At 42.7% G+C, this 72,089-nt stretch overlaps 2 protein-coding genes across 3 annotated transcripts; both read left to right on the top strand.

Annotated features, from left to right (window-relative positions):
• The first annotated feature begins 11,784 nt into the window (after positions 1-11,784).
• On the top strand, positions 11,785-43,505 carry exph5 (exophilin 5). Its single transcript, XM_033022707.1, has 4 exons — positions 11,785-12,028; positions 16,066-16,223; positions 35,997-36,177; positions 43,418-43,505. Exons 1-4 carry the CDS (start codon positions 11,895-11,897, stop codon positions 43,425-43,427), a joined length of 483 nt encoding a protein of 160 aa, XP_032878598.1. The 5' UTR covers positions 11,785-11,894; the 3' UTR covers positions 43,428-43,505.
• Positions 43,506-51,724: 8,219 nt separating this feature from the next.
• LOC116974348 lies at positions 51,725-61,464 on the top strand. Of its 2 annotated transcripts, none has more exons than XR_004412340.1 (2): positions 51,725-56,544; positions 61,227-61,464. XR_004412340.1 is itself a non-coding variant. In XM_033022706.1 (2 exons), the coding sequence occupies exon 2, from the start codon at positions 53,072-53,074 to the stop codon at positions 55,904-55,906; it is 2,835 nt and encodes a 944-aa protein (XP_032878597.1). In that variant the 5' UTR covers positions 51,725-52,176; positions 53,041-53,071; the 3' UTR covers positions 55,907-56,924. The 2 variants fall into 2 exon arrangements, 1 of the variants encoding a protein (XP_032878597.1); XM_033022706.1 differs by lacking the exon at positions 61,227-61,464 and having other exon boundaries at positions 51,725-52,176; positions 53,041-56,924.
• Positions 61,465-72,089: the final 10,625 nt, after the last annotated feature.

The raw sequence follows: 72,089 nt of genomic DNA, 5'->3' as shown, positions 1-72,089 counted from the left end.
TTATGGCACCTGTGACCCAGGTTCGATTCTGACTACAGGATCCTGACTTCAAGCTGTTGTATGGAGGTTATACATTCTGCCTGTGACCATGTGGGTTTCCTCTGTGCTCCGGTTTCCTCCCCCATTCCAAAGATGTGCGGGTTTGTAGATTAATTAGCTTTTGTAAATTGTCCCTAACATGTAGGATGGAACTACTGTATGTCTTATTGATGGTTGGTATGGACTTGGAGGGCCAAAGGGCCTGTTTCCACACTATTTCTAAACGACTGCTTCACGATCATGTTTATTGCTGAGATTTTGCAACCAGCAAGGTGGTGTTTCAATTTCCACCATCCTTTACTTTCAAATTATCATCTCCTGACTTTTCCCTTCCCTCCTTTGACGTTTCCATCTCTGATTGGGGGATATCAATAAATACCTTCTGGAAGTCCACTCACTTTGACAATACCTTTTAATACACTTTTCACTTTGGACTCTATTCCATTCTCTTAATCTTCCTGTCTGCATTACACTTGTTCTTATACTGTCACTTTCATACCACTACATCCAATTTGTATGGCCATTTCCTCAGCAAATAATCCACTTCCATAGTGATTCCCCAGATGCTTGCTATGTTCATTCCATTTCCTGAACTTCCAATTTTCTTACCTCCAGGAACCATGATGGGGTTCCATTTGTTGTAAATTAATCAAACACTGTGCTGATGATCACACAATTGACTTGGATGGCAGGATTTTAATTGTTTCTGTACTTTAAAAAAATATTCTAACCTTTTTAAAGTTCATCAAAGTCGACTTTATTCCTGGTTCTCTCTCAACAGATGTAGCCTGATCCACTGAGTAATTCCAATTGAGGAGATTAAAGAAATGATATAGACATGCAACAGCACAGCTCCAGTGATCCGGGTGTGATCCTGGTCCTGGGTGCTTGCGATCTGTAGAGTTTGGAAGTTCTCCCTGTCATCTCATAGGTTTCCCTCGTGTGCTATGGTCACCTCCTCCATCCCAAAGATGCATTGTTAACTGGTTATTGTAAACTGCCCCCAGTGCATATGGGTGGTTGGATAATCCAGAGGAGTTGATGGGAGAATTTAATTAATGGAGGAATGAGACTGGTGAGAGCATTCTGAGAGCTGACATAGGAGACCATTTAGCCCATCAAGTCTATGTTGTACAAGAATGACGAGATTAGGAAAGTACATTGCAATTTTCCCAGGACAGTAAAATAACATTTTAGGATTTGAGCATGTTTTATAGAATGTCCTTGTCTGTAAGAACAGGTTGTTTACAAAGTAAAGAAAATAATACACATGCTAGAAAGAGAATAAATAGAGAAAATGCTGAAAATATTAGATGGTTATGAAGAATACATTTTAAGTTATTTTTCAAATTTTCTCAAGTCTGAAGAAATATCATCAATCTGCTGCATAAATTCTGTTTCTCTGTCCACTTTTGCTCTGAGTATTTCCTTCTTTTATCACTCCTTGTTAGTTTCCTATATTAGGTGGTGGGCCTTTCTTGCATTATGTGCACAGGATTAATAATCTACCATTATTACTGCAACAGGCAAATATCTTGCATTTCTGTCGGCTATACATTCCTAATTTATTTAATTGCAAACTGACCTTTAGATGTTGAGCAATAGGTGAATCCACAGAAAGCAAATGAATACTTTGCATCCACAGTCACCTAGTGTTGTGCATTTAATTATGCACATAAAACATATTTCAATAAAATGAACCTACTAAATTTTCACGCTAGATGGTGCAGCAGCAGCAAATATTCAACACCATTGTTCATATGTATTACTTCACAATCTTGCTATAGATCACAAACAGAGCAAGTACGGTGTCAGTTGTAGATCGTTTATCACTGATGTGAATATTGATTTCTCTAATTTCAAGTAACCCTTGCATTCCCTCTCTCCACTCTTCCCCCACCTTGGTCGTCCTGCTATTTTCACTGTTTATATCCCTTCGTTATCACTTCATCCACAGCCAACAATGGATCATTGAGGGCTCCACCTTTCCTTGGTCATCAGTGCCAGCTCTAATTTGTTCTGGACTTTTTCATACCTCTATTTTTCCTCACCCCTCACTCTGTCTTAAGAAGGGTCTTGACCCAAAACATCACCTATTCCTTTTCTCCGGAGATGCTGCCTGACCCATTGAGCTACTCCAGCATTTTGTATCTATGCTCAGTGATAGTTTGGATTGGCTACAATTGAACAGGGAAGAGGATTGAACTTTTTGCCTTCCATCACAGTGAGGAATGTGGGGAATCTGCTGTGGTGGATGTTTATGTTAACTTTTATGTAGATGTGAGTCTTGTTGCTTTTTTTTCCCCCGTATGACTGTATGGTAATTCGCATATCACTACCTTAATTGGTACATGTGACAATAAAAGACCTTTGAAATAACAAGGTAGTTCCAGGAACCTGAAGAAAATGTATTGTCTATAACATCCAGCCATTGTAAATGCACCTTTTCTTTGACTGAACAAGACAATGAGCCATTCTTTGCCTTTCACCTGTAGAGTTACAGAGACCTTTACGTAATTTATGTAAGTGCTGAATGGAGCACTGGAGGAATTTGGCCACTAATCTAAACGCATGTCCAGTTTTTAATATCTGATACTATTAAATGCTGCTCTTACATTGTAGAATCGTTACAGCACAGGAGGAAGTCTTTAGGTCCAATCCATTGGCACTTGGCACTTCACACGCAATTCAGTGGGTATGAAACCACCACTGCTCTTTCAACATTATCTGTAGATAATTTTTCTTCAAGTGCCTAAGATAGACACAAAATGCAGGAGTAACTCAGTGGGACAGGCAGCATCTCTGGATAGAAGGAATGGATGACGTTCGGGTCAAGACCCTTCTTCGGACTGAGTCAGGGGAGAGGGAGACAATCTTTATGGTATGGAAGGGTAAGGTGTGAAAATTAGAGATCAAAGGGGATGAAGTTCAAGGAAAATGTAGAAGAGATCATTGTTAGCAGATGGGAAGGTGACAACGAGGCATACAATCGGTAAAATTTAATCAGGCAGACAGTCAAATCAGTTGGAGAACTAGGATGGAGAAAGATGGAGAGAGGAGAAAACAAGGGTTAGTTGTAGTTAAATAAGTCAATATTCATGCCACTCGGTTGTAAGCTGCCCAAGCGAAATACGAGGTGCTGTTCCTCCAATTTGCGTTGGGCCTCACTCTGACAGTAGAGGAGGCCCAGGACAGAAAGTAGCAATGTTACAAAATTTTGAGATTTTAAAAATCAAGTCTGCAATTTATCCCATCAGATAAAGCATAAAAAGAAGTTTAATTTGACACCTAATTCACTTTCATATCTTCGGTATTAAAAAAGTTATGACCATTTTCATACTCGGAAATTAGCATCTTGTTCCCTATTGCTTTTCCATTGACTTAACACAAAAGTTGTGATCAAGGACAGTCAAATGGCCATAACTTTATTAAAAATTAAGAGAACTGAAAGAAATGTTCAGTTATTATAGATTGAAGCATTCTGAAACAAATATTAAACAATCTTACTTGGATGACCTGAAATTAAAGCATATAATTAGTTAGTTACCCAATTGTAGCTAATTCCAAAATTCAATTACTAGATCTAAACATCTATCCATTTCTTAAGAAAAGATTTACAATTTTAAATAGCCTAAGTGTCCAAAGAACATTCACCCAAGAATTCACAATAAAACATGATTTTTAAATCTCATTGTCATTAATTTATAGGCCAAATGTAAGGAATTTAGTGTTTAATTGCTGTAAATGAATGGCCATTTAAATCAGCTTGCGAGTGGGATGTTGTGGAACGCGCTGGTTTGGAACGTTGCGATTGCGGTGGATTTGAAGCCCATGTTGGCATGAAAGATACTGCCGGTTCGGATGGGCCCCCGTCACCTTCTCGCAACTTAAAATTTTGAATAAAGGGATCTTAAGAAGCGCTTTTTAATGTAAAAATAAACAGCCTACCTTGCCTTGTCCCCTACGTGAGATCCGTCCCGTTGTCAGCATTCGCGTCTTTAGAGGGTGATTTTTAATCTACTATAGTAACTAAATAATCCAATTTCGTTTAAAATTAACTGCAGCGAACGAATGTCGCAGCGATTTTTCGTCAGCAACTAAGCAGGCTGAACAACCTCGATTTCAATAGCCTAGAGAAAACGGCGTTTTAAACCCGCCCCCTCTCAAAGGCGCCAAAGTCGCACACACGGGCAGTTACAGAACTGCAGCGCCGCTGAAGGTAATTTTTGCAACATACCTACAGAAAGGTCAATGTGGAAGGGGGAGTTAAAATGTTTAGCAACCAGGAGATCGGGTACGTCTAGGCGGACTGAACTGAGGTGTTCAGCTAAACAATCACCGAGCCTGCGCTTGGTCTCGCCGACATATAGGAGTCCACACCTGAAACAGTAGATGAGGTTGGAGCAAGTGCAAGTGAACCTCTGCCTCACCTGAAGGGACTGTCGAGGTCCTTGAACGGTTGAGGAAAGAGATATAGGCACAAGTGTTATCTCCTGGACATCAGGGGTTTCAAATTCCTGTATCTTCTCCCATAAGGTGGAAGAGAGAAAAGGAATAGCCTGGGTGTCAAGTATCTTCAATGATACTTTCGGCCTTCCTGATGCGTTGCCCTGTGAAGATGGATTGGATTCAGGCAAGTGATGAGCCTGTGAAAGACTGGGTTGTGATCACCACTCTCTGCAGGTTCAAGTGATCAAAAACAGCAGTTGCCACACCACAAAGAAGTCCAGACGTCAGTGTGTGGGGCAGGTGACATGCAGATCGTATTGGGGATATACATTCCTAAAGTTAGGTTGTATAGTAAGATCAGGTGCTTCAGGAATGAGCCATATTTTAGTGAAACAAAGTGCACAACAGTCCCTTATCTCCGAAAATAGATACAAAATGTTGGGGTAACTCAGTGGGTCATATAGCATCTTTGGGGGAAAAAATTTGATAGACAAATAATGCTGGAATAACTCGGTGAGTTTGATAGACACAAAATACATCAGTCCCTTATCTCCCTTGGACACAGCATTCTTTTTCCAAACAATATTCTCGAGTAATTGAACATTTGGTAGAAGTATAGACCCACAGTGCTGGAGTAACTCAGCAGATCAGGCAGCATATCTAGAGAATATGGATAGGTGACGGGTCGGGACCCATCATTAAACTTTTTTTGTAAACCAGGGACAGGATCCCTGTCATTTCAGCTACACCCTGATCACCATCACCCCCACCCCCCTCCAACGACTGCCACCATTCCTTGTTCTGTTTATGCTCACAGCTATGCCGGTAGCGTTTGGTCTAATATAAATCAGTAGTTCCAAGAATTCATTTCAGACAATAATTGACAGGATTGTTCAGAGCTGATATAACTTATGATTTGATTGGATAGCATGCACAACCAATCTTTACACACTACCTTGGTACACGTGACAATAATAAACCTTAACAGGGCACTCATGTTAACAGATAAAATGTGGTGGGCGATGGCTTTATCTCTCTCTCTCTCTCTCTCTCTCCCTCTCAGGCAAACTATTGTGTGTTAACCATGAGAATTGGCATAAGAGAAAGTCATACTACACATTATGAAACCTCTGTCATTCAGCAGTCTTTTTTAACAGTGTATTCACAAAGTATTTCAAAGGCACTCAAAGACAATATGTAAAATTAAGTTGCACACTGAGCATTACGATATGCTAGTTCACCTCCTTGGGAGGTGAAAGTCCATGGGAGTGACTCGTTCAAAGCTGTGCCATATTTCTGCTAAAGACATTGAAAACTAGTTTGACTTTGTCTGCACAGATTTAGTAATAAGATTGAAGATGTAATTAATTATTGCACCAGGGCACTCTTTCAACACATCATCCACCCAAAATAGGCATACATCCAACAATGATGCCTTAAATAATAATCAGAAAGAATCACTAACAACCCAGAAGTTAGGAGTGGAGATCGGGTCACAGTTAGTTAACCTTGTGAGACAGAATCGTTATAAATTAACAACATTTCCTGCTGTTTGGAATGAAGCCAAATGCTTTTGTCACGGTCAAGTCAAGTTTATTCATCCATACACATACGAGATGTGCAGTGAAATGAAAAGTGGCAATGCTCACGGACTTTGTGAAAAAAACAAGCAAACAAACAAATTACAAACAGAATGGAACAAAATCACATATTCTTTTACATATTACATATTGTGGGAGGAAGGAAAAAGGAAAAAAACAGCAATTTAAAAAAACAAAATCAAAACAGTAGAATGGTACAGTAAAGTTAGTCCCTGGTGAGGTATGAGTTTACAGTCCTAATGGCCTCTGGGAAGAAACTCCTTCTCAACCTCTCCGTTCTCACAGCATGGCAACGGAGGCGTTTGCCTGACCATAGCAGCTGGAACAGTCCGTTGCAGGGGTGGAAGGGGTCTCCCATGATCTTATTGGCTCTGGAGTTACACCTTCTGATGTATAAACCCTGCAGAGGGGTGAGTGAAGTTCCCACAGTGCGTTTGGCCGAATGCACTACCTTCTGCAGAGCCTTCTTGTCCTGGGCAGAGCAGTTCACAAACCAAATCGTGACAAGATGCTTTCCACAACTGTTGAGTAGAAGCACTGGAGGATCCTCAGAGACACTCTGAATTTCCTCAATTGCCTGAGGTGGTAAAGGCACTGTCTTGCCTTACGAGTGCCGCAGCGTGTGATGTCCATGTCATATGCTCGCTAGAATTTAGAAGATTTGGGGGGGAACTTATAGAAACTTACAAAATACTTAAGGGGTTGGACAGGCTAGATGCAGGAAGATTGTTCCCGATGTTGGGGAAGTCCAGAACAAGGGGTCACAGTTTAAGGATAAGGGGGAAATCTTTTCGGACCGAGATGAGAAAAACATTTTTCACACAGAGAGTTAATCTCTGGAATTCTCTGCCACAGAAGGTAGTTGAGGCCAGTTCATTGGCTATATTTAAGAGGGAGTCAGATGTGGCCCTTGTGGCTAAAGGTATCCGGGGGTATGGAGAGAAGGCAGGTACAGGATACCGAGTTGGATGATCAGCCATGATCATATTGAATGGCGGTGCAGGTTCGAAGGGCCGAATGGCCTACTCCTGCACCTATTTTCTATGTTTCTATGTTTCATATCCTCAGAGATGTGGACTCCCAGGTATTTAAAACAGCTCACCCTATCCACAGTATACCCATTTATCCTCAATGGTGTGTACGTCCTCGGATGATGTGCCCTCCTAAAGTCCACGATCAGCTCCTTAGTTCAAGAGGAGGCTGTTGTCCTGACACCAGAGTGCCAGGTCAGCCACCTCCCGGTAGGCCTTCTCATCGTTGTCTGAGATCAGGTCCACCACCACAGTGGTGGTCAGCTGTAAGGATCGCTTCTATTATATTTTAATTTCTTGTTTGTGGACACAATTCCCACACCAGGAAATGAAAACAGAATCTAATCTGATACTAAGGGCATTACTACAAAAGGATTTCATTTTGAGATATGCAATCTTTCAGTTATTTACCCATCTATTTTTTCCTATGATATTAACCTTGGATATTAACCTTCCCCTAGAGTTTAGGGTTTTTTTTCTCAATCTTAGCAATGCATCCAAAACAAATTAACTGGTGTTGTATATTTTTGTTCTGCCTTTGGAACCTGCGTATGGTTGTCATGTTTGCCTTTACAACAAAAATGATCGTACTTCAGAAGTAATCATTGGAAGTCCTCTTTTACCTCAATATCATGTTTCATGGAAGTGAGAATGGGAATTATGTGATTATTCTCATAATAGTGAGACCATACAACGTGTGGCACTTAGTTTGTGCTCTTTCTAAGTATTTTGTCAGTGGGGTAAGTGTAGAATTAAGTTGCTGTTCCAATGTCAGTTCTCCTTGACAGAAATGTGCCATAGAACATTCTAATTGCAATTACCATTTTGGATTTAATTGGGTTTACCACTTGCCACCGTTTCTGGTTGAGTTAGTTGAAAGTATGGATAGTGCAAGAACAAGAAAGAATGAATGGGAAGAATAATTAGAGGGCTGACAGGAGAAGAGGAGGTGAGCAATGTGGTAGATAGAGGAGAAGTGAAGGCATGGAGTTTGTCAGAGAGGTAGTGAAACTGGTTGATGAAGAGAAGGAGAGGGAAGAGAATTTGTGGGAGAGTTGTAAAGCATGTGTTAATGAGGGGAAGGGAGGTTGGTAGTTTGTAGAAGTGGTGAAACTGGGATTGATGAGAGAAGGAGGAATGGATGTAGTTGACAGTGTAAACTAGAAATGGGGGAATAAAAAAGAGAAGAGAAGTTAAGAGATTGAGGGGAGATCAAGACAAGGGCGATGAGGTAGGCTATTTAGAACGGAGATGAGTAAAAACGTTTTCACCCAGAGAGTTGTGAATCTGTGGAATTTGCCTCAGAAGGCCGTGGAGGCCAATTCTCTGGATGCTTTCAAGAGAGTTAGATATTCTTAAAGATAGCGGAGTCAAGGGATATGGGGACAAGGCAGGAACGGGGTACTGATTGTGGATGATCAGCCATGATCAGTGAATGGCGGTGCTAGCTCGAACGACCGAATGGCCTTCTCCTGCACCTATTGTCTATTGAATGAAGAAGAGGGTTGGAGAGTACATTGACATCTGCATGATTAGAGGGTGTGTGCATGTGTGTGTTCTAGTTTAGTTAAGCACAACTGTGTCTGAGACTACTTGGTGTTGGATCAAGGCACTGGAGTGCAACATTCACCCAACATTACAAAAACAAAATCACTTTCCGCTCCTCAATTTAGCAGATAAAAGTCAACCTTGATCCCAAGATTCTAAGAAAAGACCTTTGCACAACCTCCAATATACCACTGGGGGGGAGTGTTCAATAATCTCATAGGACTTTATGCTGACCATTTCCTCGCTGATATGCTTCCTAAAACAATTCCCAATCAGTCCAGGAACAATAACAACTACCTACATATTTGATATCCATGACATATTTGAACTCCTTAAGGCATTTCAGGAGTAATTACTCCAACCTTATTCAAAATAAGAAGAAATTAAGGCGGTAAACTGAAAAATGGTCAGACAAGATTTTTAAACCACCTTAAAGTAGATTGGGGAGGTCAGGAGGCATGGACATTTAAACAGGGAATTCCAAAGCTCAAGCTAGTGAGAGCACAACCACTCATAGCTGGGCAAAATAAATTGGAAAGGATGCCAAGCTATCAGTAGGCTGAAGATCGACACAAAAAGCTGGAGTAACTCAGCGGGATAGGCAGTATCTCTGGAGAGAAGGAATAGGTGGCGTTTTGGGTCGAGACGCATCTTCAGACTGGGGCTAGGTGAAATTACTTTATGTTCATATGTTGTTTGAGAAGGCTTTTGAAGAGTGAACTGGTGGTGAAAATAATATTTATAAGTAAACAGTTTAGAAGCATATAATTGTGGTTGCTGCATTATTTATTTTGTGTAAATAATGTTTAACAGATCATAAGTATGCGCAATTCGGAGAACAGCTTTGTATTACAAAGTGTTGTATTGATGTTGGCAGTTCACACAAAGTGTCAACGTACAAATATTTAAGTATAGAGGTAAAACATAATTAAACCTAGTCAATTGCAAGGATATATTACAACTAGTTTTCTCAAGGAGCTTGTTTCCCTTCAAGTGCTAGAAGGTATGATGGGAACAGTGGGTGGGAGGAAACCTGGTCTGAATCTGCACCAAAGATAGTCACAAAATGCTGGAATAACTCAGCAGGACAGGCAGCATCTCTGGGTAGGAGTGGGTCACGTTTCAGGTCGAGACCCTTTTTCAGTCTAGACCCAAAACGTGACCCATTCCTCTATCCAGAGATGCTGCCTGTTCTGCTGATTTACTCCAGCATTTTGTGTCTATCTTTGGTGTAAACCAATGTCTGAAGTTCCTTCCTACACACTGAATCTGCACCACATGATTGGAAAATAGGAGAAGGAGATGACCTTGAAGGTCTGAACCAGGAATCCAACCTGAAGGGTTGGATGTAATTTGCATTATGATGATGGCCTTGCACAATTATGTCACATCTTATATATTTGTTGTTGAACTGGAAATGGTGCAGAACAAAAGGTTGCTGACAATACTCGAGGTCCTGAGTTATAGGGAGAGGTTGAGCAGGCTAGGACTTTATCTTTGGAGCACAGGAGGATAAGTGGTGATCTTATAGAGGTGTATAAGATCATGAGAGATAGATTGGGTAAATGCAGTATTTTACCTGGCGTATGGGGAATCAAGAACCAGAGGACGTAGGATTAATGTGCGGGGGAAAGATTTAATGGGAACCTGAGGGGCAACTTTTTAACGTAAGGTTGTAGGTATATGGAGCGTGCTGCCGGAGGAGGTAGTTGAGACTAGTACTATCACAGCATTTAAGAAACATTTGGACAGGTACATTCAAAGGATAAGTTTAGAGCCATATAGGCCAAACTAGTGTAGATGGGGCATGATAAAACATTTGAAAACAACTGACCTTGAGGCATAACATGCCTGAAGGAGTCCCAATCCGAAGTCACATATCCATGTTCTCTTGGGATGCTGCCTGACCCACCAAGTTACTCCAGTATTTTATCTTTTTTGGTTAACCAGCATCCGCAGTCCCTTGTTTGTACATTTTGAGCTTGAGGCTCTGTGGATGCGAGTCCACATGCAAACTGGAGGCACAGCACCTCATATTCCGCTTGGGTATCTTAAAACCCAACAATATGAACACTGGATTCTCTAATTTCAAGTAATAGACTTCTACCCCCTTTCCCGTCTACACCCATGGTGCGTACAATTTCTCCCACCCTCCCAGTTCCTTCCCCCTCCTTCATGCACTTATCTCCCATACCCATGTCCTTCATTTCCCTTTTATACCTCTCTCCCTGCAGACCCTTCAGCCTATCTGCCAATCATCCCTCTCCTTCACCTGTATACCTTGCTAGCCTTTACCCCACCCCCAGCTCTTAACCAGATTTCTCCTTTCCCCAACTCTGAGTCTGAAGAAGGGTCCTGACCCGAAACGTCGTCTGTCCATTTCCCCTTGACAGATGCAGAGTTCCCTCGGCATTTTTGTGTTTTCCTCAAGATCCCGGCATCTAGTTCCATGATGTGTCTCCATGGATATTATCATGGCAAGAAATGCTGAGAGTGGCATCAAGTAGTAGCCGAGTGCGAGAAAAATAATCATAGCGTACAGGCTGGGCCCTTCTCAATCTATAACACTCATTGCAGAATATGTTTGATGAATGTGGTTTTATGGACTTGTCTCAGCCCAGTCATCCCTTCTTCTCCCTGCTCCCGTCCTGCAGAAGATCCAGAAGCTTGAAAGTGCACAGCACCAGACTCGATGGGATTTTTCCTAAAAACAAAGCTGTTGAAAAAGTTAACACTTGCTAATTGCAAAGACAACGAATAGAACTCGCTTCATAATATATTTAATACTAATCTGATACTACAGTCCACCACCGATTGTTTTAGCACATCCTTTAACCCGGACAACGTGGCCTCGGGGCCGTGCGGCATCTTCCTCACGTTTGGCTTCCCGCAGAAAATTGCCCCCATCTTAACTCAGACGGGCCCACCGCCGCTTTATGTATGCGTTCGTCTGCTTTCGAAATGATCCTGCTCTTTAGTTTTCATGCGACGTAATTTAAATCTGTCTCTCTTTTCTATCCGCTGGTTGTTTTTTAACGAATGAAAAGCCCTTCTCTGAAGGTTGAGGCCGGGTCGGGTTCTTGAGGCCCGGGCCTGCGCGTGTCTATGGCAACGGGAAGGGCGCGTGCCCGCCTGGGCCGCCGGCGCCAGGGCGTTGTCCACCTTCATCCAGGGTGAGCCGTGCCCTGGAGACGTTGCTGCCTCGCCGCCCAGACACGGCTCTGCAATGTTCACACGGTGGACGTCCAAATCAAAGCGCTCAGTGGATCTGAGCTTTCTGAACCACGAAGAAGTGAACGCCGTCCTGGATGTGTTGGAACGAGATAAAGTGGTCCGGAGGATGAATTCCGAGAGGCTCAAGTAGGTAATCCCAGTGCTGGCAGCGTTCGGGACATTGTTCCTGCTGTGTCGAATTGTGCAGCTGCAACTATTGTGGTACCTTTAAAAGAGTTGAGCTGTGTGGGGAGCAAACTAATGGTTTATTACTTGCAACACTCTTAAGGATCGTTATAATAGGAATAATATAGCAATTAATTTCGCCTGGGAAAAAGCTTTTCATTTAGAAATGTAAAATTAATTTCCATGCTCAAGTTCAAGTTCAAGTTCAAGAGAGTTTATTGTCAAAATATGATATTACAATTAAAGTTGAATTTTGAATATACAGGTTACATAGCTTTATTCTAATGTCATATCTAGTTTAGTTTATTGGTATTATTTTTGTTTATTTAGTTTATTCTGTAACAAAGTCGGTTCAAAAGAAGTGCATATATTGATTGTCAAAAAGCTCTTCGAGACCGATAGGGACTGGAGTTTTCTTTTCAGTTCAAAGAAACTGCTTGCAATGGAGAGTGTTAGTATTGGGGGCTTTTATTGGAATATCGTTACCAATATGTAACTGCAATCTGGAAATAAACTGTTTAACGTAATGAAATAAGAAGATAGTTCACCAAACCACCATTGCTGCCAGAAAATATATTTACTCAAATTGTTACTGAACAAAATTTATGAATGAAATCGACAACCATTATTATAAAGCATTGTGTAATCACGGGCGTTATCAAAAGCGTGAATTGTTTCGGTAATGGCAAGATTTTGGATTTGAATTACTAAATATGTGTGTTAAGAAACACTTAAGAGCCTGACACCGCATACTTTCAGGTGAGTTATTCATGCCCGCACGTCGCAAGTCTGCACGCCCGGAATAACAACTTTTGAATGCTGTCGGTGCCAATCAGTCAGCTTGTAAATTCAGCAACTTAAAATGTGGTGGAATTTTTTTTTTTAATTGTGCAAATAGCGGACCATTTAGTCACAGCCTGTAATTATGTCTCTACCCTGGCGGCGAATGGGAACGAGGTAATTCCAGATTCCAGATGACAACTTCAATAACAGGCTTCAAATCAACAATGACCCAGCAAAGTGTCTTTGTGAAATAGCATTGCCTGTTTAGTGGTCAGAAAATGACAGCCTGTGTTGTTGAAGGCATTGTTTATTTTTACCATCAGAGGTGTCGATTCAAACTATTTAATATGGTGGGTCTGAGCTTTGCTATGAATCGAGATTGCTGCCCTTTCTGGCGCTGGGCTGCTGTTGACGCTGCTGCCACCGACATCTAGTGTAAGAGCCGAATGAGATTTGTTGGCGTGCTAATCTTCTTAATTTGTTCTTTAAACACCCTCGACAAATATTAAACAGTCTTATGCCAACAATTGCAGTATTGACTGATAACGTCAATATGCATTCCTTGTTCTATTGCAGCATAATAAAAACAACATGGAAGAGTACAACACAGGAACAGACTCATTGGTCCACAATGTCTGATGCCGAGTAAACTAATCTCACACGATCCATATTTCCTGCATGTTGGATATTGGAGCGTGTTGGACATTGGAGCATACTAGGATAAACGGAATGATTTTGCAATTGGGATTTTGAATGATTGATTGAGCGATTGATTGATTGAAAAGGCACAGCATGGATACAGGCTCTGGCCCAATGAGTCCATGCTGACCATCGATCACCCATTCACTCTAGTTCTGTTATCTCATTTCACGTCTATTCCCAATGCACAAAGGGCCAATTAATCTACAAGCCCACACATCTCTGGGAGATGGGAGGATATCTGAGCAACCAGAGGAAACCTATATGGTCACAGGGATAACGTTCAAACACCACACAGACTGCACCAAAGGTGTAGATCAAACTTGCATCTCTGGGGCTGTGATGCAGTGGCTCTACCACCTGCACCACTATGATATTCATGGACTATTTATTTAAGATGAAAGAAAGGAAGCATTGATCCAACTGCTTGTTGATTGATGGTACACTTAGGGAAAAAAACTGGGGTGGAAAATTGCAACCTTCACGTGGTCCACCCTGTTTCGACTAATGCATTCAACTCGACGTGCACAAGCGAAAGATCAAATAGAACAAGTTGTCCAACAACTTTAGGCTGTGCACGCCACACGAAAGAAGAAGAAGAGGGAAACAAACTGTGTACTGAGCTATGAGACAATTGTATGAATATAATTATTTTGCAGGGCAGACTCCTAAGCAAACAAAACAAAGTTAGAAAGTGCTCTAAAATGTTTCCTAAGTTAGGCGTTGTCTTATCTATTTGTTATTACAGGAGGAATGGCATATTTGTGCAGTAATCTTTGTTTGAAAAAGATCCTGTTGCACGAGTTGAGACCATCCAACCTTCCCAGGGATGGTTGGAGTTGTTGGCAGTAAATCTGTTCAGTGAAAGATGCTCTTTGGTCTCGTCCAAAACCTGCTTATCTTATAGCAGAGCGAGGTGTTTATCTTCCAGCAGAGCGAGGTGTGCATCAGGGAGTGTTGCCGACTGGCCCATTCCAAACTGCAGGAGTATAAGCTCAAGACTCACTGAAGCTTGGTGCAGCCAACATCAAGGCTCTGAGGGGAAGGACCACAGTCTCGGGTCCTTCTGCTGCTGGATATTGTGGAACAAGGTCAGGTGGAGACGCCCCTCAAATAAGGGACAAGATATCCTTGGGGATAGACACAATGCTGGAGTAATTCCGTATGACAGGCAACATTGCTGGATAGGAGGAATGGGTGACGTTTCGGGTCAACACCCTTCTTCAGACTTTCACTGCAAAATATCCTAGTCGGCCACATGAGTGGCGAGGGTGCTTGGTATAAGGATAGTTTGTGAACACTATCGAATATAACACTAATTAATGTATGTATAGTCGCTGAGAACGTTGCACTGTTCTTGCTTTGTATATTTTTTATTATGAAATTTATTTTTTGGGGGAAAAAGGTAAATCTGGTCAGAGGCTTGCAATGCATTGTCTTTGGATTATGTCTTTGATGGCAGCCTTTAGATAATAGACAATAGGTGCAGGAGTAGGCCATTCAGCCCTTCGAGCCAGCACCGCCATTCAATGTGATCATGGCTGGTCATCCACAATCAGGACACCGCTCCTGCCTTCTCCCCATATCCCCTGATTTTGCTATCTTTAAGAGCTCTCTCTTGAAAGTATTCAGAGAACCGGCCTCCACTTCCCTCTGAGGCAGAGAATTCCACAAACTCACAACTCTCTGTGTGGAAAAAGTGTTTCCTCATCTCCTTTCTAAATGGCTTGCCCCTTATTCTTAAACTGTGGCCCCTGGTTCTTGACTCCCCCAACATCGGGAACATGTTTCCTGCCGCTAGCGTGTCCAAACCCTTAATCTTATGTTTCAATAAGATTCCCTCTCATCCTTCTATATTCCAGAGTATACAAGCCCAGCCGCTCCATTCTCTGCATATGACAGTCCCGCCATACCGGGAATTAACCTTATGAACCTACGCTGCACTCCCTCAATAGCAAGAATGTCCTTCCTCAAGCTAGGGGACGAAAACTGCACACAATGCTCCAGGTGTGGTCTCACTAGGGCCCTATACAACTATTCTATGCTCAACTCCTCTTGTTATGAAGGCCAACATGCCATTCGCTTTCTCCACTGCCTGCTGTACCTGCATGCAAAATAGGATATTGACTACAACTGCTCCTCCGTCTCTTTTTCTTCACCAAATAATTGTTAGTTTCATTTAGGGCACATGATTAAAAATAAATAATCTAATTTTAGATTAACAAAGTGAAGCTATTGTCAGCTGAAATGTTACACTAACAGAATTATTAAGACAGAGTGATCTTGCGTTAGTTTAGAGATACAGCGTGGAAACAGGCCCTTCGGTCCACCAAGTCCACGCCAACCAACGATCACCTGTGCACTAGTTCTATCCTGCACACTCGCGACGATTTACAGAAGTCAATTAATCTATAAACTTGCACATCTGTGGAATGTAAAATGATTCATAGAATCTATTCTGGATTGGCAGCCTCAATTTTGTTTCCCTAAATTACAATTAATAATTTCACTTCTAGAGAAGTCAAGAAGACTAATCCAAACAAGTTATGGTTGAAAGGAGTGACTGGCGAATGGTTTGAAGAGTTAAAGAAATCAAAATTCAACAATCAGACTGACTTGAGTAAGCTACTGAAAGTGCCGCAGAGCTGGCAATCTGGAAAGAACAATCAAACTGGTAAATAAAGCCTGTTATTGCTGAAAAATGTTGAAAATAATAACAATTTTGTTTCACTGTGAACATATAATGTAAGATGGCATTTTGCTTTCTTATGAGTAATAAAGTGCTCAGTTTTCAATGTTATTGTATAGTTCCAATTGTTTTTCTGGGGGCCCAATCACAAACTCCATACTCTACCTATTGACCCAATGCTGTCAACTATCAACTTGGCAATTGTCCTGAATTTGGAATTCTAAATCTAGGTGTCATATATGATCTTGAGTTGCATTTCAGATCTCCACATCTATACTATCAGACATGGACAGATTTGATGGAAGTCCACTAGGGCTCAACTACTGTTGAAACTTCAAACCTTGTAATCTTTCTGACTTAATTGACTGGCTTCCCTATTTGAGTCCATCCAGCACTTTGTTGGCCATGTGGGTTAGAAATAATCAAGTTTGTTTTCCAATCCTCGATGTTCTCATCCCACTTTATCTTCCTCCTATCTAGTACTTTGTGATAGTAGCCATCCTCCATTCCAACACCTTGCTCATATTTCATACACAAACTGGAGGAACAGCACCGTATAATTCGCCAGAGTAATGCCACACGCACACTGGAAGAACGGCACCTCATATTTTGTGACCTTTCTATCCTGGGCCACCTCCATTGCCAGGGTAAGACCACACGCATACTGAAAGAACAGCATCTCGTATTTTGTTTATTCACCTCCTCTAACCTCATCTACTGCATCCGCTGTGCCCAATGTGGGCTCCTGTACATCGATGAGACGAAGCGTAGACTCTGTAACAATTTTGCTGAACACTTACGCTCAGTCCACCAATGCCTAATGGATCCACTGGTCGCTAACCACTTTAATTACCTTCCTCTACTGACCTTTCTGTCCTGGGTCACCTCCATTGCCAGAATGAGGTCACAAGCAAACTGGAGGAACAACTCTTCATATTTTGCTTCAGTAGCTAACAACCCAATGGGTATGAATGTTGAATTCTCCAAACAATATTTTCCTACTAAAGGTCCGTTATGCAGCCTTCACAGTTCACAACTGTGCATATCTCTTTGACTCATACCTGTCTCTCTCCAAAAATCTGTTGCCGGCCAAGATTTGTCCTGTTTTCTTTTCTGTTTTTTTTTTCTCCCAACTACAATCATTCTGAAGAAGGGTCCTGACATGAAATGTCCCCTACCCGTTCTCCGGGAGTTGCTGCCTGATCCGCTGTTGCTCCAGCATTCTGTATCTTCTTTTGTAAACTACCATCTGCATTTCCATGTTTCTACACTTATAATTACATCTTAAAGCAGTATAAAAAGAAGTTTATAATTGTCATACAAAAGGGACAGAAGAAATGTTATCCCAATTTAATTTGGTTTTCTCAGGAAAAAATATTAAGAAAGTTGAAAATGAAAAGAAACATAAGTCGTTTCATTGAAACTAAGCATGGTGGAAAATATGCCTAGTCATATAAAATTACCTGCAAAATTTCTTATCTCTGGATAAAATGTTTTATTGGCATGTAATTGGCAGTAGTAAGGAGGTAAAAAAACCTTATCACTTGGCCTTTAATATGTACATATCGTTTATCACCAACAGATGGAAGCAAGAATCAATTTCCAGAATTTGGTTAATTATAAACGAGATTGTTCTTCACAGAAGACATGCTGTTTATTGCATTTTTTTCCATTTATATCTGGAGATCTGAAATTCAGAATGTTAGGTTTTATGACTATTAAATTTAAAATATTTTCCTCTAAAGAAACCAACAAATCAACACAAAATATCACTATTTTGTGATATGCATAGCTATACTGTATATGAATCACCATTTAGTGATTTATTTACATTTATTAAAACTCCAATGTCTGTTTTAGAAATCCAAGTCACATCTGCATCTTCAAAAGATAATAATATTCTGAATTTTTAAAAAAACATGACCCTTTGTTAATTTTCTTCCAAGAAAGAGGCTGTGCAGGTTTAGGAAATGATTACTTTTTGGTACAATGGGACTCTTTTTTGAGGAAAGATTGTCATTACTGATTTGTTTAGAAAATTGAGGTAATCTAATTGAACCATCTAAGCCGGGGTGCTAAAAAAATGTGTTGTCTCGAGGGAATCCAGATCTAGAGGACTATTGTTTCAGAGTAGTGGGTTGTTTATTTAATATAGAGTAGATGAGAAAGAGTTTCTTCTCACATTAGGTCATCAACTCCACTCCATAAACCTGTTGAAATTGACTGAATATATTCATTAAGATGTTTTTTCACAGAGTTGAGAATTATGAAGAAATGGGGAGAATGAAGTTCACTGCTTACTCTACATCAGTGTTCTTTTTGTTTTTTTAAACGACACTAAGTGATGGAGTAACTCAGCGGGTCAGGCAGCATCTCTGAAAAACATGGATTATGACAATTAGGAGTCGGGACACTTCTTCAGAATGAAGTAATCTATGGTCTCCACCTATCCATGTTTAGTTTAGAGACACAGCGTCGAAACAGGCCCTTTGGTCCAGGCCAACCAGCGATCACCCATCCACTCGTTCTATACCACACACGAGACACAATTTACAGAAGTCAGTTAACCTACAAACCCACACAGCTTTGGAATGTGGGAGGAAACCAGATCACCTGGAGAAAACCAAGGCGGTTATGGGGAGAACCTACAAACTCCGTGCAGACAACACTTGTAGTTGGGATCGAACCTGGGTATCTGGTGCTGTAAGGCAGCAACTTTATAGTTGTACCATTGAGCAGCCTCAGATTTTTTTCCAGAGATTCTGTCTGACCTGAGTTACTTCAGCACTTTGTGTCCTTTTTGTAAACCAACATCTGTAGTTCCTTGCGTGTTCAGTGTGATTCACCCTGATTCAGGTTAGGCACCCAATCCCTCTCCACATTCCACTCAAGCACCCACCCTTGCCCGATTTCCTGCCTATATCAGGCACTAATCTCTCGCCGTCAAGCATCTGAAGTGACTCAACAAGTTTTTCTGCCCCTCTACTGATTTTTGGTTTTTTTCCTCGCAGCTGCCAATAAAACCCTTCCCAGATGCCTGCTGCAGATCTGCTACCAGTTGCCAATCACAGACCTTCACATGCCGATCACAGGAATCTGACACAAATCCCATGCTGCCGTTCTGGCCCCTTCCCTTCCATTACTCTTCATGCCCTTCTCCACACCCCTTCAACTTTGGCTTCTATCCCCTGGAACTCCATGATCTCAGGCTTGCCTGTTATCTTTTGTCGTGCATTGGGCCAGCCATGAAGGAAAGGCCTTTCCATGTACAAGGTCGATTCAGTAGCATTGACAGCATGGGATTTGTATATCTGGCACTACTGAATCTGAAAAGCAGCTGTTTAACAACCAGTGTTTGCAAATTATGCTACGTGGCAACAGTACCTCTATACGCACTAATGGACTTTGAGATATAGAACTGAAATAGTCATCTGACTAAATTAGTTTTCACAACAACAAAATTGTTTTATTATCTCCAATTAAGTTGATAAGCAGGAATTGTGGCTTGGCATGACATACAAAATTCATTTGAAACATATTCAATTGCCTTGAACATTTTTCAGTTTTTTTGCCATAATATTTCATAAGAAATTGAAGTTATTTTCACTTCATTGGTACATGATTGTACCAGAGAAACTTGCAATAACACACCTTCCAGGTGAGCAAATTATTCCTGACAGGAACTTTCGAGTCCAGTGTAACTTTGATTATTACAAGATATTGTAATCAAAGTTACTTTGAGTACAAGATATTCCTTATGATAGAAGACAGCGGCTATAATGTCCAGTGACTTGGCCTCCACTGCCCTCTGGCAGGGAATTCCATAAATTCACAACTCTCTGGGTGAAAATGTTTTTTCTCACCTCAGTCTTAAATGACCTCCCCTTTATTCTAACACTGTAGCCTCTGGTTCTGGGCTCGCCAAACATTGGGAACATTTTTCCTGCATCTAACTTGTCCAGTCCTTTTATAATGTTATATGTTTCTATAAAATTCCCCCTCATCCTTCTAAACTCCAGTGAATACAAGCCTAGTCTTTTCAATCTTTCCTCATATGACAGTCCCGCCATCCCAGGAATCAATCTCGTGAACCTACGCTGCACTGCCTCAATCACAAGGATGTCCTTCCTCAAATTAGGAGACCAAAACTGTACACAATACCAGATATGGTCTCACCAGAGCCCTATACAACTGCAGAAGAACCTCTTTACTCCTATACTGAAATCCTCTTGTTATGAAGGCCAACATTCCATTAGCTTTCTTCACTGCCTGCTGTACCTGTAAGCCAACTTTCAGTGACCGGTGTACAAGGACACCCAGGTCTTGCTGTACCTCCCCCTTACCTAACCTAACCCCATGAGATAATAATCTGCCCCCTTATTTTTGCCACCAAAGTGGATAACCTCACATTTATCTATATTATACTGCATCTGCCCACTCACTCAACCTGTCCAGGTCACCCTGCAACCTCCTAACATCCTCTTCACAGTTCACACTGCCACCCAGCTTTGTGTCATCCGCAAACTTGCTAGTGTTGCTCCTAATTCCCTCTTCCAAATCATTAATATATGGTAAACAGTTTGCGGCCCCAACACCAAGCCTTGCGGCACTCCACTTGCCACTGCCTGCTATTCTGAAAAGGACCCGTTCACTCCTACTCTTTGCTTCCGGTCTGCCAACCAATTTTCTATCCATGTCAACATCCTACCCCCAATACCATGTGCTCTAATTGTAGTCACCAGTCTCCCATGCGGGACCTTATCAAAGGCTTTCTGAAAGTCTAGATACACTACATCCACTGGCACCCCTTCATCCATTTTACTTGTCACATCCTCAAAACATTCCAGAGGATTAGTCAAGCATGATTTCCCTTTCATAAATCCATGTTGACGGACTAATCCTTTTACTGCTATCCAAATGCCCCATTATTACCTCTTTAATAATTGACTCCAGCATCTTTCCCACCACCGAAGTCGGGCTAACTGGTCTTTAATTCCCCGTTTTCTCTCTCGCTCCTTTCTTCAAAAGTGGGATAACGTTAGCTATCGTCCAATCCACATGAACTGATCCTGAATCTATTGAACATTGGAAAATGATCACCAATGCGTCCACTATTTCTAGAGCCACCTCCCTGAGGACCCTAGGATGCAGACCATCAGGCTCAGGGGATTTATCATCCTTCAGTCCCATTAGCCTACCCAATACTATTTCTCGCCTAATAAAAAATTTATTTCATTTCCTCTGCCCCCTTAGATCCTCTGTCCTCCAGTACATCTGGGAGATTGTTTGTGTCTTCCTTAGTGAAGACTTATCCGAAGTACCTATTCAACTCTTCTGCCATTTCCTTGTTGCCCATAATAATTTCACCCATGTCTGCCTTCAAGGGACCCACATTTGACTTTGCTACTCTTTTTCCCTTAACATATCTAAAGAAGCTTTTACTGTCCTTCTTTATATTCCTGGCCAGCTTCCCTTCGTACTTCATCTTTTCAGCCCGTATTGCCCGTTTTGTTTCCTTCTGTTGCCCTATGAAAGTTTCCCAATCCTCTGGCTTCCGGCTACTCTTTGCTGTGTTATACATCTTTTCTTTTAGTTTTATTCTATCCATAACTTCTCTTCTCAGCCACGGTTGCCTACTACTCCCCTTAGAATCTTTCTTCCTTTTTGGAATGAAATGATCCTGCGTCTTCCGGATTATGCCCAGAAATTCCTGCCATTGCTGTTCTACCGTCATTCCTGCTAGGATCCCTTTCCATTCTGCCTTGGCCAGCTCCCCTTTCATGCCTTCATAGTCCCCTTTGTTCAACTGCATCACTGACACTTCCAATTTAACGTTCTCCTTCTCAAATTGCAGATTAAAACTAATCATATTATGATCACTACCTCCAAGCGGTTCCTTTACCTTGAGTTCTCTTTATCATATCTGGTTCATTGGACAACACTAAATCCAGAATTGCCTTTTCTCTGGTCGGCTCCATTACAAGCTGCTCTAAGAATCCATCTCGGATGCATTCTACAAACTATCTTTCTTGAGGTCCTGAACCAACCTGATTTTCCCAGTCTACCTGCATATTGAAATCCCCCATCACCATAGTGGCATTATCTTTGTTACATACCAGTTTTAACTCCTGCTGCAACTTACACCCTACATCCGGGCTACTATTTGGGGGTCTGTAGATAACACCAATTAGTGTCTTCTTGCCTTTACAATTCCTCAACTCAATCCACAGTGACTACCTCATCAGTCCCTATATCTTCCCTCGAAAGGGACTGAATTCCATCCCTCATCAGCAGAGCTAACCCCTAACAACCCTGGAGGTCCTGCTTTTCAGCATTTTTCCGAGTTCTCTAAAGTCACGCTGCAGAATATTCATCCCCTTCTTTCCGACATCGTTTGTGCCGACATGCACTACCACTTCCGGCTGTTCACCTTCGCCCTTGAGGCTTTTCTGCACTCTGTCTGTGACATCCTGGATCCTGGCACCAGGAAAGCAGCACACCATCCTCGAATCCCGTCTGTTGCCACAGAAACCCCTGTCCGTACCTCTCACTACAATGGCGTTGCCTGACGTTGGGCTCTTTGGTTTTGGCTCAACAGCCCTTCTTGCTTCGCGAGCCATCCGCTGCTCAGTGTGATAATGTCTTCTGTCCCGACAGCTTCGAAGTGGGTGAACCTGTTCACAAGAGGTACAACACCCGGGGACCTTTGTATTCCATGTTTCCCTCCCTTTCTCACTGTCACCCACTTTCTCTCTTCCAGTACCTTGGGTGTAACAATCTTACTGTAGGACTTGTCGAGGAACGATTCAGTTTCTCGGACGAACCTGAGGTCATCCAACACGGTCCTTCAGGAGCTGTACCTGGATCCACTGCTCACATTTGTAGCAGCCAGAGGCACCAGCAGTGTCCTTGACCTCCCACATACTGCAAGCATCACACTGAATCAGCTTGCTTGACATCTCCTTCTTTCATCTCTCCCTCTCCAACGTTTTGCGTAGCCTCCTCTCCTCACCGAAGACTCTCGAGCCAAAGATTCGCACTTTTCTCACAGGGCACTTCCCTCACAAGGCTGCTCCCTAAGAGCCGTCCTGCTTATATTGACTGATAAATTGCCTGATTTACCAATTTACAAACCAAATTCCTCAGTTTTAAACTGTTTTTCTCCCTCTGACTCACTTCTAACTCTCCTCCCACTCGGGCTAGAGCCAATCAGTGCTTTCTCCTGCTTCTTGTTGTTGCTGTTGCTTCAAAATCCACGGGAGCTCTCAGTTAGTTTGCCTGTGCTTTGCCTCTCCTTTTCAACAGTTTTCCCCCTCTGATTCACTTCTAACTCTCGTCCCTCTCGGGCTAGAGCAAATCAGTGCTTTAACCATATAACCATATGACAATTACAGCATGGAAACAGGCCATCTAGTCCATGCCGAACACTTACTCTCACCTAGTCCCATCTACCTGCACTCAGACCATAACCCTCCATTCCTTTCCCGTCCATATACCTATCTAATTTATTTTTAAATAATAATATCGAACCTGCCTCCACCACTTCCACTGGAAGCTCATTCCACACAGCTACCACTCTCTGAGTAAAGAAGTTCCCCCTCATGTTACCCCTAAACTTTTGTCCCTTAATTCTCAAATCATGTCCTCTTGTTTGAATCTTCCCTACTCTCAATGGCAAAAGCTTATCCACATCAACTCTGTCTATCCCTCTGATCATTTTAAAGATCTCTATCAAGTCCAACCTTAACCTACTGTGCTCCAAAGAATAAAGACCTAACTTGTTCAACCTTTCTCTGTAACTTAGGTGCTGAAACCCAGGCAACATTCTAGTAAATCTCCTCTGTACTCTCTCTATTTTGTTGACATCTTTCCTATAATTTGGCGACCAAAATTGTACACCAAACTCCAGAATTGGCCTCACCAATGCCTTGTACAATTTTAACATTACATCCCAACTTCTATACTCAATGCTCTGATTTATAAAGGCCTGCACACCAAAAGCTTTCTTTACCACCCTATCTACATGAGATTCCACCTTCAGGGAACTATGCACAGTTCTTCCTAGATCCCTCTGTTCAACTGCATTCCTCAATTCGCTACCATTTACCATGTATGTCCTATTTTGATTTGGCCTGCCAAGATGTAGCACCTCACACTTATCAGCATTAAACTCCATCTGCCATCTTTCAGCCCACTCTTCCAAATGGCCTAAATCTCTCTGTAGACGTTGAAAATCTAATTCATTATCCACAACACCACCTATCTTAGTATCATCTGCATACTTACTAAACCAATTTTCCACACCATCATCCAGATCATTGATGTATATGACAAACAACAGTGGACCCAGCACAGATCCCTGAGGCACCCCACTAGCCACTGGCTTCCAACCTGACAAACAGTTATCCACCATTACTCTCTGGTATCTCCCATTCAGCCACTGTTGAATCCATCTTGCTACTTCACTATTAATACCCAACAATTGAACCTTCTTAACCAACCTTTATCTTAAATCAATCTTTATCCCCTGTACCCGACTCCCCAGCATCTACTCCACCACCTACCAAGGCCCCTCCTTTCAACATCTCCACTGACCTCCTTACCCCCCCTCCACACTGCTTCCTCTCCCAGTTTGACCTGGTCACCCCTACTGAAATCTCCAAACTCATCAGCTCTTCCAAACCCACTACCTGCTCCCTCGACCCACTCCCCACTCCCCTGCTGAAGTCCTGCCTCCCCGTTCTCTGCCCCTACCTCACTAATCTCTTCAACTCCTCATTGTCCCAAGGAATTGTCCCCTCCGCTTTCAAAACTGCTGCTGTCACACCAATCTTAAAGAAACCTGGTCTTGATCCCTCCTCTCTCATTAACTACCGCCCAATCTCAAACCTCCCCTTTCTTTCAAAAACCCTGGAGTGTATCGTTGCGTCACAACTTCATTCTCACCTCCTTGCGTATAACCTATTCGAACCCCTCCAATCTGGCTTTCGTCCCCTCCATAGCACAGAAACTGCTCTCCTCAAAGTCCTCAACGACCTCCTCACCTCTGCTGACACTGGTTCCCTCAACATCCTCAGCCTCCTCGACCTGAGTGCAGCCTTCGATACAGTGAACCATAACATCCTGCTTACCAGACTTGGGGACCTTGGCATTGAAGGTTCTGCACTCAGCTGGCTCTGTTCCTACCTTTCAAACAGATCCCACCATCTCTCTCCATAACCACACCTCTGCTACAGCCACAGTCACTCAAGGCGTTCCCCAAGGCTCCATACTCGGCCCCCTCCTCTTCATCATCTACATCCTCCCCCTTGGTCAGATACTCCGCCACTTCAACCTGGACTTCCACTGTTACGCCGATGACACCCAGATCTACCTCGGCACCAAATCCCCCCACAAACCCCCCCTCTCCCATATCAACTCCTGTTTGTCAGTTATAAAAACCTGGATGCAACATAACTTCCTCAAACTCAACAGCGATAAAACAGAATTCCTCCTCATAGGCTCCAAATCCACACTCAGCAAAATCAATAACCCCACTCTCACCATCGATGGCACCACTGCCTCCCCATCTCCCCAGGCCCGCAACCTTGGCGTGATCTTTGATTCCACCCTCTCCCTTGAGCCTCACATCCGCCATTTCATTAAAACCTCCTTCTTTCACCTCCGCAACATCGCCAAAATCAGACCCTCTCCCACACCTCCCGCTGCTGAAAGACTCATCCATGCCTTCATCTCCTTCCGACTGGACTACTGCAACTCACTTCTCCTTGGCATCAGCTCCACCTACATCAACCGACTCCAACTGGTCCAGAACGCAGCCGCCCGACTCATCACCCACACCAAATCCTGGCATCACATCACCCCAGTCCTCAAACAACTTCACTGGCTTCCCATCTCCCACCGGATCACCTACAAAATCCTGGTCCTCACCTACAAAGCCCTCCACCATCTGCCCCCCCCCCCCCCCCCATATCTCACCGACCTCCTCTCCCCCTACCAACCCTCACGGTCCCTCAGATCCACATCAGCCGATCTCCTCTCCATCCACAAATCAAACCTCCGCAGTTTAGGGGACAGAGCCTTCTCCAGGGCAGCTCCCAGGCTCTGGAACTCCCTCCCTCAACTGATCCGCAATTCCGTGTCCCTCACCATCTTCCAGTCCCGCCTCAAGACCCATCTCTTCACCTCTGCCTATCCTTAGCCCCACGTCCCCCTCCCTTTTCATCTGTGCTTGAATTGCCTCGTATTGTATTTTGAATTTAATTCTGTCTTTAATTTGTGTACTAGTCACGTCTCTACTATTTATTTCATTCCGCTTACATGTTTTTCCTCTACTTGCTAAATTTTTGTAAGGTGTCCTTGAGACTCTTGGAAAGCGCCCATAAATAAAATGCATTATTATTATTATTAACCTTCCATGTGGAATCTTGTCAAAGGCCTTACTGAAGTCCATATAGACAACATCCACCACTTTACCCTCATCAATTTCCCTAGTAACCTCTTCAAAAAAATTCAAGAAGATTAGTCAAACAAGACCTTCCAGGCACAAATCTATGTTGACTGTTCCTAATCAGACCCTGCTTATCCAGATGATTATATATATTATCTCTAAGTATCCTTACCATTAATTTGTCCACCACTGACATCAGTTTGACAGGTCTATAATTGCTAGGTTTACTCTTAGAACTATTTTTAAACAATTATAAACGAGATTGTTCTTCACAGAAGACGTGCTGTTTATTGCATTTTTTTCCATTTATATCTGGAGATCTGAAATTCAGAATGTTAGGTTTTATGACTATTAAATTTAAAATATTTTCCTCTAAAGAAACCAACAAATCAACACAAAATATCACTAGTTTGTGATATGCATAGCTATACTGTATATGAATCACCATTTAGTGATTTATTTACATTTATTAAAACTCCAATGTCTGTTTTAGAAATCCAAGTCACATCTGCATCTTCAAAAGATAATAATATTCTGAATTTTTAAAAAAACATGACCCTTTGTTAATTTTCTTCCAAGAAAGAGGCTGTGCAGGTTTAGGAAATGATTACTTTTTGGTACAATGGGACTCTTTTGAGGAAAGATTGTCATTACTGATTTGTTTAGAAAATTGAGGTAATCTAATTGAACCATCTAAGCCGGGGTGCTAAAAAAATGTGTTGTCTCGAGGGAATCCAGATCTAGAGGACTATTGTTTCAGAGTAGTGGGTTGTTTATTTAATATAGAGTAGATGAGAAAGAGTTTCTTCTCACATTAGGTCATCAACTCCACTCCATAAACCTGTTGAAATTGACTGAATATATTCATTAAGATGTTTTTTCACAGAGTTAAGAATTATGAAGAAATGGGGAGAATGAAGTTCACTGCTTACTCTACATCAGTGTTCTTTTTGTTTTTTTAAACGACACTAAGTGATGGAGTAACTCAGCGGGTCAGGCAGCATCTCTGAAAAACATGGATTATGACAATTAGGAGTCGGGACACTTCTTCAGAATGAAGTCATCTATGGTCTCCACCTATCCATGTTTAGTTTAGAGACACAGCGTCGAAACAGGCCCTTTGGTCCAGGCCAACCAGCGATCACCCATCCACTCGTTCTATACCACACACGAGACACAATTTACAGAAGTCAGTTAACCTACAAACCCACACAGCTTTGGAATGTGGGAGGAAACCAGATCACCTGGAGAAAACCAAGGCGGTTATGGGGAGAACCTACAAACTCCGTGCAGACAACACTTGTAGTTGGGATCGAACCTGGGTATCTGGTGCTGTAAGGCAGCAACTTTATAGTTGTACCATTGAGCAGCCTCAGATTTTTTTCCAGAGATTCTGTCTGACCTGAGTTACTTCAGCACTTTGTGTCCTTTTTGTAAACCAACATCTGTAGTTCCTTTCGTGTTCAGCGTGATTCACCCTGATTCAGGTTAGGCACCCAATCCCTCTCCACATTCCACTCAAGCACCCACCCTTGCCCGATTTCCTGCCTATATCAGGCACTAATCTCTCGCCGTCAAGCACCTGAAGTGACTCAACAAGTTTTTCTGCCCCTCTACTGATTTTTGGTTTTTTTCCTCGCAGCTGCCAATAAAACCCTTCCCAGATGCCTGCTGCAGATCTGCTACCAGTTGCCAATCACAGACCTTCACATGCCGATCACAGGAATCTGACACAAATCCCATGCTGCCGTTCTGGCCCCTTCCCTTCCATTACTCTTCATGCCCTTCTCCACACCCCTTCAACTTTGGCTTCTATCCCCTGGAACTCCATGATCTCAGGCTTGCCTGTTATCTTTTGTAGTGCATTGGGCCAGCCATGAAGGAAAGGCCTTTCCATGTACAAGGTCGATTCAGTAGCATTGACAGCATGGGATTTGTATATCTGGCACTACTGAATCTGAAAAGCAGCTGTTTAACAACCAGTGTTTGCAAATATGCTACGTGGCAACAGTACCTCTATACGCACTAATGGACTTTGAGATATAGAACTGAAATAGTCATCTGACTAAATTAGTTTTCACAACAACAAAATTGTTTTATTATCTCCAATTAAGTTGATAAGCAGGAATTGTGGCTTGGCATGACATACAAAATTCATTTGAAACATATTCAATTGCCTTGAACATTTTTCAGTTTTTTTGCCATAATATTTCATAAGAAATTGAAGTTATTTTCACTTCATTGGTACATGATTGTACCAGAGAAACTTGCAATAACACACCTTCCAGGTGAGCAAATTATTCCTGACAGGAACTTTCGAGTCCAGTGTAACTTTGATTATTACAAGATATTGTAATCAAAGTTACTTTGAGTACAAAATATTCCTTATGATAGAAGACAGCGGCTATAATGTCATTGTTACTACTATCAGAAATTCTAGGCCACCAAGGCAATTTGATATTGTCTGACTTCCAAATAAATTGCTGCCTTGATATTACAAAGTGCTACAAGTATTTGTAACATGTTGATCCCTATGACACTATGGTAAAATGTACATAAGATTATTTTTTGTATAGAAAATAGGTGCAGGAGGAGGCCATTCGGCCTTTCGAGCCAGCACCGCCATTCATTGTGATCATGGCTGATCGCCCCCTATGAATAACCCGTGCCTGCCTTCTCCCCATATCCCTTGACTCCACTAGCCCCTAGAGCTCTATCTAACTCTCTCTTAAATCTATCCAGTGACTTGGCCTCCACTGCCCTCTGGCAGGGAATTCCATAAATTCACAACTCTCTGGGTGAAAAAGTTTTTTCTCACCTCAGTCTTAAATGACCTCCCCTTTATTCTAACACTGTGGCCCCTGGTTCTGGACTTGCCCAACATTGGGAACATTTTTCCTGCATCTAACTTGTCCAGTCCTTTTATAATGTTATATGTTTCTATAAAATCTCCCCTCATCCTTCTAAACTCCAGTGAATACAAGCCTAGTCTTTTCAATCTTTCCTCATATGACAGTCCCGCCATCCCAGGAATCAATCTCGTGAACCTACGCTGCACTGCCTCAATCACAAGGATGTCCTTCCTCAAATTAGGAGACCAAAACTGTACACAATACTCCAGATATGGTCTCACCAGAGCCCTATACAACTGCAGAAGAACCTCTTTACTCCTATACTGAAATCCTCTTGTTATGAAGGCCAACATTCCATTAGCTTTCTTCACTGCCTGCTGTACCTGTAAGCCAACTTTCAGTGACCGGTGTACAAGGACACCCAGGTCTTGCTGTACCTCCCCCTTACCTAACCTAACCCCATTGAGATAATAATCTGCCCCCTTATTTTTGCCACCAAAGTGGATAACCTCACATTTATCTATATTATACTGCATCTGCCCACTCACTCAACCTGTCCAGGTCACCCTGCAACCTCCTAACATCCTCTTCACAGTTCACACTGCCACCCAGCTTTGTGTCATCCGCAAACTTGCTAGTGTTGCTCCTAATTCCCTCTTCCAAATCATTAATATATGGTAAACAGTTTGCGGCCCCAACACCAAGCCTTGCGGCACTCCACTTGCCACTGCCTGCTATTCTGAAAAGGACCCGTTCACTCCTACTCTTTGCTTCCGGTCTGCCAACCAATTTTCTATCCATGTCAACATCCTACCCCCAATACCATGTGCTCTAATTGTAGTCACCAGTCTCCCATGCGGTACCTTATCAAAGGCTTTCTGAAAGTCTAGATACACTACATCCACTGGCACCCCTTCATCCATTTTACTTGTCACATCCTCAAAACATTCCAGAGGATTAGTCAAGCATGATTTCCCTTTCATAAATCCATGTTGACGGACTAATCCTTTTACTGCTATCCAAATGCCCCATTATTACCTCTTTAATAATTGACTCCAGCATCTTTCCCACCACCGAAGTCGGGCTAACTGGTCTTTAATTCCCCGTTTTCTCTCTCGCTCCTTTCTTCAAAAGTGGGATAACGTTAGCTATCCTCCAATCCACAGGAACTGATCCTGAATCTATTGAAGATTGGAAAATGATCACCAATGCGTCCACTATTTCTAGAGCCACCTCCCTGAGGACCCTAGGATGCAGACCATCAGGCCCAGGGGATTTATCATCCTTCAGTCCCATTAGCCTACCCAATACTATTTCTCGCCTAATAAAAACATTATTTCATTTCCTCTGCCCCCTTAGATCCTCTGTCCTCCAGTACATCTGGGAGATTGTTTGTGTCTTCCTTAGTGAAGACTTATCCGAAGTACCTATTCAACTCTTCTGCCATTTCCTTGTTGCCCATAATAATTTCACCCATGTCTGCCTTCAAGGGACCCACATTTGACTTTGCTACTCTTTTTCCCTTAACATATCTAAAGAAGCTTTTACTGTCCTTCTTTATATTCCTGGCCAGCTTCCCTTCGTACTTCATCTTTTCAGCCCGTATTGCCCGTTTTGTTTCCTTCTGTTGCCCTATGAAAGTTTCCCAATCCTCTGGCTTCCGGCTACTCTTTGCTGTGTTATACATCTTTTCTTTTAGTTTTATTCTATCCATAACTTCTCTTCTCAGCCACGGTTGCCTACTACTCCCCTTAGAATCTTTCTTCCTTTTTGGAATGAAATGATCCTGCGTCTTCCGGATTATGCCCAGAAATTCCTGCCATTGCTGTTCTACCATCATTCCTGCTAGGATCCCTTTCCATTCTACCTTGGCCAGCTCCCCTTTCATGCCTTCATAGTCCCCTTTGTTCAACTGCATCACTGACACTTCCAATTTAACGTTCTCCTTCTCAAATTGCAGATTAAAACTAATCATATTATGATCACTACCTCCAAGCGGTTCCTTTACCTCGAGTTCTCTTATCATATCTGGTTCATTGGACAACACTAAATCCAGAATTGCCTTTTCTCTGGTCGGCTCCATTACAATTTGCTCTAAGAATCCATCTCGGATGCATTCTACAAACTCTCTTTCTTGAGGTCCTGAACCAACCTGATTTTCCCAGTCTACCTGCATATTGAAATCCCCCATCACCATAGTGGCATTACCTTTGTTACATACCAGTTTTAACTCCTGCTGCAACTTACACCCTACATCCGGGCTACTATTTGGGGGTCTGTAGATAACACCAATTAGTGTCTTCTTGCCTTTACAATTCCTCAACTCAATCCACAGTGACTACCTCATCAGTCCCTATATCTTCCCTCGAAAGGGACTGAATTCCATCCCTCACCAGCAGAGCTAACCCCCCCCCCCCGCCTCCTCTTCCCACCTGCCTGTCCTTTCTATAGGATGTATAACCCTGAATATTAAGTTCCCAGGCCCGATCCTCCTGCAGCCATGTCTCAGTAATCCCCACAATGTCATATCTACCAACCTCAAACTGAGCCTCATCTACTTTACTTCTTATACATCGCGCATTCATATACTATACTTTTAATTCCTTACGCATCTCACCTTTCACATCGATCCCTATTACACTTGGCCATAATCTCCTATCCCTTTGTGAGCTTCCTTTCCCATTAATTCTGGGGTCATTAACCATCCCTTTATTCTCTTTCCCTTTAACTCCGTCCTCGACTATTCCATTTGACACCCCACCCCTCTTATTCAGTTTAAAACCACCCGTGTAGCAGTGGCAAACCTGCCTGCCAGAATGTTGGTCCCCACCTGTTAAGATGCAATCCGTCCCTTGTGTACAGTTCCCCTTTACTCCAAAACAGATCCCTGTGATCTAAGAATCTAAATCCCTGCTCCCTGCACCAGTTCCTCAGCCACACATTCAGGTCCCGTATCACCTTGTTCCTGCTCTCGCCAGCACGAGGAACTGGAAGCAAGCCGGAGATAACAACCCTGGAGGTCCTGCTTTTCAGCATTTTTCCGAGTTCTCTAAAGTCACGCTGCAGAATATTCATCCCCTTCTTTCCGACATCGTTTGTGCCGACGTGCACTACCACTTCCGGCTGTTCACCTTCGCCCTTGAGGCTTTTCTGCACTCTGTCTGTGACATCCTGGATCCTGGCACCAGGAAAGCAGCACACCATCCTCGAATCCCGTCTGTTGCCGCAGAAACCCCTGTCCGTACCTCTCACTACAATGGCGTTGCCTGACGTTGGCCTCTTTGGTTTTGGCTCAACAGCCCTTCTTGCTTCGCGAGCCATCCGCCGCTCAGTGTGATAATGTCTTCTGTCCCGACAGCTTCGAAGTAGGTGAACCTGTTCACAAGAGGTACAACACCCGGGGACCTTTGTATTCCATGTTTCCCTCCCTTTCTCACTGTCACCCACTTTCTCTCTTCCAGTACCTTGGGTGTAACAATCTTACTGTAGGACTTGTCGAGGAACGATTCAGTTTCTCGGACGAACCTGAGGTCATCCAACACGGTCCTTCAGGAGCTGTACCTGGATCCACTGCTCACATTTGTAGCAGCCAGAGGCACCAGCAGTGTCCTTGACCTCCCACATACTGCAAGCATCACACTGAATCAGCTTGCTTGACATCTCCTTCTTTCGTCTCTCCCTCTCCAATGTTTTGCGTAGCCTCCTCTCCTCAGCCTCCTCGCCGAAGACTCTCGAGCCAAAGATTCGCACTTTTCTCACAGGGCACTTCCCTCACAAGGCTGCTCCCTAAGAGCCGTCCTGCTTATATTGACTGATAAATTGCCTGATTTACCAATTTACAAACCAAATTCCTCAGTTTTAAACTGTTTTTCTCCCTCGGACTCACTTCTAACTCTCCTCCCACTCGGGCTAGAGCCAATCAGTGCTTTCTCCTGCTTCTTGTTGTTGCTGTTGCTTCAAAATCCACGGGAGCTCTCAGTTAGTTTGCCTGTGCTTTGCCTCTCCTTTTCAACAGTTTTCCCCCTCTGATTCACTTCTAACTCTCGTCCCTCTCGGGCTAGAGCAAATCAGTGCTTTAACCATATAACCATATGACAATTACAGCATGGAAACAGGCCATCTAGTCCATGCCGAACACTTACTCTCACCTAGTCCCATCTACCTGCACTCAGACCATAACCCTCCATTCCTTTCCCGTCCATATACCTATCTAATTTATTTTTAAATAATAATATCGAACCTGCCTCCACCACTTCCACTGGAAGCTCATTCCACACAGCTACCACTCTCTGAGTAAAGAAGTTCCCCCTCATGTTACCCCTAAACTTTTGTCCCTTAATTCTCAAATCATGTCCTCTTGTTTGAATCTTCCCTACTCTCAATGGCAAAAGCTTATCCACGTCAACTCTGTCTATCCCTCTGATCATTTTAAAGATCTCTATCAAGTCCAACCTTGTACAATTTTACCTGTGCTTTCCCTCTCCTTTTCAACTGTTTTCCACACTGACTGATTTCTAACTCTCCTCCCACTCGGGCTAGAGCCAATATAACAAAGCACTTTGTGCCTTCCCCCACAGTGGGAATCACTGTGGGGGGATGTTTTTATGTTTTGGTGTTGAATTTCTTCATGAATACTGTGTTATATTTTTATTAGTGTGCTGCAAGGACATCAGAATTTCCCCTGAATAAGGGGATTAATAAAGTCTATCAATCAATCAAAGCCAGCAATGATGTATAAGGAAAGGTAGAAACCACAAGGGTCCATTTTTGGCTGTGGTTATCACTGATAACAAGTAGATACAAACAGGATGACAGTGAAACTAGTGTGACGACTAGGGTGTGGAGAAGGACGGAGAGAGAGGGGATGCAGGGATTGCTTGAAATTGGAGAAATCAATATACATACCGTTGGGTTGTAAGCTGCCCAAGCAAAATATGAGGCGCTGTTCCTCCAATTTGCGTTTGGCCTCACTCTGACAGTGGAGGAGGCCCAGGACAGAAAAGTCAGTAGGGGAATGGGAAGGAAAGTTAGTGTTTGGCAACCTGGAGATGTATAGCTAAATGAGTTTTAGCATAATGAAGTAAAGCGATAATAAGGGCAAAATATGAAAATGAAAAAAAGCATAATTAAGGGTTGGAATGTGTGAACGGTGTGGCCTGGCAGTGTTAATAGGTTTGTGCAGAGGGAAGCCTGATTAGTTCAGGCAGAAAAACTTAATTTAATTCCAGGAGTTCCTATGCTCATTGAGTAATCAACTTCCAGTCTTAACAGTTGCCCATTGAACCTGATTTTTTTTTTTTTTTACCCTAGCCATTTCAATCTTTTATTTTCTTTCTATTTTAAATTGTCTATGCCTGGTGTCTTTTTGCCTATGAAAGTAGGGCATCACCATTTTAATAGCTGACCTATCTAGATTAAATTAGTCAAGCTTTATTTATTGTTGCTCTTATTCCCACTAGCATGCCATTCCCCAATTCATAATCTAGCCTATTGCTGCTTCATCAAAACAAATTGAGTAGTGTTTAAATGGTTGGAGCAGAGCGAACAAAACATCTGGAAACCTTAGACACTGTAGATGCTGGAATCTTGAGCAAAAAGCAAACTGCTGGAGGAACTCGATGGGTCAGCAGCATCCGTGGAACTTAATGAGCAGACTACATGTTTAGATCAACACTCTTCGTCAAACTGATGAAGTAGAGGCGAGATAGCTGGTAGAAAGGGCTGAGTGGAAGGGGTGGGACAAGAGTTGACAAGCGGATCCAAGTAAGGAGAAGTAGATTGGCAGATGAGTTACGTAGGGGAGAGAAACTTGGAGATTGTAACCATGCTGGAGGTAATAAGTGGAGAAGACAAAATACTGCAAATGGTGGAATCAGTGTATAGAGCACAGTGTAGCGAGAGGGATTCAGAAATCAGAGGTTCAATTACACTTTATTGTCACATGTACCTTGGTACAGTGAAATTCTTTTTTTTTTGCATACAATCTGGTAAAATTTTACAGCAGACTTCACCTAGCTAGTGTACAAACAGTCGTTGCATTTCTGGCTCCACAAAATTTCAAGATTTCTTAGTACAATCTTATCTTCTCGCAGTGGTGAGCCAGGCCTGCCGCCACACATGGTTGCAGGTGTCCCCCTGCCAGGTCCCTCTTCGTTTTCCGTGGCCTTCTGCCGGGTTCCTCTTTACTCTCGGCAGCCCGTCCGCTGAGCCTCATTATTCAGGTAGAATCTACCGTTAAAAAAAAATCAGGTTAGTTTTTTAATAGACAATAGGTGCAGTAGGCCATTTGGCCCTTCGAGCCAGCACCGCCATTCACTGTGATCATGGCTGATCATGCATAATCAGTTCCCCATTACTGCCTTCTCCCCATATCCCTTGACTCTGCTATCTTTAAGAGCTCTATCTAACTCTCTCTTGAAAGCATCCTTAAACTCCGCTGTACTTGTGCATTTCCAGCTTCAACTGACTCGAAGCTCACACGATCAAAAAACTGTCCACAGGTAAAAAATGTAAGCAGTGACATGAAGTCTTCGGGTAACTCCAAAGTTGATGAAAGTGGAGATCCTGTTTCCAAGCCTGTTGCTGCTGCTTCTGAATCTGACAGACACAAAGCAGAGTTGCTCTTAGAAAAAGATCGGTGAGTTTAACTTATGCATTGTGTATTTCCAGTCTTATTAGTTCTGTAAAATAGAGCCAAACCTTTAAAATTAAATTTAAAATATTAGATTTATACAAACCACATCCAGGAGGAGACAGATAGCATGACAGTGCACCGTCCCAGCTCCAATGACCCAGGTTCAATCCTGACCTCTGGTTCAGTCTTTGTGGAGTTTACATTTTCTCCCTATGATTACGGTTTCCTGCAGATGCTCAGGTTCCCCATCCCACTCCCCACATCCATAAAGGGGCAGCACAATGGTGCAGCAGTGTTTACCTTTTGCATCATTACATCATTTATCCTTTGCCACCAATATTGGTGCATTGGAGGAATTGGTTATCACTTAAACTCGCTGCTCATAGACCATTTTTTTCCATTTAATTCAGCTGCCATATTTGCCAAGTAACAACAGGGCCATTATTTCCAAGGTTGCTTGCCTGTGAAATGGTTTGGTATTTCCTCAGGATGGTAAAGGTAGTGAGAGAACTAGAGTTAATATTTCAGGTCAATGCTCTTGAGAGGTAATAGACCTCAATGTCTGTTTATCACTCTCGCCTCAGATGCTGCCTGACATGCTGAGTATTTTCGGCATTCTCTAGTTTTATTAAAAATTTGCGGCATCTGCAGTCTTTTTCAAGTTCGTTCTTTACTAATCACATTGCATTAATTTTAATAGGTGCAGTAACTACAAATCGTTGCAATTAGAATCGCCAGCTATGTTACAGCAAATCGATGTAAGTGTTTATTATAGCAATATTCTTTAATATCAAGTATTATGTGTGGAAAGCTCATGCTGGCAATTAATTCCAAATTGGATTTTTCTGTTTATTTATCTTCGCTTGCCAGAGTGTGGAAAGAATATCATTCCCTATTCATTAATATGTGGAGAAACAATTTGGGAAATATGTCCGTGGACACTACCAAACAACCACCAGAATTTCACATCAAACAGGCCCAATGGTAAAATATATACAGCAAAATCAAAGAAATTTAGACACCTGTATTCTTAATCTCTTTTCAAAAAATTTAAGCCTCAAATTTATTAAATGGTTAAAGCTTCAGGTACATTTTTAGAATGTGATGATTTTATGAATGTAGGCAATTAGTTTACTCTGTGGAATTTGTATATATTCTTGTGCAAAATAAATAGTATGGGTAACCATTTCTAAGGAGAAATAATCCTCCTTGTGAAATCCAGGATGTTTGCTGCCAGTTCGTGGTGGAAATGAATGGAAAATTCCAGATCAATCAAATTATCCAGCCTACGCTTTCACAGATAATAAACATGTGGCTTGATTGGAGACCAGGTTAGAACACGACCAGGAGGCAAGCGAGGCAATACATTTAAAAATAAATTCACCAGGTTAATTCCCAGGATGGTGGGACAGACATATGATGAAAGAATCGGTCGACTGGGCATGTATTCACTGGAATTTAGAAGGATGAGAGGGAATCTTATAGAAACATATAAAATTCTTAAGGGATTGGACAGGCTAGATACAGGAAAAATGCTCCCCATGTTGGGGGAGTCCAGAACCAGGGGTCACAGTTTAAGAATAAAGGGTAGGCCATTTAGGACTGAGATGAGGAAAAACGTTTTCATCCAGAGAGTTGTGAATCTGTGGAATTCTCTGTCGCAGAAGGCTGTGGAGGCCAATTTACTGGATGTTTTCAAGAGAGCGTTAGATTTAGCTCCTGGGGCTAATGGAATCAAGGGATATGGGGGGGGGAAGCAGGAATGATGTACTGATTGTGAATGATCAGCCATGATCATATTGAATGGCTGTACTGGCTCGAAGGGCCGAATGGCCTACTCCTGCACCTATTTTCTATGTTTCTCTGTCCTATTTTCCTTTTCCTGTAATGTCCCGATGCATTGGAATGAAATGAAATTCAAATTATGCTATCAGTAGGCTGAGGTGCCTAGGGCTTGCACAGAATTAGATCTTTGCATGCCGCAACTCCAAAGCAAGTTCATACATTTATTTTAAAATGTATTGACTCGCTTGCCTCCTGGTCGTGTTCTAAAAACCAGGTGACTTGTCAGCTCCCAACTTGAAGTCTACCCTGAAGTTCAACCTGAAAGAAACGTTTGGCAAAGCAGGTAGACAAAAATGCTGGAGAAACTCAGCGGGTGAGGCAGCATCAATGTAGCGAAGGAAATAGGCAACGTTTTGGGCCGAAACCCTTCTTCAGACTTGGCAAAGCAGGACTGGTTTAACAAGAATGATGAGGTGATTAAGTAACTAATGAGCTGCAAAACTAATGTGTTCCTGGTTCAGAAATCCACATTTCCTCAAGGGAATAGAAACCTGGAACTGCAGATGCTTGGTTACAAAAAAGGACACAATGTGTTAGAGTAACTCAGCGGTTTGGACAGCATCTCTGGAGAACATGGATTGGGGAAACATCTGAAGAAGGGTCCCGACCTGAAACATTAACTGTCCATGTTCTCTAGGAATGCTGCCTGATCCGCTGAGCTACTCCAGCACTTTGTGTCCTTAATAGAAACAGCTGTACAGCCACCTGAAGAGATCCAGCAATAAACATGTGACCTAACAAACAGGTGGTGGATCGAGAGAGTGCAGAGGCTCAGCAACTTGCTGATGTTTGCGATGAGCTGTAAAAGCAATTTGCGATCAAAAACCCACTGAGAGCCAAAAAAGGGAATTAACTTATCAGGGATGTGAGGCAGTCAATGCCTTCTGAATGGAACACTTCAAGGACCATTTCAACTCTGCTCTTGATCTGAGTGCCCTGGACCATATCCCACAACAACCAATTCATATTTATGAGTTTTACAGCAAAAGGATTAATAAAGAACTTTGCCACTGCAAGGGTGGCTGAACGATTTTGAGTGGAGCAGACACGGCAGTCCTGTCCATCAAATCCAAATTCCTTTGAGAGAACCTAAACCAGCTATGTTAGCCACATATATGCACAATTACAGGAACTAATGCATATTTTAAGCAACCTTCTATCATTCTCAACACAATTTTGTTGTGAGGCATTTTACAAGTAACTTTTAGCCTAGTTGTATCCAATTTATGCCCAGGAAAGCCTTAATTATCTAGTAAAGCCACAGAATAAAATTTCAGTGTGGTGTGTCCATCTTTTCAATCTCTTCTTTATGATTTCACGAACAAAGTTCACTATTATCCAGTCTTGACTCAGTTGTGACCAAATTAAAGGAAATAGATTATTTATTTGTGTTTAGCCATGTGTTAAATGAAAAAAGACAAGTGTAGAGTGCATTAAATTCTTCAAATTCTTGTAACTGCTCGCTTTTACCAATGATGCCTGGATTAGGGGGTATTAGGAAGAGGTTGGTCAGACTTGGATTGTTTTCTCAGGAATACCAGAAGTTGTGGGGAGAACTGATAGAAGTACCCGTATTTCCTGGCGTTGAAGACATTTTTTACCCTAAAATAAGGCCTGAAAATTTACCTGCGGCTTGGCGGCCGAAGGTTAGGTTGTTGGCCAAGAAAGATAGACTTGGCTATCACTTAGTACAGCAACAACAAGAGCGATGTTGCTGTACTGAGGGATAGTCAAGTCCATTCAGTCTAGGAGGAGCCATCTTGGGGAACGGCTGCTAGCCAGCAGCCGTCCGTTTTAATTCGCTTTTTAAAAAAAAGTTTTTAGTGAGTCCTGTTTAGTGATGTTTGGAGATATGGACTTTTTAATGTGGGGGGTAGAGGTCAATTTTACTTCTAGGTCCCTACCTGGTCAGTGAGGCAGCTTTTTCTCCGGGCTGCCCATCGACCTGTCCTCGTGGCCTACCAGCACCTCGGCCTCGGTGGCGGCACAGCGCTGGAGCGCTATCGTGGAGCGGAGCGGGCGATGCCTTGCCTGGGTCGCCGCGCTGGATCGACGCGCTGGAGCTCCGGTGAGCTGTGACCGCCGTGTTCAACACCTCCGGGCTACGGGTCTGCGGAGCGGAGCGGGCGGCGCCGATTTCAACATCGGGAGCCTGGGAGCTCCAAACCGGCGCGGCCTTGTCGGCTTCGGAAGCCGCGGTCTCCAGCTAGAAAGCGGCCGTTCCAGGTGGCCCAGCCGCTGAGAGGACTCTCCCGACGCCAGGGCAAGATCACCCGGTGAGAACGGCCAGGAACATCGGGCCTCCGTAGAGGCAATTGCGGTGGCCTAAATAGGCCTGACTTTGGGGTGAATTTGGGGTTGGGGACTGGACATTGTGCCTTCCCCCACAGTGGTATCCATTGTTGGGGGGATGATTTTTTGTCTGTATGGTAATCCTGTTAGTCTTTGTCCAAGATGGCTGCCGTGAAGGGAGAGTGGACGCTTGCGCGCTTTAGCTGCCGCTGCTCTCTCTTCACATTGTGTTTTTGATTTTTTGTTTTTGGACTGAATTCTGTTTTCAATTTGTGTTTCTGTGATGTCTTTATTATTTATTTTATTCTGATTATATGTTTTATATTCCTGTTCTATGTAAGGTGTCCTTGAGATGTCTGAAAGGCTCCCAATAAATAAAATGTATTATTATTATTATTATTCCTCATTGCTGGTAGCTGATTTACATTCTCTGGCTGGGTGGCTAGGTCCAGTGTTACCCTTGCAGACACTTTGCTGATGGCGACATTCTACCAGGAGACAGGTCCGGTCCCCAGGGCAGGAAGACAGAGCAGCTTTCCGCCGGGGCAGCAGGGACAGTGGCCATCCACTGGAGTAGAGTTGGCCGAGCAATGCCACTCTCGTAGCAACTGCTCCGCGGAACCTGCCACTCCTTCGACCCTGGAACTGTGTGAAGTAGGAAGCGGCTGTAAAAGGATAGTTCCTTTCACAGCGTGTGGGGAGTCAGGTCCAGGTTAGCACAGCCTGGGCTGCACAAAGTAGCAAACGTGGCTGGGCCACCAGGTGTAAAGTTGCGGGGAGGGCAGGAGTGTTGAGAAGGAGGGGGTCGGGGATCATGCCAGCAACTCACTCACTGCTGCCGCAGCGCTCCGGGTGCAGAGCCACCACATTGTGGCCAGGGAGGGAAGTAGCTCGGGTGGCTGCCAGTGGCCGCCGGGACCGGACAGCGAAACCAGCCGCCACCTCAGCGCCTTCTGCCGACCCGCCCGCCAGCCAGCCACGGTGTCCTTCGGCACAGGCACAGGCACAACAGGTGGAGGTGGTGATTGGTGGGTAGCTACTGGGCAGAAGGCTGGCTGTTCCATCCCGGGCTCCCTCTCTCTCTCTCACTCTCTCCCCCCCATTATGTGATCTCCCTGAGCCAGGAAGTCCCCGTCCCTCAGACCTGAACCGCACAGCGCATTGTGGGACAGGCGAGGATGGAGGCTACCCCCCCCCCCGGTCCTCATTGCCTCCTTGAACCAAACCCTTGATCCTGTCCCACCAGCCTTTTTTCAAAATGTAGCAATTCAAAATGGGGGTGCATCCTTAACGCAGGTGTGTCTTCGTCGCCAGGAAATACGGTATATAAAATTCTGAAAGGTATAGATGGGGTAGATGTTCAGAACTATTACCCAGGATGGAAAAATCTAATTCTAGAGAACATAGCTTCAATGTAAAAGGGGCAAAATCTCTCGGGAACCTCATCCGCTACATGGCAGATCAACCTGTTAATTTGCAGAATCTGAGAAGACCTTTCCTGGGGCTTGGATTATCTGACCGGACGGTGGATGTAATCACTGCAGCTTGGCGGAACGGCACTAAGAAACAGTACATTTCATACATTAAACAATGGGAAGACTTTTAGGTCAATACGCATATAAGTTACGTTATGGCAGATATAGCCGATGTGTTGGAATTCCTTTCAACCTTATATTTTGACAAAAAATTGAGTTATAGCGCTATTAACACTGCTCGTAGTGCTTTGTCGTCATATTTGCTGCTGGGATCTGGACACCATTCTGTCGGCTCTCACCCATTGGTATCCAAATTTATGAGGGGTATTTTTAACAATAACCCTCCTAGGCCCAGATATAGGGAGGTATGGGACATTAATGTAGTATTAGCGCTGCTTCGCAGTTGGGCACCAGCTGCATCTTTATCTTTGGTCCAGCTCACCTATAAATTAGTCATGCTCATGGCGCTCGTTTCAGCGCAACGAGTCCAGTTGTTACAGAAATTAAGGCTGGATAAGGCAGCTATATCCAATAATAGGGTAACCTTTTATATAGATGAGCTAATTAAGCAAAGTAGATCAGTAGCTCTTGGTATATCCACCAGATCGCAGGCTATGTGTCGTTACATATATTAAAGCATATATAAAGGTTACAAAGGACCTTCGAGGCAACAAACTTGCTGTCTTCGTCAGTCATAAAAAAACACACAGAAGGGTATCGGTGCAGACCATTTCTAGATGGTTGAGACGTGTATTAGCATTCGCAGGAGTGGACACTGATGTATTTAAATCTCACTCTACCAGGGCTGCAGCCACGTCGCAGCAAGAAATATGGAAGTTCCGCTGGACCACATCCTAGCGACAGCGGGATGGGCGAATGAGCGAACTTTTCAAACATTTTATAATAAACCAATTACCAGGCATGGTTTATTTGCTAGCAAAATTTTAAGTTGTTAATTAAATCAATTGTTTATCCCTGATGTGAAGGGACCATTATTATTTCCATTAAAAGCATAGACATGTTTAAGTTGACATCATTTTTCAATGTAGTATATTTCTTCAGCCATGTCTGGTCAACTGGGGCAGTATGTCTGCATGGAAACTGGTTCACTGCATGAAACCACAGAGCTTTGAAGTCCTCTCGTAGTCACTCACGTGACCTCGATATAAAATAGGAAGATTAAACGAGAACTTACCGTTTGAAGTTTGATCTTTATGAGAAGTTGAAGTGAGGGAATATGTGCCCTCCACTCCCAACCCTACTTCTCATAAAGATCATTCGGTAGTTCTAAGCTCGTTAATCTTCCTATATCTTAGGACGGCAACTATTCTGTGGTTTCATACAGCTGCTCTAAAGTTTGACGCGCATCCGGGCTGGCGGGCTCTTCACGTAATCCCTCACTTCAACTTCTCATAAAATAAAGATCAAACTTCAAACGGTAAGTTCTCGTTTAGTCTTCCTATTCCACCTGACTATGGTGTGTTGGCCTTTGCAGATTTGTGATTTTGGATACCATCAACACTATGCTAGACACAGCCAATCTAGACCATTTTCAGTGTACTTATTCTGACATTTATACTGTTAATTCTACAAATGAGCTGAATTAATCAAGATAACATAATTTACCTCAGGTACACTTGAAGGTAGCAACAGTCCCCCGTGTGAAAAGAAAAGTGTACGTGTATCGTGACATCTGTAAACACGTTCTCAATAATGAACAACCTAAAGTACTTGGCCAAGACTCAGAAACAAAGACCAGCAATGGTAAGTAAAAAGCAGCTTTGATATTCTAAATCTATTATGTTTTTTTTAAATCGTTTCCTTAATCCACTTTATTCATTTGCCAAGAAGATAATTAGAATTCTTGATCTAATCTCTAATCTTACTTGTGGCAGTTTGTGATTCATACCCGTGGGATCTGGCATTTAGTCTTGTGGTTAAAAGTGCGCTACACATCCAGTACAGATTTCCTAGTATAGAAATAAGATATTGCAGATGATGGATTAGCAAGGAAATGAGTAACTCGGTGGCAGGCAGCATACCTGGGGAACATGGATAGTTGATGTTTCGGATCGGGACGCTCCTTCAGACTGATTGCGGGGCGGGGGGGGGGTGAAGAATGCTAGAAGATGTCCTATTATTTGATTATCAATGTTTTTTATTATTATTTTGTAGTTGCTGTTGATGAACATGGAAAAATTACGTCAATGGAAAATGTAAGCACTTCAGAGTTACAGAAAAATACCAGGGATGAAGATCGAGTAAAAAGTCACGCAGAGGATGGCCAAGCAGGATTATGCAGAAATTACAATAAAATGAATGCTGGCAAGTTAAGTGAAAGCACTGAGAAAACATCACTCATCATTGGATGTGACAAAAAATATGTGAGGCACACTTCTCAGGCACGTGATGTTCTTGCTAATGAGCAACAAGGAAATGTTTGTACTCGTGTTGAGCTGGATCATTACAAAGCAGACAATGGATTGTCATCAGATCCAAAAACCGGCCTCTCATCTTCTATTATTCATCCCCAAAATGAGCTTCAGGATCATCCAATAACCAATGGGCATGATGTTCCAACAAGATCAAATTCCGGTTGTTATTCGTTGAAGAGCAAATGCGTAAAGGAAAGAACATTGTTTGATCTCCTGGTTGAATCACAGATTCTTCCAGATATTACCAAAAAATATTCATCAAACAATATTTGCGAACCTTCACAGAGAAATGAAAGTGATTCAATCAGCAGTAGTGAGACTGTGCCATTCAGCTCAATGACAGGACAAAGAAGCCACAATATTGGTAATATGCATGTGCTGCAGCAAAATTGGTCAGATAATTTACTTGACACTTCTCAAAAAACTGACAATGCTCTCCTAATCGAAGGCAGTAAATCTGAAGCCATCCTTCTAGCTTCATCAGCTGTTCCAGTATGTATTCCACACCCTCTGCTTTCCACATATACTAACAGCAGGAGCGATGTTAATGCACTAAATCACAATGTCAGTTCTAAAAGTGGCATCGTCAGTGATTCTTTACAGATCAGTCAACTTAAACCTGGTATATCTCTTTCACAACGGAATCAACACTGTCAAGCTAGAGCTACTTCGCGTATCACAATCAATAGCAGAAAGAGGCAACAGTACCCAGGGACAGATGACACAAACATAGTTACACAGGTAAAACATAACAATGATGGTTTGCAACACCATGGACATGAGCAAGAAATGACCGATTTGTTATCAAACCCAAAAGCAGAAGCCCGTTCAGTAATTATGCTTGCTTTGAGTAAAACGAGAACGAAAACTGCCACGATAAAAAATGCTGACGTTCCATTGTCAGATGATAAAAAACAAACCTGCAAGGTCGTGGGAAGAAGCGATTCTTTACGATCAATTCAGGTAATTGGTTCACAACTGCCTACGTGTGACAGGGACACAGATGTGGTACCAGTACGTGCATCAAACAAAATAGGTGCAGCCCCGCACATGGCTGATAATGATTATTTACAAAAAGCCAAACCTGACATTGGTCACAAACTTCCAGCAGATGCAGAAAATGCACCACAACATTTAAGATCTATGGTACTTTCTAACTATAATAATGCAATACGGGGTAATCCTTTGAAATCCAACATCAAGATTGGAGGCCTTACCAAAGAAAATGAACAACCCGATTATTCCATGGCTGATGTTGCTCCTTCATCACCAAATCCAGTTTCTAAACAGATGGCCCTTTCAGATAATACATCCAAGTCACAGGATCACTGTCTAAGCAATAGTGGTATCATTGGGGACAGAAAAATTCTCAGCAATTTGCAAAGTTTGAAATCTGAAATCAGTACTCCACTTATTTCAAGTAGAGTTACGTACCAAGTGTCTCCTATGTATGTGAAGGACTATAAAAACAAACAACTCAATTATTTGCCAAACTCTAGACAGAGAGTTATTGAAGATTTTGTGCAGTACAATCAATCTGAGACGACTTGTGTATCTTCATCTTTGGATCAGATGAACAGCCAACTACATCTTGTAAATACCACAGATAGCAATGCATGTGGGTCACTGAATTCCTCACTTGACAATTACATTCACTTTGTGAATACTGGATTGAATAAGCATTTAGAAAGCTGCAGTTCTGATCCTCCATCAGGTTCACTTAATGATCCTGCTAGCACCGTACAACATTCAGCTGATGGATCGATGTCAGTGAATTCAGATTTACCATTATGTCGGCTGCTTGTCCAGGAATCTCCTGCAACTGCCACAGATATAAAGAAAAATGCACTGCCACATTATTCTCATGAAGAGCCTTGCGATCAAAATAAATCTGAAAATTTGGTTGATACATACACAGCAATCACGTCACCAAATAACTATCCAAGCAAACACTCCGTTTATCCTTCACAAAACAACCATAACATCCATGTGGAGGAAGGAGTCAATGAGTATTTGCAAAACAATTCGGAACACCAAGACAAAAGTCTCCCTTCTGAGGAATTGACTGATGTAAAAGCTACAGCAACTGACATAGAAATGAATACAGATACTCTGCAGCACAATACATCAAATACAACTCTGCATGATGTGAAATCTTATGACAGATTCGCATCTAGAATATTGCATGAAATGAATAACAAAGCCGATACGCAACTTCAGTTCCCACTCGGTGGAGATATCACAGTGGATGGGAGATGTAAAGAATATTTAGAAAATGGCAACGGTAAATTATCAACCTCTGATTCACTGACCGACTTACAACCTTTAAATTTAATGGAAAACATAACCAAGACACCCACAAGTTCCCTGTCCATTAACAATAGCTCTGTAGGTCCAGACAATGAAAAGACTGTGAAACATTGCCAATCAGAATACTACAGTGTAATTTCACTCAATGCATATCCTGCAGCATATTTCACAGAAGGTGCAACCAACGCTGTACAAAACATGTGCCCAGATAACAATGGGTTAACATTTTGTAGAAGAGCCCATGACAATAATGCACAAGACAAATCAAAACTTCAAGATTTGTTGACTGGTGATCAGTTTACCACAAATACCAATATGATTCCAACGTTTTCAATGATACCAAATAACAAGGACACGACTGATCACGAGTTATTAAATTCACCAGGTGGTTCAACCACCACTGAGGACAGAGGCAATGCAATTTTACAAAGAAGCAAAAGGCCTACACATGCAGAAACTGAGATAAACTCTTTTACCAATATTCCACAAAAAGAAATGTTACTCACTCAATTCCCACTCAATTATAACACCACTCCAGCTGCAGAAAGTATCAAAACTGTAGAAAATTACCAGTCTGCCAAAAGATGTACACTTTTGTCACAAGATGGAGTAACTGAACAACAGTCTGTTACTAATTTGGAGGAAGTGAATAAACAGTATACCCTTACAAATACTGTGCATGACAGCAAGGACACATCCCAGAAATGCCGGTCAAATATTGATGGTATAACTGTCTACAGAAGGTCTAGTAATGATTGTGATCCACCAGATGGATGTGTGATTAAGTGTACACCTTCACCACTGAATCCCAATTCAGACCAGTTGCCGCATGTAGACACTTCACTCAATAATGAACACAGTCCAACAGGTCACATCCTAAACTATGCCGGTGATGCTGTAGACTCAAAAAATGCTGACATTCATGAAAATAAAAGAGCAGATTTATCGGGGACTCTACAAATATCTCCAATAGGTACTTCACACAGCAACAAGAACAAACCATGGAACCATTCATCAATTATTGTTCGTAATGTTATGATCAAAGGAATTGATGAATTGAATGCAACTCACATAGTCCCAATACTGGATCCAGTAGCCAACCAACTGCCTTCCAATAGTTTATTTAGTTCTGTGGGTGATGTACTCAACAGTGGAACTGTTGGTGTGGAAATTGCTGTCAACAAATGTGTACAAAACAATAGTGCAAAAAACAACAAAATACCAACAGTAGATTCATTAACTGATTTGCAGACTGTCCTAACTATCACAGATACGAATACAAATATTGGGCATAATCATTTAGCAAAAGATTTTGATGTTTGTCACGAATTCCCTCTAAATTATTACACCCCTCCAGTTGCTGAAAGTATCAAAACTACAGAAGGCCTCCTTTCTGAAGAAAGATGTCCAGTGTTGTCACAAGATGGAGTAACTGAACAACAGTCTGTTACTAATTTGGACAATGACAGAGACAAGCCATTGGAACATTTATTTGACAATAGTGAAATGGAAATAAATGAGAATTTTCAGGATGACAAGCCTGAAATCAACAATGTTGTTTCACCAGTTAGCCATCACCACTCTGCTACAAGCATTACTGATATAACAAAGAATACTTTACAGCACGGTACAAGAGTAACTGACATCTACCATCATAAGAGACCCTATAACAGATTCAAATTAAACCTTTTTCAGAGAACAAAGAGTGTTTCCTCATTACCTGAAATGACGGGGCAATGGCAAACTGATAATACCTCACTCTTCAGCAACCAAGAAAAACTGAAGACTCTCCCTCCAATCAGACATAACAGCAATCTGTTGCTGAGTGATGAAAATATAGTAAAATACCAAGCAATTTCATCAAGGGATGAAGTGAATGAACAGTATACCCTTACAAATACAGCACATGACAGCAAGGACACATCCCAGAAATGCCCAACAAATATTGATGACAGAAGGTCTAGTAATGATTGTGATCCATCAGATGGATGTGAGATTAACTGTACACCAGTGGGTGATGTACTCATCAATGGAGCTGTTGGTGCAGAAATTGCAGTCAACAAATGTGTACAAAATGATACTGCAGAAACCAACAAAATAACAGTAGATTCACTAACTGACTTACAGACTATCCAAACTATCAACGTTATATATAGAAAACCTGGACATGATTATTTCGCAAAAGATTTTGATATTTGTCCTGAATTTCCACTCAATTATAGCATCAGTCAGGCTGTAGAATGTGTCAATACTACAGAAGGCCACCGATCTGAAGAAATATGTCCGGTTTTGTCTCAAAATGGAGTAACTGAACAACAGTCTGTTACTAATTTGGACAGGCCATTGGAACATTTATTGAACAGTACTGAAATGGAAATAAATGAGAATTTTCAGAAAGACGAGCCTAAAATCAACAATGATGTTTCACCAGTTATACTTCACCACTCTGCTGCAAGTGTTATTGATATCACAAAGAATACTTCACAGCACGGTACAACAAAGGTAACGGACATCTACCATCGTAGGAGACCATCAAACAGATTCAAATTAGACTTTTTACAGAGAGCAAAGAGTGTTCCTTCATCACCTGAAATGACCGAGCAATGGCAAAGTGATAATATCTTATTCTTTAGCTACCAAGAAAAACTGAAGTCTCCCCCTCAGCTCAGCCATAACATTAATCTGTTGCAGAGCGATGGAAATGTAGAAAAATGGCAAGCAGTTTCGTCAAGGGATGAAGTGAATGAACAGTATACCCTTACAAATACTGCACATGACAGCAAAGACACATCCCAGAAATGCCCTGTTGACGGTATAACTGTCAACAGACGGTCTAGTAATGATTGTGATCCACCAGATGGATGTGAGATTAAGCGTACACCTTCACCACTGAATCCAGATCCAGGACAGTTGCTTCATGTAGACACTTCACTCAATAATCAACACATGCCAACAGGTCAAGTCTTAAACACTGCTGATGATGCTGGATTCTCGAAACGTCCTGACAATCATGAAAATAAAAGAGCAGTTGCATCAGGAACTCCACAAATATCTATAAGTACAGCAGACAGTAGCAAGAACAACCCATTGAACCATTCATCAATTATTGCTGATAATGTTGTGAGCAAAGGAATTGATGAACTTAATGTAAAGTACATCCTTCCAATATTGGACTTAGTGATCATCCAACAGCCTTCCAATAGTTTATTTAGTTCTGTGGGTGATGTACTCAACAGTGGAACTGTTGGTGTGGAAATTGCTGTCAACAAATGTGTACAAAACGATAGTGCAGAAAACAACAAAATACCAACAGTAAATTCATTAACTGGTTTGCAGACTGTCCTAACTATCACAGATACGAATACAAATATTGGGCATAATCATTTAGCAAAAGATTTTGATATTTGTCACGAATTCCCTCTCAATTATAAAACCCATCCAGCTGCTGAAAGTATCAAAGCTACAGAAAGCCACCGATCTGAAGAAAGATGTCCAGTGTTGTCACAAGATGGAGTAACTGAACAACAGTCTGTTACTAATTTGGACAATGACAGAGACAAGCCATTGGAATATTTATTCGACAATAGTGAAATGGAAATAAATGAGAATTTTCAGAAAGACAAGCCTGAAATCGACAATGTTGTTTCACCAGTTAGCCATCACCACTCTGCTACAAGCATTACTGATATAACAAAGAATACTTTACAGCACGGTACAAGAGTGACTGACATCTACCATCATAAGAGACCCTATAACAGATTCAAATTAAACCTTTTTCAGAGAACAAAGAGTGTTTCCTCATTACCTGAAATGACGGGGCAATGGCAAACTGATAATACCTCACTCTTCAGCAACCAAGAAAAACTGAAGACTCTCCCTCCAATCAGACATAACAGCAATCTGTTGCTGAGTGATGAAAATATAGAAAAATACCAAGCAATTTCATCAAGGGATGAAGTGAGTGAACAGTATACCCTTACAAATACAGCACATGACAGCAAGGACACATCCCAGAAATGCCCAACAAATATTGATGACAGAAGGTCTAGTAATGATTGTGATCCATCAGATGGATGTGAGATTAACTGTACACCAGTGGGTGATGTACTCATCAATGGAGCTGTTGGTGCAGAAATTGCAGTCAACAAATGTGTACAAAATGATACTGCAGAAACCAACAAAATAACAGTAGATTCACTAACTGACTTACAGACTATCCAAACTATCAACGTTATATATAGAAAACCTGGACATGATTATTTCGCAAAAGATTTTGATATTTGTCCTGAATTTCCACTCAATTATAGCATCAGTCAGGCTGTAGAATGTGTCAATACTACAGAAGGCCACCGATCTGAAGAAATATGTCCGGTTTTGTCTCAAAATGGAGTAACTGAACAACAGTCTGTTACTAATTTGGACAGGCCATTGGAACATTTATTGAACAGTACTGAAATGGAAATAAATGAGAATTTTCAGAAAGACGAGCCTAAAATCAACAATGTTGTTTCACCAGTTATACTTCACCACTCTGCTGCAAGTGTTATTGATATCACAAAGAATACTTCACAGCACGGTACAACAAAGGTAACAGACATCTACCATCGTAGGAGACCATCAAACAGATTCAAATTAGACTTTTTACAGAGAGCAAAGAGTGTTCCTTCATCACCTGAAATGACCGAGCAATGGCAAAGTGATAATATCTTATTCTTTAGCTACCAAGAAAAACTGAAGTCTCCCCCTCAGCTCAGCCATAACATTAATCTGTTGCAGAGCGATGGAAATGTAGAAAAATGGCAAGCAGTTTCGTCAAAGGATGAAGTGAATGAACAGTATACCCTTACAAATACTGCACATGACAGCAAGGACACATCCCAGAAATGCCCTGTTGACGGTATAACTGTCAACAGATGGTCTAGTAATGATTGTGATCCACCAGATGGATGTGAGATTAAGCGTACACCTTCACCACTGAATCCAGATCCAGGACAGTTGCTTCATGTAGACACTTCACTCAATAATCAACACATGCCAACAGGTCAAGTCTTAAACACTGCTGATGATGCTAGATTCTCGAAACGTCCTGACAATCATGAAAATAAAAGAGCAGTTGTATCAGGAACTCCACAAATATCTATAAGTACAGCAGACAGTAGCAAGAACAACCCATTGAACCATTCATCGATTATTGCTGATAATGTTGTGAGCAAAGGAATTGATGAACTTAATGTAAAGTACATCCTTCCAATATTGGACTTAGTGATCATCCAACAGCCTTCCAATAGTTTATTTAGTTCTGTGGGTGATGTACCCAACAGTGGAACTGTTGGTGTGGAAATTGCTGTCAACAAATGTGTACAAAACGATAGTGCAGAAAACAACAAAATACCAACAGTAAATTCATTAACTGGTTTGCAGACTGTCCTAACTATCACAGATACGAATACAAATATTGGGCATAATCATTTAGCAAAAGATTTTGATATTTGTCACGAATTCCCTCTCAATTATAAAACCCATCCAGCTGCTGAAAGTATCAAAGCTACAGAAAGCCACCGATCTGAAGAAAGATGTCTAGTGTTGTCACAAGATGGAGTAACTGAACAACAGTCTGTTACTAATTTGGACAATGACAGAGACAAGCCATTGGAACATTTATTCGACAATAGTGAAATGGAAATAAATGAGAATTTTCAGAAAGACAAGCCTGAAATCGACAATGTTGTTTCACCAGTTAGCCATCACCACTCTGCTACAAGCATTACTGATATAACAAATAATACTTTACAGCACGGTACAAGAGTAACTGACATCTACCATCATAAGAGACCATATAACAGATTCAAATTAAACCTTTTTCAAAGAACAAAGAGTGTTTCCTCATTACCTGAAATGACGGGGCAATGGCAAACTGATAATACCTCACTCTTCAGCAACCAAGAAAAACTGAAGACTCTCCCTCCAATCAGACATAACAGCAATCTGTTGCTGAGTGATGAAAATATAGAAAAATACCAAGCAATTTCATCAAGGGATGAAGTGAGTGAACAGTATACCCTTACAAATACAGCACATGACAGCAAGGACACATCCCAGAAATGCCCAGCAAATATTGATGACAGAAGGTCTAGTAATGATTGTGATCCATCAGATGGATGTGAGATTAACTGTACACCAGTAGGTGATGTACTCATCAATGGAGCTGTTGGTGCAGAAATTGCAGTCAACAAATGTGTACAAAATGATACTGCAGAAACCAACAAAATAACAGTAGATTCACTAACTGACTTACAGACTATCCAAACTATCAACGTTATATATAGAAAACCTGGACATGATTATTTCGCAAAAGATTTTGATATCTGTCCTGAATTTCCACTCAATTATAGCATCAGTCAGGCTGTAGAATGTGTCAATACTACAGAAGGCCACCGATCTGAAGAAATATGTCCGGTTTTGTCTCAAAATGGAGTAACTGAACAACAGTCTGTTACTAATTTGGACAGGCCATTGGAACATTTATTGAACAGTACTGAAATGGAAATAAATGAGAATTTTCAGAAAGACGAGCCTAAAATCAACAATGTTGTTTCACCAGTTATACTTCACCACTCTGCTGCAAGTGTTATTGATATCACAAAGAATACTTCACAGCACGGTACAACAAAGGTAACAGACATCTACCATCGTAGGAGACCATCAAACAGATTCAAATTAGACTTTTTACAGAGAGCAAAGAGTGTTCCTTCATCACCTGAAATGACCGAGCAATGGCAAAGTGATAATATCTTATTCTTTAGCTACCAAGAAAAACTGAAGTCTCCCCCTCAGCTCAGCCATAACATTAATCTGTTGCAGAGCGATGGAAATGTAGAAAAATGGCAAGCAGTTTCGTCAAAGGATGAAGTGAATGAACAGTATACCCTTACAAATACTGCACATGACAGCAAGGACACATCCCAGAAATGCCCTGTTGACGGTATAACTGTCAACAGATGGTCTAGTAATGATTGTGATCCACCAGATGGATGTGAGATTAAGCGTACACCTTCACCACTGAATCCAGATCCAGGACAGTTGCTTCATGTAGACACTTCACTCAATAATCAACACATGCCAACAGGTCAAGTCTTAAACACTGCTGATGATGCTGGATTCTCGAAACGTCCTGACAATCAAAAAATTAAAAGAGCAGATTTATCAGGAACTCTGGAAATATCTCCTACAAGTACAGCACATAGCAACAAGAACAAATCATTGTATCAGTCATCCAATATTGCTGACACTGTTTTGAGCAAAAGAATTGATGAATTTAATGCAACCCACATTCTTCCAATGCTGCGTCCAGTGATCAGCCAAAAGCCTTCCAATAGTTCATTTAAGATGCTAAGTGATTTGCTCAACAATGGAACTGTTGGTGCAAAAATTGAGACAGCCAAAATATCAACAGTAGATTCACTAACTGGCTTTCAGACTGTCCTAACTATGACAGATATACACGAAAATCTTGGGCAAGATTATTTAACAAGAGATTTTGATATCTTTCATGATGAACTAACCAATGAGAAGTCAAATATTAAACGTTTACATAAAACAAATGATGCACTACCATCACCTAAGGCTCAGTACATTACCACTAATATAAGCAAGAATCAAGACAAGCAAGCATGTCATTCCGCATGGAGTGATGGCATTCTAATGGGCAGATCGAACAAATCAAATGCCAAAGATTGTTATTTATTGCCGACTAGCCAACAGGCTCCATCTGGTATAATTAAAAATAAGCAATCTTTGATTCATTCGGCATTGAGAAGCGACTTTGAAATGAACGTAGCAGATGTCAAGAATGTAACAAATGGTCAATTGCAAAACAGAGACGCCTTATTGCAGTCACCAACTGGGCTAAAGTATTCTTCAGACACTACATGTCGCAACAATATTCAATTTCAGAATTCCTCTCCAAAGAAGGATATGTGTTCGAGGAAAAGCATTGGCATTAAATCAACAAATGACACTAACCTTGCATTACCAGATCTTCTGACTGAGCAAGAATCTCCCGATGATCTCACTTACAACAAGAGCAATAAATATTTGAATGAGCCAATGGAAGATAGAGATGCCACTTTGGATCGAAGGTGGAAGGATATTTGTGCAAAAACAGAGAAGTATTTAATCAGTAGCGGTTCTACACCACCTGATTCACCACCTGGTCAGTCTCCACAAAATAAATACATCCGCAAGAATTATTCAACAGATAGTTGTGACATTTCTCCACAGGACATTGACGTGGTAAAAGAAAATAAAAAAGTATTCAGATACAGGCGAAAATCATTCCCGGGACGAATGTTGGAGTATGGGAGATCAGGAACATGCACAACTAATATACATACATTTAACTCCTTACAGCACTGTTATCTAAAAAAACAAATTGGTTCAGAATTCATAGAGATTAATGACTTACATAACAGATTAAATACCAATAGTGATTTCTCTCAACACAGGGTAAATTCAATTAGTACTGACAAAGATGATAATTCCTCTGTAAACAATAATGACCAGACAGGAGCAGCCAGATTCTCAAATTATTCCAGGTTTAAAAGCTCCCAGATATCCCAATCTCACAATGTACAAAACAGATATGGCCATCTCTTTAGGCCAACATGTCTGAAAGATATTAATTCACATTGCAATCTACTTTCTCAACCAGATCAGGAAAATGTATTATCCACCAACATCAGGCATGAACCTAAACTAACTACTCAAAAGAGACAAGCTGTGCCCTTCCCTTCCTTTTTAAGTTATACAAAACGTAGCAGACTTTATGGATCTTATCCTGATCTGTCCTTTTGTAACAGGAATGAATTTAATTATAACATCTGTTCTTCGTACCATGATAGGCAAGACAATGACGAATTAATAAATAGAAATGAAGACAAAAGCAATATTTCTAAAAAGGAAGCAGTAAAAAAGGATACATACCTGGAGAACAAGAAACATGGGAGAGAGTGTAAACCTGAATTTCACAAGAAAGCTGCTTCTCGAAGCATTGAGGATGTTTTTGATCCATTCCCCAGTGAAGTAACACAGGATCTAGGGATGGATGATGAGACCGTGACGAACAATGAGTATTTTCCAGTGGATATAAAAATGTTCTGGCCGAAGGAAAACCCCACAGATATAATAAGACTGCTCAGTTCAACGTCCACTGGGAGTAAAATGTCAGAGGAGAGTCTCTCCCCACAGTCACATCGTGTACCAGCTGAAATTTGGAAACCAAACCTGTCCTGTTATTCAGAAACAGACTCAGACACCACGACTGATGATGAGTATTTCTTGGATTGTAATGAAACTGCAAAAGAATCTGCATTATAATACCCTTCACCACACATAAGACTGAATGGAGAAGTGTTTTACTGATTTGAAACAAATCATGGTGTATGGCCACCTAATGCTTTGATGACCATGGACATCTTACTATGTGATTTTATGCTGTTAGATTTGACTGAAATGCTAAGTAACATTGCTATTACCTACTCTCCATAAGTATTTTCAAAACTTATAACATAGCCACTTGTTTTGGCATACTTCCAAAAAAAGGCAGACAAAAATATTGGAGAAACTCAGCGGATGTGGCAGCATCTATGGAGCGAAGGAAATAGGCGACATTTTGGGTCGAGACCCTTCTCCAGGCAATCACTTGTACTGTTACAAACATTTGAAATTCACTTACACATATTTGGATGAATTTATATTTAAGCCAGTAATTGCCTGCTATCTTAAGGACTGCTTGGGAGGTGTTCTTTCATCAGGTTTCTGATGCAGGATCACATCTGAAAATTTTACATAGATTTCCCTCTTGTACATACAGTTCTGTTATGCAGTTCCAGTCCTTTATGTTTTCATTTGAGTTTTCTAATTTTATTGTTGGAAGCTCGTCCTTCATACATTAAATTTTGTGAGCAATTGTTGAGTTCAAAAGATAGGCGCAAAATGCTGGAGTAACTCAGTGGGTCAGGCATCTCTGGCGGAAAAGAATAGGTGACATTTCAGGTCGAAACCCTTCACATTGATAGGAAAGGTTTAGAGGAATGTGGGGCAAATGGTGGGACTAGTGTAGACGGGACATCTTGGTCAGGATGTGCAAGTTGGGTCATAGGTCCTGTTGCGATACTGTATGATTCCATGACTATATATAAGTGAGGAGATAGTCCCAATATTTTCCAATGAAACATGTTCCTTGTTTGATCATGGATTTTACGTTATAACCTACACCTGTCCATCAAATAAATATTAAAGGTACGCAAAAATGCTGGAGAAACTCAGCGGGTGCAGCAACATCTATGGAGCGAAGGAAATAGGCGACGTATCAGGCCGAAACCCTTCTTCAGACTGAAGGGTCTCCAGCATTTTTGTGTACCTTCGATCTTCCAGCATCTGCAGTTCCTTCTTGAACAAATAAATATTAAAATAGTCTTATAAGAAATTATGCTTCCATTAAAATAATGCAATAATTTTGCATTTGCAAGCATTCCCAATTATTTGGGTTCCACCCAAAGAATAAATGCTAGGAAGGTCAACCCCAGTCATGTAGCACTAAAAGCACAAAGTAGTTTAGTTTATTATAGTCACGTGTACCGGTGTACAGTCAAGAGCTTTTTATTTGTTGCCAAACATATAGAAGTAGCAATTGGATAATATACCTGGGTACTGAAATTAGATTCTTAAATTTATAATGAATGTGAATTTAGGAAGCGGTATAGATTGTAACTGCCACTATATAAAGCTGTTAGTGATACCAACCAGAGTCTGTATTTTTAGGCAATACAATAAGCACAATTTGTCAAAGTGTATACTTCCCTCCACTTATAGTAACTCCTCCAGCAGTTCTTTGCTGGAAAAAAAAGTTTGCTAATTTGTACAGTATATTGAGAGTATGAATGTAATTAGAAAACCCGTGTAAATGTAATGAATTTATATGAAACAATTTGAGGCTTTTATTTGTAATATATTTAAATGTATGAGAAATATAGATGTTAAAATGTCTTGAATGCTAATTTGAATGAATAATAAATTAGAAAGAAAGAACATGCATGTGTCAAACAAAGTTCATGATCTCTAATCCTTTCTTATCCATGCAATTGTAATTGTAATTGTAACTAATTTATTAGCCAAGTATGTAAATATACAAGGAATTTGATTTGCCAACAGTCATACAAAAAAGCAACAAGATACATAACCACGTAAAATTAAACATGACTTAAACAGCCACCACAACGGCGTGTGAGAATTCCCAGGGCACACAGCAAAAGCGAACACCCACAGCCATCCATTCAATATCCGGACCACATGCACGCTCCTTCACCGTGATGTGACCAGAGTTGTACCGACCGCTGTCACTCTAGCTGCAGCCCCTGTCCGCCCGAACAGTCAGAAAGCCATCCACACTCACACTAGACTCCTGGACGTCCTCTTGGAGCCATGTCCCTGCAAACACCGAGATCACGGCACTCCCTCCGAGTCCTCACTAGCGCAGGCTGCACGTCCATCTTATTTTTCCGGCAACCTCGCATTCCCCACTGTGGGGAATTATTATTCATTCAAATTAGCATTCAAGACAATCGGTGCGATCAAAGCTCCCGCAGTCGGCGATCAAAGCTCCCATGATCGGAGCGGTCCAAGCTCCCGTGATCGGAGCGGTCCAAGCTCCTGTGGTTGGAGCTCCCGCAGTCGATCCCTAACAAAGCCAGCTCCACGATGTTAAACCTGCAGTGCAGAGAGAGATATACGATGTAAAAGTCGCCTCGGTCGAGGAAAGATATAAAATACATCCCCCCCCCCCCCCCACCCTCACATAATACAAAAACTAAAGATACACTAAAAATATTCAAGTAACACAGTAACAAAAGAAGAAAAATACGAGACAGGCTGTTGGCACGGCACCCATATAAAATGTTGTTCTAGTAGCTGCCGCAACTAATTCCTTTAGCAACACGTTCCATATGCCCTTTGTGGAAAATGTTGCCCCTCAGGTTCTTATAAAATCTTAGGTACACAAAAATGCTGGAGAAACTCAGCGGGTGCAGCAGCATCTATGGAGCGAAGGAAATAGGCGACGTTTCGGGCCGAAACCCTTCTTCAGACTGATGGGGGGTGGGGGGGAGAAGGAAGGAAAAAGGGAGGAGGAGGAGCCCGAGGGCGGGGGGATGGGAGGAGACAGATCGAGGGTTAAGGAAGGGGAGGAGACAGCAAGGGCTAGCAAAACTGGGAGAATTCAACGTTCATGCCATCCGGACGCAAGCAACCCAGGCGGAATATGAGGTGCTGTTCCTCCAATTTCCGGTGTTGCTCACTCTGGCAATGGAGGAGACCCAGGACAGAGAGGTCGGATTGGGAACGGGAGGGGGAGTTGAAGTGCTGAGCCACCGGGAGTTCAGGTAGGTTATTGCGGACTGAGCGGAGGTGTTCGGCGAAACGATCGTCCAACCTCCGCATAGTCTCCCCGATGTAAATCAGCTGACATCTAGAGCAGCGGATGCAGTAGATGAGGTTGGAGGAGATACAGGTGAACCTTTGTCGCACCTGGAACGACTGCTTGGGTCCTTGAATGGAGTCGAGGGGGGAGGTGAAGGGACAGGTGTTGCATTTCTTGCGGTTGCAACGGAAAGTGCCCGGGGAGGGGGTGGTACGGGAGGGAAGGGAAGAATTGACAAGGGAGTTGCGGAGGGAGCGGTCTTTGCGGAAGGCAGACATAAGGGGAGATGGGAAGATGTGGCGAGTGGTGGGGTCACGTTGGAGGTGGCGGAAATGGCGAAGGATTATTTGTTGCATTTGCCGGCTGGTGGGGTGAAAGGTGAGGACTAGGGGGACTCTGCCCTTGTTGCGAGTGCGGGGATGGGGAGAGAGAGCAGTGTTGTGGGGTATGGATGAGACCCTGGTGCGAGCCTCATCTATGGTGGCAGAGGGGAATCCCCGTTCCCTGAAGAACGAGGACATTTCCGATGCCCTGGTGTGGAACGTCTCATCCTGGGAGTAGATGCGGCGTAGGCGGAGGAATTGGGAGTAGGGGATGGAGTCTTTACAGGGGGCAGGGTGGGAAGACGTGTAGTCCAGATAGCCATGTGAGTCAGTTGGTTTGTAGTGTATGTCGGTCAGAAGTCTGTCCCCTGCGATGGAGATGGTGAGGTCAAGGAATGGTAGGGAAGTGTCGGAAATGGTCCAGGTGTATTGGAGTGCCGGATGGAAGTTGGTGGTGAAGTGGATGAAGTCAGTCAGTTGTGTGTGGGTGCAGGAGGTGGCCCCAAAGCAGTCGTCAATGTAACGGAGGTAGAGGTCGGGGATGGGGCCCTGGTACGTATTGAACAAGGATTGTTCAACGTACCCGACAAAGAGGAAGGCGGAGCTGGGACCCATGCGTGTGCCCATAGCTACGCCTTGTGTTTGGAGGAAATGGGAGGAGTCAAACGTAAAGTTGTTGAGGGTGAGGACCAACTCCGCTAGGCGGAGGAGGGTGTCAGTGGCTGGGTATAGGTTGCTCCTCTGGTCGAGGAAGAACCGGAGGGCTTTGAGGCCATCCTGATATAAAATCTTTCCTCTTTCTTAAACCTATGTCCCAAGGTTCTTGATTCTCCTACTCTGGATACGATTCTGTGCATTACTCTATCTATTTCCCTCATGATCTCATACACGTCCATAAGATCACCCCTCATCCTCCTGCACTCCAAGGAATATAGTCCTAGCCTGCCCACCTCTCCCTATAGCTCAGGCCGTCAAATCATGGCAATATCCTCATAAATCTCTGCACTCTTTGCATCTTAACACGTTCCTTCTATAAAAGGGTGACCGAAACTGAATACGTCTCTAAATGTGGCCTCAGTAATGTCTTGTACAAAGATATGTACAATGTTAGGAACAGGGCTATGGTGTTTACATGTAGATTCTTGCAATTAGACAGATTATGCAGTTGCCCTCAAGTGCAACTTAAGATGTTGACCATTGCTGTCTTAAATTTGTAATTGTAATTAATTTTTATCCAAGTATGTAAAAACATACAGTACAAAGAAATTGATTTGACATACAGTCATACCAAAAAAGCAACAAGACACACAACTACATAAAAATTAACATAAACATCCACCACAGCGCACAGTTAACATAAACATCCACCACATGCAATAACGTATTATCTTCTTCCCTCCTTTCCTCCCGCGGTCGGGGCAGTTGAACAATCTGCAGACGGGGCGATCGCAGCTCCCGCGTCAGGGCGATCGAAGCTTCCGCGATCGGGGGCGGTTAGAGCTCCCAAAGTCCATCCATAACCAAGGGACGGCGAGCTCCACAATGTTAAGTCCGCATGCTCACGCGGTTGGAGCTCCCAGGTCGATCCTCAGCAAAGGGACCGCCAGCTCCACGATGTTAGGCCGCAGTGCAGACGGAGATACGATATGGCAAAAGTCGTATCTCCGTGGAAGAAAAAGATTAAAAAAAAGTTTCCCCCACACAATACAAAATTAAAGATACACTAAAACATACATTTAACAACAGACTAAACAACAAAAGAAGAAAAGGACGAGAGAGACAGTTGGCGAGGCTGCCATCATACAGCTCCCTCCGGTGGTAAAGAGATGCAAGAGACTGCAGATGATGACATTTGGATCAAAAAAGTCAAACTAATCAAATCAAAAGAACTCAACAGGTCAGGCAGCATCTGTGGAGGCAAAAGGATGTTTCATCTGATGTATGTGATTTGACCCAGAAATATTTGCCAGCATAATCTAACCTAGGTTAAGTTACTTTACAGTTAAATTTACCCATGAAAGCTCAGCACTAATAGACACATATAAGATTATAATGTATTTACTCCCCTATCGGTTTCTTAATCATTTGTTGCATGATTATCTGAAACCCTCCCCATCCCAAGGCTTAAACCCCTGTCCCACAGTACGAGTTCATTCCAAGAGTTCTCCCGAGTTTGCCCTGTTTCGAATTCGTAGCTTTATGGTAATGGGCACTCGTCGGTACTCAGGGCTCTCGTGGACATTTTACATCATGTTGAACATTCATTTTCCGTGCTTACCATGAGTTTGGGAGTGCTCTTGGAATGAACTCGCACCGTGGGACAGGGCTATTAACATGCTTCTGAGCAACATTATTCACCATGGCTTTTAATCTAAGGTCATGGTTAATCTCTTTAGTTAATGGTAAATGGATCACATTTTTCATTCAAGTATTCCAGCTAGAAATCGGTTCACACAATTCTCCACAAAACTGCATCGGGTGGCGCCACCATAGTGGCAGCCTCGCCAGCAGCTCGTCAGTCCTTTCACCTTTTTTGTTATTTTTAGTGCGTCCAAATGTATGTTTTAATGTTTCTTAGTATGTCCTATGTGCGGGGGGGGGGAGGGGGGGGGGGGAATAGGGGGAAACCGTTTTTCAGTCACTTACCTGGACGGAGATGCGTCTTTCTCCATGTCGCATCTTCGCCCCCCCTCACGGACTACCAACTGAATTGGCGTGGCCTTTCCGACCAGAGATCGGCTCAGAGCTTACGTAGCGTGGAATTACCATTGCAGAGCCTGGGATCCTTGTCGAGGATCGCCAGTGTTGGAGCTCCGATCGCGGGACCTGCTGACTTTAACATTGTGGAGCTGTGGTCAGTGGAGCTTCTTGAAACATAGAAAATAGGTGCAGGAGTAGGCCATTCGGCCCTTCGAGCCTGCATCGCCATTCAATATGATTATGGCTGATCATCCAACTCAGTATCCTGTACCTGCCTTCTCTCCATACCCCCTGATCCCTTTAGCCACAAGGGCCACATCTAACCCCCTCTTAAATATAGCCAATGAACTGGCCTGTACACTACTACTGTTAGGTGGCCTCAACTACCTTCTGTGGCAGAGAATTCCACAGATTCACCACTCTCTGTGTGAAAAATGTTTTTCTCATCTCGGTACTAAAAGACATCCCCCTTATCCTTAAACTGTGACCCCTTGTTCTGAACTTCCCCAATCTTCCTGCATCTAGCCTGTCCAACTCCTTAAGAATTTTGTAAGTTTCTATAAGATCCCCCCTCAATCTTCTAAATTCTAGCGAGTACAAGCCGAGTCTATCCAGTCTTTCTTCATATGAAAGTCCAACCATCCCAGGAATCAGTCTGGTGAACCTTCTCTGTACTCCCTCTATGGCAAGAATGTCTTTCCTCAGTTTAGGAGACCAAAGCTGTACACAACACTCCAGGTGTGGTCTCACCAAGGCCCTGTACAACTGCAGTAGAACCTCCCTGCTCCTATACACAAATCCTTTTGCTATGAATGCTAACATACCATTCGCTTTCTTCACTGCCTGCTGCACCTGCATGCCTACTTTCAATGACTGGTGTACCATGACACCCAGGTCTCGCTGCATCTCCCCTTTTCCTAATCGGCCACCGATTAGGAAAAGAGGAGATAATACAGATAATAGTCTACTTTCCTGTTCTTGCCACCAAAGTGGATAACCTCACATTTATCCACATTATACTGCATCTGCCATGCATTTGCCCACTCACCCAACCTATCCAAGTCACCTGGCAGCCTCCTAGCATCCTCCTCACAGCTAACACTGCCACCCAGCTTCGTGTCATCCGCAAACTTGGAGTTGCTGTATTCAATTCCCTCGTCCAAATCATTAATATATATTGTAAATAGCTGGGGTTCCAGCACTGAGCCTTGTGATACCCCACTAGTCACTGTCTGCCATTCTGAAAAGGACCCGTTTACTCCTACTCTTTGCTTCCTGTCTGCAAGCCAGTTCTCTATCCACATCAATACTGAACCCCCAATACCGTGTGCTTTAAGTTTGCATACTAATCTCTTATGTCAAAAGCCTTCTGAAAGTCCAGATATAACACATCCATCCACTGGTTCTCCCTTATTTACTCTACTAGTTACATCCTCGAAAAATTATATAAGATTCGTCAGACATGATTTACCTTTCATAAATCCATGCTGACGTCCAATGATTTCACCACTTTCTAAATGTGCTGCTATCCCATCTTTAATAACTGACTAGCATTTCCCCCACTACCGATGTTAGACTAACTGGTCTGTAATTCCCCGTTTTTTCTCTCTCCCTCCCTTTTTAAAAAGTGGGGTTACATTAGCTACACTCCAATCCTCAGGAACTACTCCAGAATCTAAAGAGTTTTGAAAAATGATCACTAATGCATCCACTATTTCTCGGGCTACTTCCTTAAGCACTCTGGGATGCAGCCTATCTGGCCCTGGGGATTTATCGGCTTTTAATCCATTCAATTTACCTAACACCACTTCCCGGCTAACCTGGATTTCACTCATTTCCTCCATCTCATTTGACCCCCGGTCCCCTGCTATTTCCTCTGCTGGACTCTGAATATCTCCCAGTCCTCTGGTAGGCTGCTTTTCTGGCTAATTTGTATGCTTCATCTTTTGTTTTGATACTATCCCTGATTTCCCTTGTTATCCATGGATGCACTACCTTCCCTGATTTATTCTTTTGCCAAACTGGGATGAGCAATTGTTGTAGTTCATCCATGCAGTCTTTAAATGCCTTCCATTGCATATCCACCTTCAACCCTTTAAGAATCAATTGCCAGTCTATCTTGGCCAATTTACGTCTCATACCCTCAAAGTTACCTTTCTTTAAGTTCAGAACCCTTGTTTCTGAATTAACAATGTCACTCTCCATCCAAATGAAGAACTCAACCATATTATGGTCACTCTTGCCCAAGGGGCCACGCACAACAAGACTGCTAACTAACCCTTCCTCATTACTCAATACCCAGTCTAGAATAGCCTGCTCTCTCGTTGGTTCCTCTACATGTTGGTTTAGAAAACTATCCCGCATACATTCCAAGAAATCCTCTTCCTCAGCACCCCTGCCAATTTGATTCACGCAATCTATATGAAGATTGAAATCAACCATTATAACTGTTTTACCTTTGTTGCACACATTTCTAATTTCCTGTTTGATGCCATCCCCAACTCCACTACTACTGTTAGGTGGCCTGTACACAACTCCCACTAGCGTTTTCTGCCCCTTAGTGTTTCGCAGCTCTACCCATATCGATTCTACATCCTCCAAGCTAATGTCCTTCCTTTCTATTGCGTTAATTTCCTCTCTAACCAGCAACGCTGCCCCACCTCCTTTTCCTTTCTGTCTATCCCTCCTGAATATTGAATATCCCTGGATGTTCAGCTCCCAGCCTTGGTCACCCTGGAGCCATGTCTCCGTGGTCTCAACTATATCGTATTCATTAATAACTATCTGCACTTTCTAGCCGCGGGCACAGCGCTGACTTTAACATCGTGGAGCCTGGGACCTTTTGCCGAGGATCTCCAGTGTTGGAGCTCCATCCAGCAGGGCCTGTGGACTATGGAATCGGCGGTCTCCGGTAAGAAGTGGCCGATTGGGGAACTCCAAGCCGCAGAATGTGTTCCGATCCGTCCCGATGTTGGAGTTTCGATCATCCCGACGAGAGGGCCTGTACATCGGGCAGTACGTTGCGGCGACTGCGGAGGGTTCTAGGTCCCGACCACGGGTGAACAAAAGAAGGAAGATTGACTGAACTTTATTGCCTTCCATCACAGTGAGAAATGGTGATTCCACTGTGGTGGATGTTTATGTTAAATTCTATTGTGTATTCTGTTCTTTTTATTTGTATGGCTGTATGGTATCTCAAATTCTACTGTATCAATTGGTGCATGTGACAATAAATGTGAACTTGAACTTGCAGTTGAAAATCAGGTTAACTGGAATGGAGCAACTTTGGCCGCCTTTCTGAGTGTCTTGGAGCCCATCAAGAACTTAGTCTCCTCATGTCTTGGCTAGATCGTTGTTTAACCTAGCACATAGTTTCTGGTGTGAAATTCCCCTGAATGAGTTTAACACCCATAAAATTCTGCTGTAGCCTGATTTTCAATATCACAGCTCTTATTAACTCATGGAACCCCTAGTTCTTACAAATCCCATCTCCCTGAAACTGCTGAAACCCAGCTCCAGATGTTGCTTTGGATAATGCTCTCTGGCATATCCCACAGTTTGCTGCTCTATTGCCTAGTTGGGAAATCGTTTAACTCAGGAAGAGGACAGTTTGTACGTTTACCCTGTGACGGCGTGGGTTTCCTCAATGCTCCAGCTTCCCCCCACATCCCAAAGACGTGCGTGTTTGTAGGTTAATTGGCCTCTATAAAATTGCCCCTAATGTGTAGGGAGTGGATGGGAAAGTGTGATAACATAAAACTGGTGTGAACCAGTGATTGATGGGCGGTGTGAACTCGGTGGGCTGAAGGGCATGTTTCCATGCTGTATCTCTAAATTAAATTAAAAGAGGAGACTTCATCACAAGAATAGGCAGGGCATTTGCTTGCATTGAAGGCTGTCCCAATTTCAGGAATTTAGAGATTGCATTGATGTTGTTGGCAGCAGCCTTCAGGAAATCTGGTTGCAATTGGTGAAGTTTCTTGGTCACATTTCACAAAGAATATGTTTCCTGCTAGCAGGGTTCTTGACCAGATAAATTTGATCAGCACCATTACAATCTGCCCACAACCCCAATCTTCTCCAATTATATCAATGTCCACCACTTGCTGTGTTACATTGTAGCAACTAGGACATTTTGGATGGCGATCTAAAATGAAAAATGTCAGTTTTGGAATTACACTTTTGCCAAGTATTTTGAAATATTCTTTAAATTATTGCAAAGAATCCCAATAGAAATGATTTTACTATAATGTGCCAATCTATTTTTGGGCCAACATTTATCTTGTTAATCTTCTACGATATCTGGTTGCAATAACCTGACAGTTTCAGCAGATGCTAGAAAGAGGGAGATGCTGGTGGTTTGGGAGTTTGTTCTGAAACCCAACAAAAATTAATGGGAAATTTGGAAGAAAATTCTACCTATCTTGTGCTAGATGTCAAAACAAGTGATCAGACAAATAAAGGATAGTTGAGGAATGAAGAGAGTTTATTGGGAGGTAGAGCTAGAATCACCACTTATGTGAATATGCAGGGATTTGAGTACTTTGGGAAATGGCAGGTGTCTGTGAAAGACTGGGCTTCATTGATGGTGACAATTCATTGCAAGGTGCGGGAGACCCATGTGACCCAGCTGTCACCACTAAGTCTGGACCTCTGAATAAGTTTCAGGAAGCTTCTGCATATGTAACCCATCTATTGCTGGGCTCCTGATGATGTTTCTACTTTGTTTCTATTGCTGTTTCTGTGATTGGGCAGAGGGGGTTGCCTCCCATTCATGTGACCCACCTGTTGCCACCAAATCTGGACTCCTGAAGATGTTTCTATCGTGATTAATCCAGAGGGGTTGCCTCCCACTGTATGTTTCTCTATGTCCTGAAGATGTTTCTACTTTGTTTCTGTATCTTCCCACCGGTATCTATGATTGATCCAGAGGTCCTCACTGACTATGTTTCTACTTTATTTCTGTGTACTGAATATGTGCCGTGATTGGTTTGTAGGGGTTGCCTCCCCCTGTACTTTCCACTGTATAGGGGTATCAAAGGGTGGTCGTTTTGTTGGGGCGGGTCGGTTGTCTTTCCTTCTGTTCTGTTTACGCGAGGCTGCTGAGGGCTTGAGTGAGTGGATCCGAGGTCGGCCCCGGGGGGTTTTTTACAAATAAAGAAGGGTTTGGACTCCAGTGTTCGACTCAGTGGTTTACTGAACCAGACTAGGGAGAGAGTATTAGATCCGTAATCAACACGTATACATGGAAATGTACGCTACTGGGTAATTTATGTTTTGATGAAGAGTACCAAGTAACTGAGAAATTGGAGGTGACCAAAGATAGTTGTGATGGCACGTTGACAGTAAGAGAAACTATTGTGCATTATTCTCAGGCTATTCAAGTGGAGCAGGGCAACTATAGTCACACCATCTGGGTGTTGACAGGGAATCAACAGGAAAGGATGATATGAGGTGAGTCAGGGACTGCAGACAGGACAAGGGGACATGGTGTTCATCATGGAAGAGCTAATCTCTATCTCTATATAACTAAATGTCTTTGTCTTGTTTGTGCCGCCCATGATGTGTCAATCTGTTTTTCCTATCTTCTTCCAAACGCTAGGCCACAGCCTTCCCATTTTCACATATCCTACTCACATTTTCCCCGTCGTGGCAATAAACATCTTCCCATCGCATTCCCACCTCTATTTCCAAAGTTATTAATCCTTTAAATTTTAAAAAGAGCCCCAAAAACTCATCCATTTCCTTAAAAAAAATGTACTTGCAAGACAGGGCGGGACACTCCAGGAGGGAGGGGCACTCCAGCGTATGCGGTGAATGAGGAGTGGCGGTGCCTGCCAGCTGCCGACGCCCGTACCTGGTGGGGAAGGTGGTGCCGCGGGCCCTGGCTGGAGCCGAGCCTGGTGCTGGAGCTGGAGTGAGGGCCAAGCCCGGGGCTTGGGATGGGGCCAAGTAAGATGCCGCTGCTGGAACCAAGGACAAGCCTGGGTCTGGGGTCAGGGACGAACCCGGAGCTGAAGTCGGGGCCTGCACTGGAGCCCAGGTGGTGGCCGAGCTGACGGTTGGAGTCTGCAGCCAGGGCCGGGCCGAATATGAGAACCAGGCCGAGTTCCAGGCCCTAGTGCTGCTCTACGACCTGGGTAGGTCCTGAGGCAGCGAATTGGAGTGAGTGGAGGAGAATGAGGGAAATGAGGAGGAGGGAGATGGGGAGGGGTGGAGGAGGGAGATGCCCCCTCCCTATCTACCCTCACCCCCACCTTCTCTACTCCCTTCCCTCCCCCTCCCTCGCCCTCTCCCTCTCTACCCTCCATTCCCCCCCACTCTACCACCCTCCCTCTCCCCACTCCCTCGCTCTACCCCTCTCTGCCCCTCTCCCTCTCTACGCCATCCCCTCCCTCTACCCTCCATCTCTACTCCCCTCCCTCTCCCTCTCTATCCCTCCCCCTCCCTCTCTACCCCCTCCCTCTCCCGCTCTACCCACCTCCTCCCCTACCCCTCCCTCTCTGCCCCACCTCCCTCTCTACCCCTCCTCCCTCTCTACCCCCCCCCCCCTTCCTCTCTACCACCCCTCCCTCTCTAGAGACGGAAGAGGGAGGGTGAAGAGGAGGAGTAGGGAGTGCTGGGGATGAGATGAGCTGTGCCTGTGCAGTTAGGGGCTATGCATGAGTGGTGCAATATTGTGTTGGGGGAACGGGTGAGTGGTGGAATCTTTCGTTGGGGGGAGCAGACCTAACGGGTCTGCACTTGGTCTAGTTAATTTATTAAACTTGTTTCTATACTAAGGAGGACCATAAAACGAACTCAGACAATTCAAGCAAACCACTCACGCATCGGCACATGTTTGCTAAGTTACAACCTGTTCAAGGACATTGCAGAGGAAGGAAGATTGCAGCGAGGAGGTCGTTTGCAATAATGGAGCATCCAGGTTTTTTTTGGTTGAAGCACGATGAAGGGCAGTGTCAAGAAGCAGTAGATGGACGTCAGCAGAAAGAATTAAAAAAATTGCATCTAATGCAGAGGTCAGGAAGATGTGGGAAGTGCAAGATGTAGGTCTCCAGCACTAGATTAACATGAAGAGGACATGAGGGAAGCTGAAGGAAATGTAAGTTCAGGTCTCGGTGGGAGCCTGTTCTGACTGGACAAAGGGATGGAACCTTTGGTTGGAGTTTCTCCTATATGTTAGAGGTGACAGTAGAGAAAATGGGAAAGTGGTTTAGGAACACAACTTGCAGTATATAAAATAACCTGGGGACATCCAGAATGGTCTCGGAATTGAAAGCATTCCAGCTGTGAGAGCAATTGTGCTGTGGGTGACCCAGCCAGAACTGGTATTGATTAGCAAAAATAGTTGAGTGCAAGTCATGTCTGGTTCCCTTGGCAGTAAGTGAGTGGAAGTCAATAATGTACCAGTGAGAGACCAGAATCAAAGAAAATAGTTTTAATGGGATTAATGCTTTGTGGCTGGAGATGAGGCTGTGGTAGAGCAAAAATGTTCAGCCAAATACTAAATATACAGTTGACACTTGAAAGTGCACGTGGAAGATGATTGGGAGACTGATTTCCCTGGATGGCCACAAAACAAAATAGGTAAATGGAATTATGAAGATCTAAAATTGCCCGAACTTATATATGGATTTGTATGCCGCTTAAGGAGCCTTTGTGTTACAGAACTCAGTCTCAGACACCACCCTTCTTTATCATCACATTTCTTCATGGTTGAGTGCAATTTTGGATGTGCCATTGTAAGATATGATTCATTCCTCCTGTGGTTTGAAACAGTATCTTTCTAATTTACCACACCCTAAATTGTGTGTCAACACAAACCCTGTTTGAACAATGATCATCTTGTAATCGTTGCTGCTTTATTTGTCCATTTAAAAAAAATTGATGTTGAACTGCATCTACTTCACATTTAAAGGCTGCCACAGATAAAGCCCCGATTTATCAGTGGAGTAACAGAGGAGTCAAAGCATGTTTTGTAAAGAGAAATACCAGGTGTCTGACGAAGGGTCACAACCCAAAATCCATGTCTTCCAGATATGCTTTGTGTTTTACCGGATATAATATCAGCTTGGGCATCTTATTCAAACTTTTTTCTTAAGAACAGCTTCCTTACGAAATACAACATGAACAGTGTGAAGTTGGTGTTGGCTGCTTTGCAGATGCAATACCTGGGAGGTTTAAACTAAAGGCAAAACACAAAACGTGCAAGAAACTCAACGGGTCAGGCAGCATCTAGGGTGGAAATGGACAGGCAACGTTTCAGGTCGGGGCCCTTCTTCAGAACGTAACGAGTTCCCTCCTCAATGGTATTCATTACCACATATACCAAATTGAATATTTGGAACATGGGCAAACTTTAAGAAGCAAGATTTTGTGTCTGAAGAAGAGTCCTGACCCAAAACATCACCTATCCGTGTTCTCCAGAGATGCTGCTTAACCTGTTGAGTTACTCTGGCTCTTTTGTATTTTTTTTGTAAACCAGCATGTGCAGTTCCTTGTTTCTACAAGGGTAGAATACTCCTGTCTTAATCTTATCTTCTATAACAATAACAATTGTAAGGTAACATACACTAGGTGGAAATGGAGAAATCCAATCCGATCAGTTAATATGTCCTAAAATATTTGTATTAGGGCTAATTTGGGGGGAAAAATTGAAGTTAAATGAAACCTTCTTAATAAATAATTTGTTTTGCGCTAGCCAGGAATTGTATTCACCAACATCCAACCCAGTTTTTTGATTTTCAACTCTGCAACTGTTTTGCATTTGGCCAAAGTAAACTGGCAGAAGGATTGCAGAAAATATTTAATGGTTGAAGAATGGGAGGGCTGTGGTATTCTGTTTCCAAGATTAGTTGGATGAACAACCACATGGTCAAAAATGGATTTAGGGTCAGAGAGTCATAGTCATACTGTGTGGAAACAGGCCCTTCGGCCAAACTTGCATACTCCAAACATCATTTCCCATATACACTAACCCCATTTAGCCCATATCCCTCTAAACCTGTCCTATCCATGTACCTGTCTAAATGTTTCTTATATGTTGCGATAGTCCCTGCCTCAAATACCTCCTCCGGCAGATCATTCCATGCACCACCACCCTTTACATGGAAAATGACGCCTCAGCTTCCTATAAAATCTTTACCCCCTTCACCTTAAACCTATGCCCCCTAGTTCTCGATTCCCCCACTCTGGGCAAGAGACTCTGTGTGTCCACCCGATCTATTCCTCTTAATGTTATACATTTCTAAGTAAGTAAGTTTATTGGCCAAGTATTCACATACAAGGAATTTGCCTTGGTGCTCCGCACACAAGTAACAACATGACATACAGTGACAGTTACGAATGACTCCGGAAACACTAAACATTACTAATAATAAAACATTCATGATAAAACACCATTGATTAAGCATGTGAACCAACAAAATACCAGATCAAAGGGAGGCTACAGATTTTTGGCTGTTGAGTAGAGCAACTACTCGTGGATAAAAAAATGTTTTTATGTCTGGCTGTGGCAGCTTTGACAATCCGGAGTCTCCTTCTAGAGGCAAGTGATTCAAAGAGTTTGTGGCCAGGGTGAGAGGGGTCAGAGATGATCTTGCCTGCTCACTTCCTGGCCCTTGCAGTGTCCAGTTCATCAATGGAGGGAAGGTTGCAGCCAATAACCTTCTCTGCTGATCGGACGATTCGCTGCAGCCTCCAGGTGTCATGCTTGGTGGCTGAGCCAAACCAGACCATGATGGAGAAGGTGAGAACATACTCTACGATGGCCGTGTAGAATTGGACCATCATTGCCTGTGGCAGATTGTGCTTCCTCAGCTGCCGTAGGAAGTACATCCTCTGTTGTGCTTTTTTGACTGTGGAGTTGATGGTCGCCCCCCACTTAAGGTCCTTGGAGATGATGGTTCCCAGGAACTTAAGAGTCCACAGACGTCTGAAGAAGGGTTTCGGCCCGAAACGTCGCCTATTTCCTTCGCTCCATAGATGCTGCTGCACCCGCTGAGTTTCCCCAGCAATTTTGTGTACCACAGATGTGACTGTTGTGTTGTTGGTGGTGAGT

This window comes from Amblyraja radiata, chromosome 6, assembly GCF_010909765.2.
Source record: "Amblyraja radiata isolate CabotCenter1 chromosome 6, sAmbRad1.1.pri, whole genome shotgun sequence".
NCBI classification, from domain to species: Eukaryota; Metazoa; Chordata; class Chondrichthyes; order Rajiformes; family Rajidae; genus Amblyraja; species Amblyraja radiata.
Note: the sequence above shows the minus strand (reverse complement) of the source record. Positions and strands in the feature narration are given on the sequence as shown.

What these genes read in the sequence shown, in the direction of transcription:
- LOC116974348 (XM_033022706.1), top strand. Translation starts at nt 53,072, where the DNA reads ATGGAAATAAATGAGAATTTTCAGAAAGACGAGCCTAAAATCAACAAT.
- exph5 (XM_033022707.1), top strand. Translation starts at nt 11,895, where the DNA reads ATGTTCACACGGTGGACGTCCAAATCAAAGCGCTCAGTGGATCTGAGC. An exon ending in ATGAATTCCGAGAGGCTCAA is followed by an intron (nt 12,029 to 16,065) that starts GTAGGTAATCCC and finishes TTTCACTTCTAG; the next exon opens with AGAAGTCAAGAAGACTAATC. An exon ending in TGGAAAGAACAATCAAACTG is followed by an intron (nt 16,224 to 35,996) that starts GTAAATAAAGCC and finishes GTGCATTTCCAG; the next exon opens with CTTCAACTGACTCGAAGCTC.